Genomic DNA, 72,089 nt, shown 5'->3' on the forward strand with positions numbered 1-72,089 from the left:
TACAGACATAATGCTCTTCCTTAGCTAGGACTCTTTGATCTGTCCTTGTTTTCAGGCTAAGCTCTATTGGGACAGACGTACTATCAAACAAAACCCCTAGGCTCACCCTAATATTGATTTCGATTTCGGAACATTTCGCTTCTTCACTCTTTGATACCCTATTCTTTATAATCATTTGCCTGTAAAACTCCAGTTGAGGGTCTAAATGTTCCGGGTCCGACAAGGCCTCTAAATGTTCCGGATATGGCCATAGCTGTGCAGAATAATGTTTTGATTATAGTCCTTTTCTGTGTCGGGCGATGGTACGATCTATCACTGCGGATGAATTTTCTGTAGACACTATGGGCCACGTGCCATTGATTTCAAATTGCCAAGTAATTCAGGAACGCCAATTGTTCTTCCTCTGTAGTGAACTGAACGTCTGAATGACGACCGTTCAAATGATTCAGGAACCAGTCAAAAGTGTTCTCACCATGTGGCCAAGAACAAACTTATCACCCACATATCGGTACTGATCCCATAGTTTGAGTTGAACTATTTCCAACGGTGCCCTTCTAAAGCGTTCCACGAACTAATTTGTAATTACTAGACCCGGAGTCTCCTATGCGACACCATCCGTTCATTTATAGTAATCTCCTTTCCACAAGAAGTAACAAAACGTTAGACAAAGTTCAAATAGGGCTAGTTCCCATGGTGAGAACAAAACTTGTAGCTGTTTTCATGTGTCTTTTATTGTTATTTCGTACACAAGGACTTCACATCAAAGCTGACCAAAATGTCTGAGTCATTGATGGTCAGAGTCTGTAGAATATCCACGAAATATCTTTTAATGTATTTTTATATGGTGAGCTGAATTACCTACATGTGGTCATACCAGGCGGCTAAGTGCTTGGCCAGTGCACATGCGAGAGACCCAATTGCACTCACTGCAGGACAAAGCGGGACAGTAGGCTTATGAATCTTAGGCAGCTCATAATAGACATGGAGACGACTTTTGGAAGGTTGGAAACTCTTAATAACTTCCTGGTCCTAGAAAATCTCCTTTACCAACCTAATTCTATGTTTTCAACTCTTGAATTTAAATTTCGCGCTAATAACTTGTAGACATCCGGGGTCAAAATCCTTTGAAGCCTCCATGACAATTCGATGATCAATCGTATGCTGAGTACGCCCGAAAATAACAAGAATTATTTGAAGGATGTGTAATCTAACGCCATGTTTTTCATCGTCTAGTTCGACGATGAATTTCCACTCGGTGGAGATTAGTAATAATGGTTTTAATAAGGCTTTCACAGCCTACTTGGTTTCCGTTTGTTACTGATGCACGTCCTTTAATTCCTTTGCTCGGAGGTAAAATTGAATAAAAAAAGTTTATAAAAGCCGTATGTCAAGACCCCTTATAAGTAGAACACTCATAATTATCCGCGCACCAAAAGCGGATCATCAACATAAAATAAAGTAAACAATGGTTATAAGATTTATGTCATTGTATTATTGTCAGAATTTGGATGGGATCCCTTTGGAAGTTATGAAAAACTCAGATCGCTTTGACAACAACCATGTTACTTTTGGGAACATTTAGCTGAAATTTCAAATTCAGATTTAAGCAGATAAATAATAGGTATATTCGCCTTCGCCATAAAACATATAACCATCGTCTGCTAAATCTTACGATTTAGCAGACGATGGTTATATGTACCGTATATGTACCAAATACCGGACCAGGGGACCGAGGGGGACTAACTATCTCTCTTTGTCCTGTCTTATATCTGTAGGCCTGGGCAGCTTCGTGAGGGTGGGCCCCGTCCATCGTCTACTCCGACCACAAACATGGCCGGTGTAGGCGCTTTGCGGGACCTCCTCTTATTTGCCCTGGCTTTCTTCGTGTCTTGATTTTTCTTTCTTCGCCGGCTTGTCTAGATAGAGGAGGAGGTTTTTAGGAATAGCTGGTAGCTAGGGAATGCACGCAACCTTTGAGTCGCGCCATTATTCTATGGCTAGAAATTGGCCTCAATGATTTGGGATCGAGGGGGATTATCCCTCTTTATCCTGCCTCATCTCGTGTAGGCCTGGACAGCCTTCGTAGGTGGGCCCCATCCGTCGTCTACCCCGACCGCAAATGCGGCCGGTGTAGGCGCTTTGTGGGACCTCCTTTTGTCCTGGCTGGGCCCCGCCGGCTAGGGCCCTTTCTTCTGGCGCTCTTCTTGCTTCGCCGGCTCGTCTGTGTAAACCCCGGGGGTAGTGTCATGTTTATGTGTGGTATGGTTGGGTAGGGTAGTGCGGCTATGCAGCCTGGGATGCGCTTTGCTAAGGTGGCCCTTAGGCTAGCGCGGGAGGGGAGGGTTAAGGAGGGTATGGGGGGTGTGTGTGTGTGTGTGTGTGTGTGTCGTTGTCTTCGTTTCTTGATCCTGGCTGTCTCTGAAACAGAAAAGGTTAGCGGGCAGGGGGGGGGTCATTGGGGTGGTCACCCAGGGTCAAAAAGTTGGTGTCTAGGTCTTTTGTGTTTGTCGGTCACGTCGGGTACGTAGTCAACGGCTTGCCTGAGGAGGGGATTGTCATGTCTAGCGGCTACGTCAAATCGTTTCTCCGCGTTTTGTCTTATTGTCTGTGTAGCGTTTGTGTATTGTAAGTCTCGTAATATGTCAGTGTTTCTTACGTACCAGGGCGCGTCGGTGGCCGTGCGGAGGGCTATGTTTTCCACAGCCTGTAATGACTTTAAGTGGCTTTTTGCCGCGTGACCCCACGCCGTGGAGGCGTAGGTTAGCTGCGGTTGAAGTACCACCTTGATAAGCGTTCGCTTATTCCTTAAACTGAGGGTGTTTCCACCTTTGAGTAAGGGATAGAGCCTAGCCCTGGTGGTCTTCGCTCGCGCCACCGTCTCCACGATGTGCGGTTTCCACGTGAGACGCTGGTCCATCGTCACGCCCAGGTATCGTGTTTGTCGATTCCAGGAGATGGGTTCCTGGGATAGTGTCAGTCTGTCGAGGTTTTGTGGGATTTTTCGTTTGGTAAAAAGGATAGCCGAACTTTTGTTGGGATTAATTTTGACTTTCCACCTGTTGCACCAGGTTTCAAGTTGGTCTAAGGAGCTTTGGAGGAGGTAGACGGAATATCTAGGATCTACGGATTGGGATGTGATTGTCAGGTCGTCGGCGTATAAGTATATGTTGGTGTTGGGGGGATGTGGGATGTCGGAGTTGTAAATGGTGTATAGGTGTGGGGACAGGACGGTGCCCTGGGGGACACCGGCCTCCATGGGACGGGTGGTGGAAAGGGAATCTTGGATTTGGATGCGGAATTTTCGGTGGTGTAGGTAGGATTTTATGAGTTTGGTAAAGGATATGGGATATTGGTTGGTGAGCATTTTCATCAGTAGGCCTTCATGCCAAACCGTATCGAAGGCCTTTGCGACGTCCAGGAAGACAGCACCAGTGTACTGTCCCCTGTTGAAGGCCGCCGAACCTTTGAGTCGGTGACTCGCGGGCCGGTGCGAGTATAGAGTACGTCAGGGTCATCGCTTGTCTAAGTAGGGGGTTGTCTTGTCTCGCCGCCGTGTTCATGCGTTTTTGGGTGTGTGTACGTATTGTCTGTGTGCAGTGTTGTTAGTACTATCGTACTAAATCTAGTACTTTCAAGCTTCATTTAGTACCATAGTACTCACCTGACTGATTTAATACCTTGAAGCATCTGACATTCTTATTATTTGCTGTGTGCGATATATGTCTTGAGGCCAGTTCGGCATTGACATCTAGATGCTCTAGATATAGCTCTGAGGGTTGCTTTCGCTGTACAGCAAGAATAAAACGCTCTCTCAACGGTAATAATAAAGTATTTTATTGAAAACTAAGTTGTATAGAAAAAGACGTGTTGACGGGGTAAGTGTTCGTTGAAGAGTACTTGTGTGTGGAGTCGGTCGTAGGTATATGAGTATGCATCTGGTAGCCGGCGCCAGTAGACCCTTCTTGGAACGCTGGTACGTCCGGAGGCGTCCTGCTGGCGCTCTTAACGTAATGCTTAAAAATGGGTCACTTGCGGCATGTGTACCCACACACCCCCCTGTCAGTATGGTTGCCATCACGGAACCTGCAGCCGGTCAGGGAAACGGACCCTTCTACCGGACGTAATGGTACTTGCCTTGGGTGTGGTTGGCACGGATAATGGGACAGAAGTTGATGGAAGACTATTGTTCTCGTACCTGGTAGCTGTCGCATCATTCAAATAATACGCAGGTTTTACTCTGTCTATGGACACAATAACTTCGCTACCACGCACTAGCACCGTGAATGTTTTGTCGTTGCGTTTGATCACTGTAAATGGACCATCATATGGATTCTGTAGTTGAGTTTTAACGCCGTCCTTCCGCAGCCGTTGGAACAGTATTTCCAGATGACGCAGGTGTTCCTCTTCAGACGATGAAGCTACAAGGATGTCGTCGATGTAAGCATGTAAACCTCATCGATGAAGCGTTGAAAGGTTTGAGCTGAGGTTTGCGTAACCCAAAGGTCATGTGCGTGAACTCAAATTACCCGAAAGGTGTCGTGATAACCGTCTTGGGAATTTCTTCTTCCGCGACGGGGATTTGGTGAAATATGCGGATCAGATCGATGGTTGAAAATAATTTCCTACCTCGAAGTGATTGTGCAAAGTCCTGAATATGTCGCACAGGATATAGGTCTAGACGCGTTCGTGCGTTAAGCCTATGATAATCGCCACATGGTCGCCATTCGTCACCCTTTTTTGGCACGAGATGTAAGGGCGACGCCCACGCACTACTCGAAGGACAGGCGATACCTAATTTTAGTATATCGTCGAATTCCTTTTTCGCTGCTCGCAATTTGTCTGGAGCTAATCTACGCGGCTTCTCAACGACGGGGGGACCAGGTGTTGTTTCGATGTAATGCCTGGTTTGGTGTTGTACAGCCTCAGAAGGAGCTGCAGGACGCGTAATGTCCGAATACTGCTTGAGTAGGCGGTGAAACACGGATTCCCCGGAAATCGTTCTGACTGAGGGTGTCGCAGAATGCGCGAGTTGGCCTGGAGACGTAATTCGCGTTGCTTCGTCAAGTAATCTTTTGTTGCGCACGTCCACCAGTAGTCCATAGAAAGATTAAAAGTCTGCACCAATTATTGGTTTAGAGACATCTGCGACGACAAATTGCCATATAAAACAACGACGCAATCGGAGGTTTAATGTCATTGTCACTGTGCCGTACGTAGCAATTGAGGTACCATTGAGGTACCTCCCCTCCCGCGCTAGCCTAAGGGCCACCTTAGCAAAGCGCATCCCAGGCTGCATAGCCGCACTACCCTACCCAACCATACCACACATAAACATGACACCCCCCCCGGGGTTTACACAGACGAGCCGGCGAAGCAAGAAGAGCGCCAGAAGAAAGGGCCCTAGCCGGCAGGGCCCAGCCAGGACAAAAGGAGGTCCCACAAAGCGCCTACACCGGCCGCATATGCGGTCGAGGTAGACGACGGAAGGGGCCCACCTACGAAGGCTGTCCAGGCCTACACGAGATGAGGCAGGATAAAGAGGGATAATCCCCCTCGATCCCAAATCATTGAGGCCAATTTCTAGCCATGGAATAATGGCGCGCTCTCTCACTCCGTAATGTGTGGTGCTGGAGGGGAATCACGGGGTCTGATTCTCAACCAATAAAATTACGGAGTGAGAGAGATAGCTTGTAGTTTTATTTGCTTTCTCTCTCGCACATCTGTTCGCTCATTTAGTATTGAAGGCTGCCTCTAGTAGGTATATGCTCGAAGTAATATCCAGTTCCTCTAAGGTCCAAGAAACCAAAATTTCATGGTTACTTACTCATTACAGCGCGCCATTATTTTGGCGTTAAACGTGGCCCCGTACTCTCCTTCTCACCTGCGCCACAGAATAAAGTAACAATCTGTACTACGGTTTTGTAGTTACGTTGTTTTACGTTTTACGTTCCAATGTAACCGGCTCGGTCGGTAGCAATTATTTCTTGTAGTAAGCGCCGCGCGCCATTATTCTATGGCTAGAAATTGGCCTCAATGATTTGGGATCGAGGGGGATTATCCCTCTTTATCCTGCCTCATCTCGTGTAGGCCTGGACAGCCTTCGTAGGTGGGCCCCATCCGTCGNAATGGTAAATTAAAAAAAGTTACTTCACCTGCAGCTATTTAATCAATTCAATTAGTACATTTTATTTGATATTAAAATCTAATTTAATTTTACATTATTAGAAGAAATATTTTTAATTTTAAAATTATTTATGTAATGGAAAATTCAGTATAAAAAATAAATAAATACATGAAACACTCAAATTTAAAAATCAATCTAGGGAATTTTAATTCAGTAACTAACTTCTGCGCCTTTAAGTTAGTGGCATAATATTAGTTTTGTCATTTGTCAAACAAAACATTAAGAATTTTATTACAATTTTTAAGGGAACATTCATAATTTCTTTTTTATTTAGTTGTGAGTAACTGATTAAAATTTTCTATTATTGAACATTTTTAGGATTTGCTACTTTTTTTTAAATATTTTGTGGCATAACCTTATATGACCTGTCAACTAATCTTGTTAGATATATTAATATTATGGTAAGTTTAATTAAAAGTTTTGTGCTATAATTTATATATTAATTATGTGAGTTTCAGATTGTATGTGGTCTCCTTTTTAAGAAATTCAGAAAGAGGCTGTTATGTATCTCAACATAATATCATCGGAAACATAATAATAATGAATAGAAATAATTATATTTAATAAGAAACCTAAAGATGTTCAATTCAGGGATTAAAGGAAATCAAAGGTAATCATTAAGGGATATAAGGCAATAAACTTCTTGATAATGTAAAGCTAAATGGCATAACACTTTCTTGCAGGTGTAATGGGCTAAAGACATCACCTGCTATAGATCAAATACTTAACGATAAGTTACTTTGTCATACGAATTATACTAGTAAAAACAAAATAGGAAATAGAGACGTATACAATAATAAAAATGATGAAGACCGAACATATGGTAAAGGCCCCGTGTATTTATCAAATTCTGTATATAATAGTAGTAAATTTGCAACCCACGTGAAATTAGAAACAGATGATTTAGATATTGCAGATAAGATTGGTTCCCACAGTATTATAGGTAAATATATTCGATTAAATATAGTAGCTTTAGAAAAATATTTTCTTTCAATGGCATAAATACTTATTTCATCATTAAAAAAACAGTTAATGAAATGTGAATTATGCTGTCATCAATTAAAATCTATAACAAATATATTTCTTACAGTACCATTGTGTAAAAGAATTAAAGTAAATTTCTTTATACAGTAATTAAAAATCGTATTTCTAAATCAATGTTTTTAATAAACGTCTAGTTATTATTATTTTACAATATAAATATAAGAAAAATACTTTGTTCAAGGTACTAGAAATAATATAATACTCAATAGATAAGTGATTTTTAATAACAATTTAATGATGAAATTTAAGGTTTAAGTGAATTGGGTGCAAAAATTGATGCACAGAAAGATCCAACGATAGTTAAACCAAGATATAAGAGAGGAAATATAAGAGAAACTCACCACGAAGTTCTTCAACGGATAGATTCTGAAACCGATGTTTACAATCATTATCAGCAACATTGGTTTAGTGCAAGTCTTGAGGTAAGTATATTAAGTTCTCTTCTTTCTTAAGAAAGAATATGAACTTAAATAAAAAAAAATTGTAGTGTAGTAGACCTCCGTATCTGCCATCTCATGTATATCAGAAACTGCGCATAGGGAACCACATGAGCCTCAAATTAATTATCAATTAATATTAAAAATACTCTGTTGTACATTATTTATTGCTACAATTATGTATAAGAAATATATATAAAAAAAATAGGTTCAGTAGGCTGTAAAGTTGTGTAAAATTAATACAAACCATTAGCAAAAACATATAAATTTTTAATTGATTTAAAAAATTTTAATTCAACTCATACACCACTGTTATCAACTCGGTTATCAACTTGTGAAATTTTAGTTGAACTTCATAGTAATAGACTGCACAATTAAGGGGTAATACAACCTTTGTACACAAAATCAAGGGTCATATTTGGAGTTTATTTTTATGAAAATTGTTTAACATAATGTAATTCGGTTGTGTGTAACCTGTTGATATGTCTTAAAGTACTTAAAAAAGTTTTTTAACAATTTTTTAGAAGCGAATCCAGAGTCTTTTTTTTTCGTGATCTTCCTTAGCGAACCTCTGTATACCTAAATCATATGTATTATTATTAAGCTACAGTTAAAATTTCAGAGCAATTGGTAAAAAATTGTTGTAAATGTTATAGATACGCTAATCTCAAAAAACATGGTTTTGAGAAAAATGCGTTTTAAATTGCAAATACTAAAATGTCAAGGAAATTTATTATTTACCCTTAATCTGTGAGGTCTTCTAATTGAACATTCTCTTGTTCCCGATCCTTTCTTGATGAAAGCAAAGCTCTGCGGGCTTGTTTTGCTTCTTCAGTGAGGGAGCCCACAGACCTAATGCAGATCTAAATTCATAAAAAAAATAATTTTCTTTTTACATTTAAAATTATTTTTTAACAAAAACATAGAAATTGCATATTTTTTATTTAATGCAGATATATTATGTATTTATGTATTTGGCAACTACAAAATACATAAAAAACATGTAAAAAAAATATTTATTTAATGTCATTTATGCACTTATTTAAGTTAACTCATGCATACAAAAAAAACTAGAAACAAATTTATTATATTATCTTTGCGTACATAGTGCATACATAGAGGGTGTCCCGAAATTCATGCAACAAAATTTGGTCATAGATTCTTAAGACAAATTTAGGGGACCTGTGTTTTTTTCTTTTTGCCAACTGGACCCGTCTTTCAAAGTTACAGCCCCCTGAAATCTGTCCCTAAGAAGTCTTTTTTATATCTCAAAACCATGTTGTACGAGAATCACTAAATTTGGTACACAGGGGTTTTATGACATGTGAAATCTCACAGTGCTACGCTTTTTGGTGAGAAACCCCCTTATGACCCCTTGTCTTTGAAACCAAAAAAATTTGGTCGCAAATTTGAATTTCTTGAAAATTATTAGTTACCTAGAAAGCCATTGAATTTAGAAACTTTTTTGTCTCTTGATATTTTTTTCGTAAAATGCAATGTTTTTGAGGAAAATGGCGAATTACGATATGCATTCGATCACATTTTAGTCGAGGAAATAAAGCACTAAAAACGGCCTTACCTCTGAAATCTGTGCAGTAAGATGGATTGTGATGCGGTTTTTTGGATTCGATTCGTTAGAGCGTCTAGAAAGTTTGTGACCCTATGTGATCAATGAGAAATGAAAATTGCATCGGTGCATAAGAAAAATGCATTTTTAAAATTGCATCTTGAAGAGTTAAGATATGAAAAATTTACAACTCGGAAAATATAGACGGAAATGAGTTCAATTTTACTACTCGGGGATTCTTGGGGTCGCTGAACACGAATATCACGACGGCAACGGTCTCCGAGGTACCTAATGCCCAGGGTGGCCGGTTTCCACGTCGTCTCCTGGAGTTTTGTGGAAATTCGTTATAAACTTAGCCGAAACTCGTTACCTCGGGGTTTTTGGGGACCTTAACACGAATATCACGACGGCAACGGTCTCCGAGGTAGCTAGAGCCCCAGGATGGCCGGTTTCCAAGTCCTCTCCTGGAGTTTTGTGGAAATTCGTTATAAACAGCCGAAACTCGTTACCTCGGGGTTATTGGGGTCGCTCAACACGAATATCACGACGGCAACGGTCTCCGAGGTACCTAGGTGCTTTAGGGTGGCCGGTTTCCACGTCGTCTCCTGGAGTTTTGCGGAAATTCGTTATAAACTTAGCCGAAACTCGTTACCTCGGGGTTTTTGGGGTCGCTCAACACGAATATCACAACGGCAACGGTCTCCGAGGTACCTAGTGTCCAGGGTGGCCGGTTTCAACGTCGTCGTCTGGAGTTTTCTGGAAATTCGTTATAAACTCGTTACGTTGGGGTTTTTGGGGTCGATCAACACGAATATCACGACGGTAACGGTTCTCGAGGTACCTAGTACCCAGGATGGCTGGTTTCTGTGACAACTATTTCATTCTTATTTATTTTTTATTATAAAAATACATTTATTCATTACAAAAAATACGTTTTGTAAAAATTATACTTAAATATCTTAACAATTTTAATTTTTCTTATTTAATTTTTTAATTTTCATTATTATCTTCTTCATCTTCTTCATCTAGTGTTTCCACTTCCGAAGAAAATATATCATTTGCAGAATATTTTTCATTATTCGTGCAATTAATGCCTGCACAATTTTTGCACGCGATGCTGCAGTTCAATCCGTGCTTCCTACATCCACACGAAGTTCCGCAATCGGTTTTGCACCCACAGAAAATCATATTCATGATCCTTGGTGGACCGTTGCTGTCGTGATATTCGTGTTGAGCGACCTCAAAAACCCCGAGGTAACGAGTTTCGGCTAAGTTTATAACGAATTTCCACAAAACTCCAGGAGACGACGTGGAAACCGGCCACCCTGGGCACTAGGTACCTCGGAGACCGTTGCCGTCGTGATATTCGTGTTCAGCGACCCCAAAAACCCCGAGGTAACGAGTTTCGGCTAAGTTTATAACGAATTTCCACAAAACTCCAGGAGACGACGTGGAAACCGGCCACCCTGGGCACTAGGTACCTCGGAGACCGTTGCCGTCGTGATATTCGTGTTCAGCGACCCCAAAAACCCCCGAGTAGCAAAATTGAACTCATTTCCGTCAATATTTTCCGAGTTATAAATTTTTCATATTTTAACTCTTCGAGATGCAATTTTAAAAATGCATTTTTCTTATGCACCGATGCAATTTTCATTTTTCATTGATCACATAGGGTCACAAACTTTCTGGACACTCTAACGAATCGAATGCAAAAAACCACATCACGATCCATCTTACTGCACAGTTTTCAGAGGTTCAGTGCTTTATTTCCTCGACTATTTTAACATTTTTCTCGAAAACATTGCTTTTTACGAAAAAAGTATAAAGAGACAAAAAGTTTCTAAATTTAATGGCTTTCTAGTGGACTGATAATTTTTAAGAAATTTAAACATGCGGCCAAATTTTTTTGGCTCCAAAGACAAGGGGGCCCACGAAAAATTGTCTTAAGGGGGTACCCCCCAAAAAAATGTAGCACCATCAGATTCCACATGTCATAAAACCCCTGTGAACCAAATTTAGTGATTCTCGTACAACAGGATTGAGAGATAAAAAAAAGATTATTCATAGGGGCGGATTTCAGGGGGCTGTAACTCCGAAAGTGGAGGCCACTTGGCAAAAATAAAAAATACGGGTCCCCTAAATTTGTCTTAAGAATCTGTGACCAAATTTTGTTGCTTGCATTAATTTCGGCACACTCTGTATACAGGGTGTTTCTTAATAACGTGCTAATATTTAAGGAGGTTATTCTTGGGTCCACTTTAAGAAAAAAACTTCATATGAACATATGTCCTAAAAGTCTTAACTTTTGAACTACAGGGTGCTAAAATTTTATGAAAAAACATGTTTTTATTATAACTTTGTATTACCCTAGATATTTTTTCAAATTTGATACACTATTCATCGAGATGCATTTTCTGATGTACAAACAATTTTATTATTTTTGCCAGTGGCATCTGTACAGGTTTTGTATTGAATATTTTTGAAAAAAATATGTTACACCACATTTGCTCAAAAAGGATTTCAAAAATGATTTTGTTTGTACATCAGAAAATGCATCTTGATGAATAGAAGGCGTCTACCAAATTTGAAAAAATATCTAGGGTAATACAAAGTTATCATAAAAAAATGTTTTTTCATAAAACTTTAGCACCCTGTAGTTCAAAAGTTAAGACTTTTATGACATATATTCATATGAAGTTTTTTTCTTAACCGTTTCACTGCTCCAGATGTATTTATTCGCTAAAAAATTATAGGGCTCAAACTGCTCCAGACGGATTAATTCGCTTGAATAGTTAAATTGGATCAGGCTGCTCAAACCGTATATATTCGCAACCGCATAGTGACTCGGTTGTTGCAATTGGTATGGGGAATTTTTGCGGGCGGAGTTTGTAGCGATTATGACAAATATTTTTATGAATGGAGGTACTGGTACTGATTGTTCATCTCTCTTTCAATTTCTATTTAGTACAGCTGTCGATATACTGTATTTTATTTATAATAAAATCGTAAAATTGATCGTAAATCGTAATTTAACACAACATAATGTAAAACTAAAAGTGATCTAACTGCTCCAGACGTATATGTTCGCACGCGATAAACTTCCGCACACGGCGCGGTAGCTACGTTCAAACGTATTGCGCAGCGAAAGGGTTAAAATGGACCCAAGAATAACCTCCTTAAATATTAGCACATTATTAAGAAACACCCTGTATGTATAGTAGTAGCAGTAAAAGGTATTAGTGATAAAATGAAACATCCTGGAACTACAGTATTGTTTGATATGGGAAAAATCAATTAATGTATCCGGAATATGAACTTCTGGAACCTCTAAAATATTACAGATCTTGACTAATAATATTCCTAAGCACTGTCTTATCTTTCAAATTATACAAATGAGCATAATATTAATTTGTCCAGAATAGTAAACAAGTCAAAGTGAGACGAGACCAATCTGACCAGAGACATAAGACAGGATGGACAATTACTGAAAGACTTAAAAGCATAATGGAAACTGCTAGTAATTGTTAATATGATTAAGTACAAAAATTTTTGGTCAAAAGATAGAGATCTTGGCTATTTCGTATTAACGAAAAAGTAATGATGTGTTTACCTGTATTAATATGTGTAAACACTTTAAACTTTACACAGTTAAAGTATATTGACGAATGGAAAAAGACATCAACCTACTTTACAGATGTGGCGTAAAGTTAATTAAGTGTAAAGATGAGGTGTAAGCTATTTCTGTACTTCCTCTACAATTAGTTAAATTTAATAAACAGTAAAGTTATAACTATTTTCCTCAAATCATTTTAAGAAATTGTCCTTCTTAATTGCAAATAGGTAATCAGGAATTATTTATTTCTATTCTAATTTCATAATTTAGTAACTTACGAAAGAATTACTTTGCTATTGTAAATCAAAAATGCTTTGCACACTTCTGTGTAGACGTAGGGAGTAGTTTATAGCGACCAACTTAACCTCATTTCTCAACGAGCTGTATAGCAGCTGTCAGTTTCAATAACGTTAGTGACTATATAACTTTATTTTAAAGAATAATCGTGATAACAATAACAAACAATTAAAGGAGCTGCGGAAAGTGTCCCCCTCCTTGTTATAACAATAAATTAAAGCAGCTGCTGAAAGTGTCCCCCTCCTTGTTCCAAGCACTTTTCACACCTGTTCCTCAAAGAATTAAAGACATTTTCTAAGATGCTCGGGGTATTGTTAATTTCACGAATCTTGTCTATAAGTCGAGCCTGCAGATGGTTTAAATCAGGAATAGGCAGTTCAAAAATAGTGTTTTTAAGGTAAGGCCACAAAAAGAAATCACACGGCGTAATATCACATGACCTCGGTGGAAATTCATGTTCAGCATTGAGACTTATTAGTCGATTTTGGAAAACTTCCCTCAACATATTCATCGTCTCGCCTGCCGTATGTGCCCTTGCGCCATCTTGTTGAAAGTAAAAGTTTGTAATTTCGTTTTCTTCCAGCTGGTTAACAAAAGGAGCGATAATTTCTTCTCTATACCTTTGCGCAGTAAGAGTACCATTAAAAAAAATAGGTCCATAAATCCTCCTTCGATTGAGAGCACACCAAACTCCAATTTTTTGAGCGTGTAGAGGGCCCTCGACAAAAAAGTTATCTGGTTTTTCAGAAGACCACATTCTCATATTCTGTGAGTTTACGTAACCACTTAAATGAAACCAGGCTTCATCAGAAAAAAAGGTGATATTATGAAGTTCACCGTAGTTGTTTAAAAACCATTCACAAAATACAGCCCGTCGCGGAAAATCAACTTCATGAAGTTCTTGCTGACAAGTTAAACGATAGGAGAACAAACGCAAATCTTTTTTTAACACTGTGTGGCAGGTACCGACTGATACTCCCACCATTTGTGATAAAACACGTACAGAAGTTCTTGGCGCATTTTCCATTATTTGTTGGACATTTTCTTTTAATTCTTCAGTCCGCTTTTTAGGTCGGCCGCTTCCTTCTTTTCTTGTTACACTGCCCGTTTCACGAAAAACATTAACACAACGCTGAACTGCACTTTGAAAAATTTTGTACTCAACAACGCCGGGAAATTGATTTTGAAATTCTATGAAACATTCCTCAATAGAATACTTCCATATTCCATCAATCTTGCGTCCATTTCTAAAGTAGGACTCTATGATAAACACTTTTTGTTCTTGAGAAAACACCATTTTAAACGCTTTTTAAAACGAAAATATTCAAATTGATAGCGGCGATATAGCGCTTTGACAGATGACGTTTAAGTTCATTTGCTATACGCTACGCCTTACGTCCAAAATTTCAGAACCAACTTGACCACGTTTTTATTTGAACGCTCGTTATAAGGGCCACACAGCTCGATTTGCTATGGCTTGGGTTTTTAATTGAGCAGTGGAAGTTAGCCTCTGTTGTCCTTCATAAGCTTTTTAATCAGGATCGGATTCTACTTAAGTTTGCCAATAAATATTATTGTGTACATAACTACTTTTAATATACAGGGTATAAATAAATAATCTCAAAAAAATTAAGGAGGCAAATTCTCATTGAAAATTCTTTCATGTAAAAAATCTCTCCACACTGCTTACAGATTTATGGCCCTTCAAATGGGAACGCTACTTTCAAAAGTATAGTTTATTGACAAAGATCAACATCGTCATTCTATGAGCACATTTAGCTTCCCTCATAATCATGAACCATCACTGAAGCCGATGTAGCGGTTCGCAAAAATAAAAGTGGTCATATTTGGATAATGATGTGTGGAATCCATTATTTTTTTAGGGAACGATTTCTAGGCAATCATAGAATACTTTTGTGATGAAAAAATTTGCAAAATAAAAAATTCAAATAACAGTGTAGCCAACTCTGAGATCTTGAAAGAGTTTGCTCATATATTTACATAATATTCTTACTTTTCTCATAACTCTAATAATCTAATAGTAAGAGAGATAAGGGCAAAAGAGTGTACCATAAATACAAAATTATTAATAATTTTAAGAAAAAAGTTCATATGAACATTTGTACTAAACAGCATAATTTTCAAGATGCAATGGGGGGGTGTTATAGCTTTTGAAAAATACCACATTTATTCAAATATCTCGTAAGCTGTTTGATATAAATTTATGAAACTTGCTGTGTGACTTAAGTAAGTAGAGGTAAAAATTCACTGAATTATATCGACTAGTGATGATGACACTGCGATTAAAAACCATTGGTTTTATAAGCTAAACTATCTTATAACTCAAAGTAAGGTAGATTTTGACCTTTGCAGCAGCTGTCTGAATCCAGAGAGCATTGTGATCGATTCCCTTGAATCTGACAAATCTAACACTTATCCTTATTAGTTATATTTATTACCCTATTATAATAACTTAAGTAACAAATTACCCGATTTTGTTGCATAAGTTCTTGAATCTAACAGGGTTGATCCTGCTGTTTCCTGATCTAGATGGCCTAACTTCTCCTAAAACTGTTTACAGTCCATACAGTATGAAATAGAATTTCAAGTAAAGAATAAACAGATAAAGATATGAGATAAATCGGTAAATATAGTTCATACGATATTTATTGAGATAGAATTCCAAGAAAAGAAAAAGCCAATAAGGTTCTGTTATCGGAACTACTGTAACAATTTACAGCAGCGTGCGTTGAAATCTTCTACTTTATTTTCAGAGAAAAAAAAAGTCGGGAGAATTTTTTGTTGTATACAGGGTGTCTCATAATTAGCTGCCAACCCTGAACAGGCCGATTCTATGATCAAAACTAAGTAAAAAAGTTCATATGAACATGGGTCCGGAAATGCTTCCTAAGGGCACAGGGACCCATTGAAGAGGGAGGAATGGAAATCATTTTTTTGCAATATCTCTCAATCGCGTTGTGATAAATGAATGAAATTTGGTATACACAGCTAAATTTTGATGAGCAATTTGATGGACTAATCCATTTATTTCCACAAGGTCCATTGGGGTGGGTACGGGGGGGCCCTTGGTACTTTGCGTGTGTAACTTTTTCATCTTTGACTTTTTAACAAATTGGACAGCAAATTCCGTTTTCCCGAACTGTTTTACGTTAAAAAGGTACTCTTGTTTCAAATCGTTATCTTTAACGGTTTCTGAGAAAATCGCTCTTGAATTAATCCCACTTTGGTCAATTTCATAGTAATTTAAACAAAAAAAAATAATAATAATTTTCCTTTCCTCTCTTTTCCATTTAAAGGATTAATTTTTATTTAATTTAATTTTTTATTATTATTTTTTTATTAAAATTAGATTAAATTTAAACAAAAAAATTTTTTTTGTTTAAATTACTATGAAATTGACCAAAGTGGGATTAATTCAAGAGCGATTTTCTCAGAAACCGTTAAAGATAACGATTTGAAACAAGAGTACCTTTTTAACGTAAAACAGTTCGGGAAAACGGAATTTGCTGTCCAATTTGTTAAAAAGTCAAAGATGAAAAAGTTACACACGCAAAGTACCAAGGGCCCCCCCGTACCCACCCCAATGGACCTTGTGGAAATAAATGGATTAGTCCATCAAATTGCTCATCAAAATTTAGCTGTGTATACCAAATTTCATTCATTTATCACAACGCGATTGAGAGATATTGCAAAAAAATGATTTCCATTCCTCCCTCTTCAATGGGTCCCTGTGCCCTTAGGAAGCATTTCCGGACCCATGTTCATATGAACTTTTTTACTTAGTTTTGATCATAGAATCGGCCTGTTCAGGGTTGGCAGCTAATTATGAGACACCCTGTATATGTATAAGATTAAATTATCACTATTAAGGTAAACATTTTTAGTTTTTTTAGGGATATCAATTCAAGTGAATTTATCAGACTTAATTATTACACTGTATTTAAAATTTCATTTTCAACAGTTTAATTTCAATTTATTAAGAGTATAGATCGAATGTGACCTATAAGTGTCATATATCTTAAATGTCATTGCTCCTCAATACCTACTGGCACAACGCATTGCTTTGTACCTACTGGCAGAGTATACTGTGAAAACTAATGATATCGTGGGAAACAGCTACTCTGCGGACTAGACACTCCATCTAATAAACAGCTAAGACTATTCGTTAGCAGAATCAAACATAGACTAGATGTTGCATGTGTAATTCAATGCTGGACGGTGCATTTAGCCCACAGAGTAGTTATTTTGCACAGTCTCGGTGGTTAAACAAAAATAATTGTAACTGTATGGTAGGCTTATTTACATAAAAAAATTAAGATAGTCACTCAAGAATTAATAATAATAAAAATGATGTGTGTAAAATGATAGAATTTTTTTTTTCTAACAGTGAAAACAGTGAGTTTTTCCTAACAGTGAAATTTCAACCTTCAATGAACATTACATCGTAATACGTGTAACTATTGAAAACTAAATTACTTTAGAAACAGATATATTTGTATGCAAATTCATAAATTTATACTTTTAAAACCACTTCTTCTGTGATTTTGGGCAACTTCGGTTGCACTGTGGCAAAGTCAAGTTATAGGAAAGGTGCATCTCTACGCCTTGTGCAGGTAGGGCCTAGAGAATTAACTCTGTTCAAGTGTCAGAAAGAATTAAAAAAGAATTCACTAATTCTCATTCCCAAATTCATTATTAGTGTACACCTCAGTTTACCCCCTCCTAGTTTATATTAGTTTTGTACCTTAAAATGTTGAACTTTAATTGGAAGTATGAGAGTATGTTCTCATATTCTTGTCTTCCTTCATTTCAGAAATTTAAGTTAGAGGATAGATCTAGGGAAGAGAGGATTGAAATAACTAGGCATGAATTCAGGAGACACATCCAGCAGTTAGTGAGAAGTAATGTAGGACAACCAAATAGATTTCCCGATCTATCTGTTCAGTACTCGAAATGTTCTTCTCCCGCATATAGAAATAAACATAAAACTGGTTATAACAGGCTTGTGGCACCAAGAATATGTGACGTTGAAAAATGTTTACGACCAGCTTTACCCTGTACAAAACATTGCACTTTACACATTATGTTAAATACTGAGCAGGTGTTATTTGAATATTGTACTGCCAAATTCGCAGATAATACGCAATGTGCTGCTCCCGTTTTCGATATTATGCATGAGTTGCCGCTTTGTGCAGAACACGCAAGAAAAAGGGTAAGTTTGACTTGTGAATAATTAATAATGTCTGATTGAAAATGTAATTTTAGGACAATTATAAACTGTATCAAGAGGCCAAACCAAAGAAGTTGAGGAAAAAAGTTAAACCATCTGCTATGATTAGACCACAAAAAAGGAATAAAAAGAAGAAGAAACTGATTAAAACTAACGAAATATCCGGGCCGAGTGCAATATTGGAAATACCCACGAGGACATCTCCAGAATCAGGTGTTTATATTATTGGTACAAATTAAAAGTGGCATAGTAGAGTAGTTTCAAAATCTCATGAGCCGCGAAATACGCGAAAGGCATAGCGTATCCGCATAATTCTTCTAATAAGCACATTGTGAAGACATTGATTCAGAACTAGACCATGTGCCTCATTACAACCAGAAATGAACTAAGCGCTCGGGCATCAATAAAGTCAACTGGCGAATGTTTGTTATATACATATATTTTTATTGCTAAAATTAAAATAATAAAGAATAGGGCATTTTATTATGATATGTAATTTGTATTCACATAATAAATGTATACAAAAAAATTATAAAGGTTGACAACCCAAGTCATCATCATCATCATCATCATCATCATCATCTGAGGTATTGACAAAATCGTTTTCATCACTACCATTATCATCTACATGTATTATAAGTTCATTGACTTCGTCAATGAAATGTTCACAGCTAATATATTCTTCTTAAACTTTTTCCACATCTTCACAGACATTATTCCACATAGTCCAGTCGGCAGAGGCCGAAAAGTTACTGTTGCTGGCATTTTCTTGATAACTCGGAAATAACTACACAGGAATACTTTAAATTATGAGTACAATAACAGGCTAATTTGCTGACAAAGTATTTTATCAGGAAAAAAGTTATTAACAATTTAATCGTGAAAAAAATTTTTTTAGTATTTTTCTTTAAATAACTCAGCGGGATGACTTTGTACGAAAAAATGCTTAGGACATGATTTTGTTCGTAATAAAAATAGCTACAAAATGGCGGTGGTCCGATTACGAAATTTGCAATAACAAAGCCGTGAGATTGAAAAAACGGTATAAAACGTCAATTTTTTAAAGTTGCTGTAAAAATGTCAATTATAAACAAAAAGTGATAAAACTTTCGAAAACTATAGTTCAATATATATACAATAATGACGCTAAAGCCGAAAATCAGGAGAGCAAAACTTTTTGTTCTATAAGGTGTTATACATTCATCGGCATCTGAAACTCGAAACTTTGCCAAATTTGTTCGAAGCTTTGCTGACACTTGAAATTTGGTACACACATAGTGTAAATATGCAGAAACCAAAAGCAATTTGCAAAATTCAAGTATCTTCATTTTTGCAGTTTTGGTAAGGTTTTATACGTCACCCTAGTTTTATACGTCACCGTTTTTTTAATTTTTGGACGTATATTTATGTATATTTATAAAATATTCCATTACGGTAGATTAGCCAGCATAATTACCTACAATTTAAAAAAATATATATTTTCATCGTTTAGATCCTAAGCTACTTAACATTTTGCGCCTGTTAGCCGTAGTCGTACATTATTCAACATATTAACATAAAACAAAATCGTACGTGTGGGGTAAACCTTTAACTTTTCATTTTCGAGCGCGAGCTCCGCTCTTCGGCGCTTGTATACTATTAGAAATATGCAACAGTAAATTTAAACAATTGTTTACTTAAAGTTAAAGGTTTACCCCACACGTACGATTTTGTTTTATGTTAATATGTTGAATAATGTACGACTACGGCTAACAGGCGCAAAATGTTAAGTAGCTTAGGATCTAAACGATGAAAATATATATTTTTTTAAATTGTAGGTAATTATGCTGGCTAATCTACCGTAATGGAATATTTTATAAATATACATAAATATACGTCCAAAAATTAAAAAAACGGTGACGTATAAAACTAGGGTGACGTATAAAACCTTACCAAAACTGCAAAAATGAAGATACTTGAATTTTGCAAATTGCTTTTGGTTTCTGCATATTTACACTATGTGTGTACCAAATTTCAAGTGTCAGCAAAGCTTCGAACAAATTTGGCAAAGTTTCGAGTTTCAGATGCCGATGAATGTATAACACCTTATAGAACAAAAAGTTTTGCTCTCCTGATTTTCGGCTTTAGCGTCATTATTGTATATATATTGAACTATAGTTTTCGAAAGTTTTATCACTTTTTGTTTATAATTGACATTTTTACAGCAACTTAAAAAAATTGGCGTTTTATACCGTTTTTTCAATCTCACGGCTTTGTTATTGCAAATTTCGTAATCGGACCACCGCCATTTTGTAGCTATTTTTATTACGAACAAAATCATGTCCTAAGCATTTTTTCGTACAAAGTCATCCCGCTGAGTTATTTAAAGAAAACTACTAAAAAAAATTTTTTTCACGATTAAATTGTTAATAACTTTTTTTCCTGATAAAATACTTTGTCAGCAAATTAGCCTGTTATTGTACTCATCATTTAAAGTAGGCCTGTGTAGTTATTTCCGGGTTATCAAGGTTTGACACAAGCCGAACCTCTACCAACACTCATTTGTGACATTTGCCAATTTTTCTTCTGCTAATTTCCAAACATCGTCCATTGTAAATGTCGTATTGCACATTGCTACTTCATTCTTAACAATTGCCCATATTTTTTCTATTGGGTTCAATTCAGGATGACACGGTGGAAATCTCAGTACAATATGGCCATGTGTGGCTAATAATCTATCCATTATAGTAATACTATTTTGTGGTTTATTAAGTTTTATTTTTGCATATAGTTCAGGCTTAGTTTCTTTATCTCCAAAAACAATACCACGTTTTCTGAGCCAGTTTTGCATATCTGCTTTCAGTCAGTTAGAAGTTGGATTAGGCTCTACCAGCACATTATGATAGGATGCATTATCGACTACTAAAACTGAATTTGGATCCAAATTAGGAATAAATTTTTTCTCCAGCCATTTAAAATAGTTTTTTTTTATTTATATCATCGTGGTAGTCTCCTATTTTTAAACCAGATTTAAAAATCAGTCTGGCATTGGGAACAAATCCTTTTTTACTTCCAGCATGGACAACAATTAGATATTTTCCTTTGTACATTGTATATCTTCCATTGTACTATCGTCCCAAGCTGTTGGCACAGTATGACTACTGTGGATATATGTTTCGTCACTATACACAATATTTTTCCCTAAAAAAAAATAATTCTTAAATAAATAAAAATAGTAATATTTAATAAATAATAATCATTTTTATTTTTCAGCTAATGATGAAAATCATTTCATAAACTTGGTTTTTAAAAAAACTTTATTTCTGAAAGATTTATAATACAAGTTGAATACAATGAAAAGTATAGCAGAACTGCTCTATATCATATTAAAACCTATACTTATAGGTTCGTATTAACCTGATTGTCTTTGCACTTTTTCACAACATTATTAGCTACATTTTGAACATGAAATTATGCAAAACCAATATACCTTCTTTATATTGTTTTAATTTCCTTAAATATTCTGTGCGTTTTAATCGATGTCCGTTGTTTCGCATAGTGCTTTTCTGTTATCTTGACTTTTCTTCCAGCGAAGTCCCAGTTTATGAATTATTTTTCTAAAACTTGAAATTTTTCCATTTAAATTCAAATCATTTTTACAGCATCAAACAAGGGTTTCATAGTTACACGTCACTTATAAATAGCTACGAATCTATAAACTTCGGTTCTAATTATTTCTTAATCAAACTTATCCAAGGTTGATCTAGTACTTGGTTTCTTTATTTTCTTCCTAGGCGACGACGGACTACCAGACGGACTAGCTTCATGTTCACACATTATTCTTTTGACCGTATTTAATGAAACACCTGTACCCTCGGCTACCTGAACCTGTTCTAACTTAAAAGGATTTTTATTTTCTTTTTCTTTTTTCATAAATTCATAAACGTTCTAAACTATCTTACGTCTTTGATACAACTTTCTTATTGTTTTTAGATCTATTAAAAAATTAAAATCCAATGAAACATAAAATTTTGAAACAACTCTAGCATAGAATTTTTAAATTTTATGATTTGATGACGGTATTTTCTCATTATTTGATTTGAATTATGTAGATAACATTGTAAACTAAATTTTAATAATTTTTTTTACTATGAAAGTTACTTAGTGGGGGCGGGGGTTGCGGGGTCGACACCACTAATTTTTACTTTTATTTATTTAGGTAAGCCGGCAATCCAAAATTCATTAATCTACATCGAATATATGTATATTATTGAGATACATATTTGTATACTTTGTATACTTGTACGTTTTTCAAAAATTAAGCAATCTAGGACCAAAATTTACTTGGCCCTATTGTTGTATTTTAACCTTAAGATTATTTAGTAGCATTTATTAAATAGATCTTGTAGAATTTTACTTACGGAAACCCTACAGCTTATAGAAACATCAAATTTTTCACATGATCGTATAATAATGTAATAATTTTCCTTTTAGAAGTCGGTGAAATAATAGAAGAGTCACCGGAATTAGAAGTTGAAGACATGCATATGGTGGATCAAGTTCTAGGATTAAATGAGAATGGTTTGGAACAAGCATTGGTAACACAAGCACACTTATTAGAAGAAACTGATATTAACACTGTGCTTAGTACAATACAGGTCGACGAATTCAGTGACTTTTTTACAGGTAAGCAGCAACATTCAATTAATGAGATTTATTTTCTAGAAATATTGTTAAAATGTATGGAAAAGATGTCTACAAACTTGGAAATTATTTTTTAAAGATTTAACTTTATTTTGTTATATGAACTTTTTCAGGTATATGTTTTAGGATTTCTCTTATATTACACAGTAGGTACAAAAAAACCACTGTAATACTTAACGAAATTCATGTATTTAGATGTGCATCGACACAAAATATGATTTGCTATAGTAATATACTGTTAAAATCCTTTCATTAATACGCAAGATAATGATCACTCCAAAAATTAAATTTGCTAACTATGCTTTTTCTGAACAAACATATAAGTGTCACTTAAGGTTTAGGTTTTATGGCAGCAATGAACACTGCTGATCGGCAACAATCAGTACCAGAATACATTCAACATCAGTGGTTTTACAGAATGCTTTTGTTAAATTCAATATATTAGATTCTGACGATCATTGCTGATATTCACTGCTACCTAAAAAACCAAACCTTTAAGTGAAGTGTTGTTCAAATGTGGTTAGATAAAACTTCGAGTATAAGTAGTATTAAAATTAATGAATTATTTTATCATTATTTAACATGTATTTTAAGGATATTGTGACATTTGATCATTCATCGTAAATCAAATATTCTTCATACAAAAAAATTGACCAAGATGCCTAAAGTAATTTTTTAAATTTTGTTTTTAAATGGATATTGATGACTTATTAACAAACTTTAAAGTTATACTATGTAAATACCAAAATATGAAGAGAAATGAGATGCGAGGGGAGACCCAAAATTAACCGGACACCATTCTTTTTGGGTTACAAATGCTAGTCACCTTTGAAGTTTTGAAGTACTTTCCATTAATACTATTACATTGGTTCAAATATTTATTCCACTGCAAGAAACACCTTTGGTACTCATTCTTTCCGATGGGTTGCAGCGCTGCCTTCGATTTTCTTTTCACCTCTGGAATGTCCGTAAAACATTTTCCTTTCAGCTTCCTTTTCACCCGGTGGAACAAAAAAATCACAGGATGCCAGATCAGGTAAGTAAGGTGGGTACGGAAGGGGTGTCATGCAGTTTTTCACCAAAAAATTACTCATTGAAGTGGCTATGTGACTCCACCTAAAAATTCTGTACAACTGCCTACAGAATTAGTAGTCCAATAAGTTGGAAGTTTTGCCTGTGAAGTTTTAGGGGAGTTTTGAAAATTGGTATATTTATAGATCTTGACATGCTCTTTCCGAATTTTTGCTTTGCCACCTCTTTTTTTTTCGGAAGTAGCTGCCGTATTGGAAAAATGGCGCCCCATAACAGTTTTTTGACGATATTTCCTTTCCGACTTACTTTATGGTGAAAATAGTTATGTAATAAATTAAACTAGAGAACATTTCCTATAATTTATGTAATAACCTTTTTTCTGTGAAATGAATAGTTTCGGCGTACGAGCACCGCAAAGTCTACTCCAACAGGCGTATTGGCCAACAAACTTATTTCCACACCACCATGACGTTTTTTTTAGCGGTATCCCCAGTAGACCTAATCCATATGTGATACACTATTGACTAAATTTAGTGCATTCTCTTTCGCTTCGCCATCCCTGATGGACCAGGTTTTGCGAGTTCTTCGTCTTCAGAACTGAGCAAAACCTCACGGATAGGAAGTTCTTCCAAGTTATACGCGATAGGGTTCTCTTCTTCGACTTCATCACCTTCTTCATCGATTTCGTCGAAGGTTTGCTGAAGAACTGTCTCTGTATCTTCCTCTTCATCACTATCTTGCAAATCAACATCCGAATTGTCGCTGATCTGGAGTCTGGAATTGTGGGGAGGGTAGCAAAGCTACAGCACTTAGGCCCCATTGGGCCCCTTGTACATCTTCCCATTAGAGAGATCAATCCACCTGAGCCGCCAACCAGCCTATTACAGTGAAAAAGGTGGTGACGTTGCTCAGGGGGAACTCTCTAATATAGGCCATTGATGGCCAGCGTTCTCCCAACATGGACTCTCTTGTTGACGAGACTGCAGTGCATTCACATAGTAAATGCAACATCGTCTCGTCTTCCTGTTCACAGCCCCTACAAAGAGGTGTTTCACACTTCCCCATATTGTAAAGGTGTTTCCTTAGCCAACAGTGTCCAGTTTCAATACCTGTCACCAGGCGAAGATTTGACATTTGACCTAGACATGGCCAGGTATTTTTTGGCTGTGTCTTTGCTAGGATACACTAAGAGCTCCTTAGCAAAGTGACCGCTGATTGTTTCATCCCACCGTTTCATAAATTCTTTGTGGATGTTTTCCTTAATAATTCCAACAAGTGCCAACAACGGAAGCACACTGGAGGGGCCGGGTCCAAAAATGTTGAGGCCCGATGCGCTCCTGGTTAGCTTGTCAGCTTCTTTATTGCCATAGCACTGCTCGTGTCCCTTTACCCAGCATACAGATATGCTGTTAGCGGCCGAGACCACAACCAGTGCTTCATGGCATTCCCATACTGTCCTAGTCATTATCTTATGATTACGCAAGGTCAGTAGTGCTTGTCTACTATCCGTGTAATGGTTTTGCCCGTAGTATTGTCGCTGGTACCTACCATTGCAATTCGCGCAGATAACGGAGCACTTTGGTCCAGCCTTTCTGCATCCACAGGCTCCTCGACATCCTTATTTACATTTGCAAGAAATTAGTTTTAGCAAGTTTGCTGGAGCTCGGGGCTCGAGTGTGGTGACATTCTTGCTTTTTTTCTATCCCCCACCGCTCTGCATTTTTTCCAACTCCATACCACTGCTGAACCTGGTGATAGGTTCGGAACGAATGTTGTCATGCTGCGGCTTCTGTCGGTGGCAGTGATGCAATATTAAATGTATTATTAAATGCTGACTTTGTGAAGCATGTATATCTGTAGGTGTTTAACGACATACTTTTTACGCCACTGTAACTGTACAACGCAAGGAAGAAGCGTTCTCCAGCTTCAGCAATGCTTTCCGGGTCGGCATTTGGTTTTTTAAATCTCCGGACGAGCTCGTTTAAATCTCTGTTGTTCTTTAATAAATTCTTTAAATAAATTTAATATTGCATCACTGCCACAGACAGAAGCTGCAGCACAACAACATTCGTTCTGAACTTATCACCAGGTTCAGCAGTGGTATGGAGTTGGAAAAAATGCAGAGCGGTGGGGGGTGGAAAAAAAGCAAGAATGGGCCAATTCCTGTCACCACACTCGAGCCCCCAGCTCCAGCAAACTTGCTAAAACTAAATTCTTGTAAACGTAAAAAAGAATGTCGGGGAGCCTGTGGTTGCAGAAAGGCTGGACTAAAGTGCTCCGTTATCTGCGCCGATACAATGGTAGGTACCTGCGACAATTCGGATGTTGATCTGCAAGATAGTGATGAAGAGGAAGATACGGAGACAGTTCTTCAGCAAACCTTTGACGAAATCAAGGAAGAAGGTGATGAAGTCGAAGAAGAGAACCCTATCGTGGATAACTTGGAAGAACTTCCTATCCCTGAGGTTTTGCTCAGTTCTGAAGACGAAGAACTCACAAAACCTGGTCCATCAGGGATAGCGAAGCGAAGGAGAATGCACTAAATTTAGTCAACAGTGCATCACATGTGGATTAGGTCTACCACTAAAAAAAACGTGCCAGGAACTCTACCTCATGGTGGTGTGAAAATAAGTTTATTTGCCAATACGCCTGTTGGAGCAGACTTTGCGGCGCTCGTACGCCGAAACTATTCATTTCACATAAAAAAGGTTATTACATAAATTATAGGAAATATTATCTAGTTTAATTTATTACATAACTATTTTCACCGTAAAGTGAGTCGGAAAGGAAATATTGTCGAAAAACTATTTTGGGGTGCCATTTTTCCAATATGGCGGCAACTTCCGGAAAAAAAAAGAGGTGGCAAAGTAAAAATTCGGAAAGAGCACGTCAAAATCTGTAAATATACCAATTTTCAAAACTCCCCTAAAACTTCACAGGCGACCCCCTTCTTGAGCGTCAACTGATTGGACTATAGTGCTTTGACTACATCAACCATTTTACCCCACCACCAAAATCCCTAATTCATAATTTATTACAAATAAGTACATCAAAAGTTATGTGTGAATGGCATAGCTTAAAATTCAAGCTAGGTTGATCAAATTACGGACAAAGGTCATAAAATAAAGTTAGGGGGAACAAATTTGTAATAAATGTGTAATAAAATTATGAACTAGGAACTTAGTGTTGGGACAAAATAGCTTATAAGTGATGAAAAGTGATACAAAAAATAATTACTGACCATACTCCACAAAAAAGAACTGCTGGAACCCATCGCCTTTGTTAACACATACATAAGCTCGTCAAACTAAACAATCACACCCATTTACAAAAATGTCTGGCCTTTATGAAATAATGTGTGTGTGATAGTTCTTCAGCTTCATTAACTTCTCTGTCGTACCATAAAACTTTTAAATATCCCCAGAAATAAAAATCTAAATGGTTTAAGTCTGGAGAATGAAAAAGTAATGGAACTGGACCACTGCGTCCTATCCACCTCTACAGAAAATTCTGTGTAAATTTTCTTGCACATCACAAGAATAATGAAGTACTTCGGGAGGCACTTCTTCATGAAGAACTGGCAAATAATGTCCTAAAAAGTGCAAACAATGTTGTGTAGTCAGGCGGTTTTAATGAAAATTAAAAATTCTGTTGCGGCTAAAACTGGCTTAGTCTGAGAATAAAATTGTACAGATCCTTCATAAATGATTACAAGCCACATGACTGCTGAGCTTAGGCAACCCAACATTGCAGTACCGGTACTGTTAACTAAAATCTCTTAATCATCAATATTAATTATTCGTTTACAATGAACAATAACAAACTGTTGCTTCTACGATTAAGATAATGTTATCACTGATTCATTGCATAAAATCTTAGGAAACCTGTTGCAAAAGTCTGTACATAATGGATAGTCTTGTTGCAGAGTATAGACTATTTGCACATAAAAACAGATTGAGGTGTTCTTCCCGCAATGTGCGCTGTACAGCCTGAGTAGACGAATTGTACCTAAAAATGTATAAATATTTGTCACAACCCCCATCACATCCTTGATGAAGTTGTATCTGACCAGTATAATGTGTGCTTTAACCAGGTGTTATAAATCTAGCAACATCCGATGCAAGGGGAAGTCAAAAACGATTTGCGAACATCTGTGGCAGCAATATTTTGTCAACATTCATCATAGGATGAATTGATGTAGATCAATATGTTCTACATAATAGACTAATACCAAAACACAAGACATTTTTAAATGCTCAATCAGTGACAGTTACTAAACAACCATTTTTTAATGCAAGTAGTAGATGAACTGTCGAAACAAAAAAAAGCCGAATGGCAACAAGCTGTTTTGCTTAGTCAGCGGTTTTATAAGCTACGCTATCAGATAAGTCAAAGTAAAGGCTGCCACTAGCCCACAAATTTTGATGTTTGTAGGCCGTCGTGAATCACGGGGCATTGCGATCGTGAATCACGGGGCATTGCATTGCGATTGACTCAATCAGATATGACAAATTATGCATTTATTATTATTATTTATTACCACATTATAGTCGTTTAAGTGCCAAATTGCCTCTTTTTGAGGCATGCTTTCTTAGATATGAGGGTATTGACCACATTGCCCCCTAGCCATGGATGGCCTAACTTTTCTTAAAACCATAACCAATGTCAACAGTTGTTCTGTAGGGTTCGTAGAGGCCTAGAAAACTGGGAATACTGGAAAAAGTCAGGAAATTCATTATTCTTCATAAAAAAAACAGGGAAATTTTAAAAGTATTCATGAATATCAGGGAATTTGATGGTACAACTGAAAATTTTGTGAAAGCCAACCCTGGGTTCTTAAAAGAGAAAACTGTTTGTGGTCTTAAAACCTTTATAAGAGGTTCTTTGAGTATAAAAAAGATTATAAAGCCCAGACTTTTAGTTTAATGCATAAACATCAATTAGTATGTAAAAATACTGGATTTTTTTTTTATTTAGGAAAAGTCAACCAATTCTATGTTACCTTTGAACTATGAACCCTGTCCTGAATATAAAATAACTCTGCTAAATTTAAATAACTTACTGTGAAACTGTATGTGTATTATTAAGAAATATTTGTTTCGGCTATGAAAGTAAATTTTAGTGGCTTCTTTTATCAAAACTTATATTTCATTAAAAACAAATTTCCAAGTTTGTAAACACTTTGTCTGCTTATTTATTGGCAATATATTCTTTTCCATTATAGACTAAATCATTATTGTAATCCTAAGAAAGCATTTTATTCAACCAGAAAAAAATATATAACTACCTTATATATTTTTAAAAAAATATATAAGGTAGTTCATAAAAAAAAGGAATAAACCCCTATAATTCGATTTTCAATTATTTTCGCAATTTAAGTGGAACAAAACCTCGCTAATCTGTTCCTATGGGACAGGAAGCGAACTTGAAAAATAACGAACACAATAAGAGTCTCACTTGAGACGGGACTGCCCTTTACCATCAATTTTTGATACTGAGTTAAGGAGTTTAGAGTAACCATTATAATTAAAGATGACAGAGCAAGGTGGCTCAAATAAAAATGTTGCACAAAATTTTGTAGGAATTTTTTCCCAACCTAGATCCGTAGTAGTTGAACTACTTTCTGAAATATGAAAATTTCATTATTTCCATTTTATCAATCAACCATTATTTTTAGTTATAGACCAAGTTTATTTTTTGTATGATTAAATTAAAAAGAAATATGGAATCTATGACAGAAATTAGTTAATTTCCATTTCACACCAAAATAAATAACGAAACAATTTTGTTATACTGAACATTGCCCTGAAACGAAAACGCTATTTAAATTAATTTTGTGGTCATTCTGTCATGAAAGTGTAACATCATTGGATTCAAGTCTTTCTTCATCTGACCATACAAAAAATAGTGAAAATATATCAAATTTTTTGGCAAAATATTGCACAAACGTTTTGTAATTTGAACCACTTCGTATCTTTAGTAGTTTACGATATCCACATTGTCTCCCATTATAAGCTATTGAATATATCCAAAAAAACAGGGTTAAAAGGAACTATGACGTTCAAGCAATTTTATTGGATGAATCGTTCAAAGGGTCTTTTTAGATGAAAAAGCCGCGGAATTCTATTAAATTAGAGGGTGGAAATTGGAAATAGGGGTGAAAATGCACCCCTTTCAGTTTTTCAATTGTAGTTCGAAAACGAAGCAAAATTACAGAATTGAATTTCCCATGGAAGTAGCTTATTTAAAAAGTTTAAAACGAAAATTTTATGCAAAAAAATTGTTAAACAATTGGAAGAAAAGCAAAGAATTCGATTTTCTGATTTTTTTTTACTTTTTTGCCTTTTTGGATTTTTTTTTGGAGTAAAGATAGGTATAGGCAATGCTTCATAGAAAAAAAAGAAGATAAAATTTCCTTCAAAACAATAGGTTGTAAAGTATTTTTGGATGAAAATTGACCGATATATGGCTGCTCAAACTTAACTAATTTTTCGATTTTTGTCGCGTTTAATAATAATAATAATAATAATAATAATAATAACACAACTTTATTTCAAAATAGCAGTGCAATGTGCAAAACAGTAGTGTAGTTTATACCATCAGATGAAATAGTAGTCAAAATATAACAATAACAAAACAAAGAAAACATAGATGGATGATCAATGATACATTACTGTTAAAGCAAAACATTAATTTTGTAAATATTCATTTAAACTGTATGGTTCCAAATTTAATAGCATTTTGTGTATATATTTTTTGTACTGGGATAAACTCTGGATATTTTTCACCTCTTGAGGGAGTTTATTATAGAATTTTATGCAAGTATAATGAACATTCTTCTCAGTTAATGTTAAATGATGTATGGGAAAGATTAAATTTGTATTTCTAGTGTTGTAAAAGTTAGTTTGAAAACATTCCCTAAATAAATTCTTATTTTTAAAAGTGAAAAGTAAAATTTCTTGGATATATACGGCAAAAACTGTTAATAAACCATTTGACCTAAATCTTCCACGGCAAGACACACTTTGTGCGAGCCTCAACAAACACCTCAAAGTTCTTTTTTGAGAAATGAACAACCTATTTATGTGGATACTTTGACCAAAGAAAATTATTCCATATCGGAATACAAACTCAAAATTTGCATAATAAATCACTTTGAGGGTTTTGAGATCCAAATACTTAGTCAACACCCTAATACTATAGCATACACTATTCAACCTTTTTTCAATGCACTCGATATGAAAGGACCAACTAAGTGTGTCATCTAAGTGTATTCCAAGAAACTTCATATTTTCTTCCACTTTGCAGCTCATAGTGTTACTTAATTTGAAACTGTCCGGAGATATATAGCTGCTCTGTCTTGTTTTAAATAACATAACTTTTGTCTTATCCTGATTTACAACTAATTTATTTTTACTGCACCAATCAAGTATTCTATTGTAAACAAATACAATTTTTTCTCGTATATCACTAAAATTTGACCCACAAATAAGAACGGTTGTATCATCAGCATACTGGACACAATAACCCTTTGTGCCGTCAATGTGTAGTGGCAAATCATTTACAAAAATCAGAAACAAGAGCGGTCCCAGGATACTCCCCTGAGGAACCCCAGTTGTAATTGGTACATACATCGAAGAGCAGGTTATCCCACTTTTAGTAATAGTGACCTTTTGTCTACGATTCGTTAAATATGACCGAAGCCAATCCAGAAGACTGCCACGGATCCCATATTGTTTGAACTTATTTATCAATATAGTATGGTCTACACAATCATATGCCCGTGACAAGTCAAGGAAAAGCCCCAGAGGCACATCATTATTTTCAAAGCACTGTACAATTTTATAATTAAAATGATAAATGGCTGTACTCGTAGACCTGCCCTTTAAAAAACCATGTTGGGTTTCAGAGAATAACTGAGCAGATGACATATGGTTCATTATTCTGGAATAAACTATTAATTCAAATAATTTAGCAAAGGCTGACAATAAACTTATAGGCCTATAATTTAACATATTTTTAGGATCACCCTTTTTATACACTGGAGTTATTACAGCTAATTTTAATTGGTCAGGAAACATACCATACTTTAAGGAATTATTAATAATATACATAAGTGGTCTGGTTATTAAGGTCTGGTTTACCCTTATACATTTTAATTCTCATTTTTTGCAAAAAGGAAGGAAAGTCCTAATACAAATTTTCAAATCAAAATTTCAATTTTTGAGGTGGGAAGTAGCCATACATCTTGAGTAAAAGTCAGAATTGAAATTTTGATTTTAAAATTTGGACATTATTTGAGGCTATAAACAGATTTGTTTCATAAAAATGTTTTGTAAAATAATAAATAATGGTACTTCTCTCTTGAGTATTTTTGTGTTTTTTTTTAATTTATGAGCACCCTGTACATCTAATCTAAGATATTTGTATGACAGTCTAATTTTTTCGAGGAGCAGAACTTTTTATAAAGTTGACATTTTTCGATAAAGTCAAAAACAAGAGTTTTTCCTCTTGTCAACTCCATCCATGGACACACTGTATATACATTATTAATAAACTTTATTGTACTTAAATTCTCAAGTTTTTACTTTACTTTATTAAAAAAGTAAAAAAAATCAAAAAATCTTATTTTTTGCTTTCTTTAAAATTGTTTATTAACGATTTTTTTGCATAAAATTTTCCTTTTAAACTTTTTAAATAAGCTATTTCCATGGGAAATTCAATTCTCTAAAAAATTTTTCATGTGAATTATAGCGAAATTTTGCCTCGTTTTCGAGCTACAATTAAAAAAAACAAAGGGGTGCATTTTCACCCCTATCTCCAATTTCCACCCTCTAATTTAACAGCACTCCGCGGTTTTTTCATCTAAAATGACCATTAGAACCATTAATGTAATAAAATATCTTGAACATCATAGTTCTTTTTAAAATCCTCTATTCAATAGTCTATTACAGTTCTAACAGTCTTTTAATAATATTTTTCGAATATTTGACCACGGTATTTTTTATGCAGAATATCTGAATTAGAAACACAACACTTAGTAATAAATAATAAAATTTTATGTGTATATTGAATCAAGTATCATTTTTAGTAAATCGGAATGGTGAATATGAACCATCTCGGGAAGAAGCTGAAGAGCTAGAAAAAGCCCTGGCAGAAGTAGACAATGATGTGAAATCCTTAGAAAAGTTAAGTCAATCCCAAGGATTGTTAGATTCCCTCCTAGATGAGCATGCACTAGCAGAATCATTGGTACAAATACCTGAAATGTTTCACAACGGCTATACGCCTTGCGGGGACAGCATGGTCACTCAAACATCTTCATACCTCTTGCCTGTCGAACCACATTCACATTCTTAGTAGGTTGCTACAGAAAAAGTCACCTTTACAGTACAATGACTCATTATTTCTATCCTTAACTGGTATATAAAAGTAAGTGTTTGCACATTTAAGTTTTCTATATCCAAATGTTTTAATGGTTTTCCTTTGGAATCGGCTCAAATAAGTACATATCCATGACGAGTAATCGAGTCAATAAAATAAATAATTAAGTATGAGTTGGGCTTTAACTGTATCACAATGATTTATTATAAATTGGAATTAATTCTTCTTAAATGTTTAGTCTGAATGTCAATTTGAATTTCCCAAACGTAGCAGGTGTCTGTAACGTTTGGGACAAAGCCTTCATTTTTAAACATTAGGACATTATAAATCGAGCTAAAATTGCAGTACAGAAACATACAATACATAAGTAGTATTTTACTGAAACATACAATATTCTATAATAGCAGAACTTTATTAGACATGTAAATATACAGGTAATTCTTATCGAAAAATAGAAACACAACGAAAGTTTATAAAAGGCTTCATATGTTCAGTAAATTAATTTCAGTGTAATGATGTATGTTAAAGAAAACTATTAAAACAAACGATTATATTATTTGAAATTGAAGTGAAGTCCAGTGATATTTTATATTTTAATTTTTTATGAAAATTATTCTACTGTATGAACCAAAGCATTTTTTTAATAATTAGTTTAAATATGGTGTAATTATAACTTTTTAGAAAATATATGCAGGTTAATTGATACCAAAAAAAAAATTACCTCTGTAGATGAATTATAACTATTAATCCTAAATAAACTGCTCCTCACTTTTAATTTTTGTTAAAGCTCAAAAATAAATTTTCTGTTTCCCATCTGTATAAACATTCAAATTCATATTGTAGCGTCACTTCATCACTGCAATCTTTAGCCTAGAATACAAAATGTGAAAAATAAACAACACTATTTAATAGGTTAATTAAATTTGTCTAAAATAATATTACAGAAAAAATCTCAATTTTTTGTATTATTTGCTAATGCATTTGAAAACTTGATGTATGTTTTTTATATTTGTAAGGGTTGTGTATATACGGAATGTCCCAATATTCAGTTTTCATGTAACTATGACAAATTGTTGAAGTCAAAATAAGGACTAAACTTGTCTCTATTCATAGTTGTGTCATTTAGCTGCTAAAAGTTTTTACGAAATTGCTAAAATGTTTTACCCGATTAAAGTGAAATTTGGTATGCTAATACTTGTGCATAGGTGTCACAACTTAAGCAAACATGCTTATTTTTTTCATGTGACCTTACAACTTCAATTCTTGTGTTACCACATGGCTAAAAGCTTCTATTAAAGTGTTTTATTTCTTGCTTTTTTTTCTGTTTTCTTAATTATTTTCATCTTCAACGACATTTTCAATGCAAATTTTTATAAAAAATTGAATTTATCTAATAACAAAAACAAAATACAGCTTTATATGCTTTAAAAACTACTTACTTTCTAAATAGCTTTGAAACCATTTTTAGAAACACAATTAAAAAAAAAATTATTTGCGGATTTCTCCCTGTAAATGTAGCCATCGAATTTGAAACTATGTAATTACTAGTAACGGCCGAATCTAGTATTTTTAAGAATCGAATGATTATCCAAATACTGAAAATTAAAAATTGAAAGTTGAATAAAGAACGTTATAATCGCAGTACTTTTTTATTTTATAGTTTTGTGCAGAATGAATTAAATTTGCTGCATTTTAAATACATTTTCTAGAGAATTTTATTATTTCAATAATTATATTCTTTTGTTTCCAATAAATATTTCTAAAATGATAAATCATCAACCGTTTGTTCAATGCTATTTCATAACCACCGAGAATGAAAGGTATTCAAATTCTTCCAAACCATTGGATATGCTAAATCAGTTGATTTAAATTCATTCAAATATTTCACGCACTTGAGAACATCTTGCATGATATTTACTAGATAACCTAACTATCGAGAACTAAAAATATCGGACGACAGCATATACTTTTAAGAATCGGATAGTACTCAATTTTTCATTCGAGTTGTCCCATCACTAGTAATTACTATTTGAAGATTATTAAATTAGATGAATTCAAAGAGAAACTACTGAAAATGGTTATACTTTGCAATGATTTTTGTGGAAGAGCTTTCAGTTATAAGTTTCTGAAATCCACCAAGCAAAAATCTGTATTGGGACACACCTGTACAAACTTCTCTTAAATTATTTAAAAATATTATGACACTTTTTGTAATATTTCAATATATATTCCAATTTTTTATTTTACATGATGGATTTGAACATCAAAAATAATATCATAAATCTGAGCCGACTAAAACTAGTAATCAAGTAACTTCAAATTTTACTTTTTGATACGCCAATACAGTGAGAAGTATATAAATGGGAAATTTATTAGAGAAACTAGATTATATCTGTTACACATTTGTTATCCTATTAGCTCAACTTATTCAAAAGTTATTGTGGAAATAACTAAAGATTTAAAGAAGTGATCTGTTTTTAGGTTGTTGTAATGGGTGTAATAAAATTAGAATTATGTTTTATAACAAAACGAATGAAACCTGCATATTAGGTTAATATTCCCTTTTAAGTTTTATAAAGGCTTAATTATTTTTATATCATGGTCCAAGTTGTAGTTAGAAAATGTATATTTTGTAGTCACGACAAATCATTCAGAGAGGATTTCAGATATTCGTATCAAAACAACGGTAAGCTTAAACACATATTATGATCTTAAAACATTAAGTGGGCTCAGCACAAAGATTTAAGAAAATATATGAAATTAAAGGTGGATTATTGCCTTTTTCAAAAGTATTATTGATTTTTAAGAAAAATCCTGAAATATCAATTTTTTTTGGAAATGAAACGTTTTTTCTTCACACTTCAATCCATAGTAATGATACCCATCTCCAAAAGTAATTATATATTCAGCAATATAATTTTTATTAATTCAGTGAATGTTGGTAATACCGAGAAAAAAAAAATTGAAAATTTAAATATACACGGTGTTTCATAATGATGTGCAAATATTTTAAGAAGGTGTTTAGATAGTAATTTTAGGGGGGTACTTCCTATATATTTTTTTTATTTGAGTCCCCCCCCTCTGAGAAAATATTAAAATTTCAGAATGACCGAAAAAATTAGCTTTTTATTTTTTTTTTTCACTAACAGTTAAACTTAGAAATTTGAATTTAGGTATACGTTAACAACTAGTTGAATGGTATTTTTTGGTAGTATTTTTTTTTTAGTTTATGTCTTTAAATGAAAGAAAATAGCACCCCTTGGTTTTATTTCCCTCACAACTTTTTTCTATGTTAGTCAATTCCAACAAGAAAAGCAGCTTTTAATACTACATTTCATTTAGAAACTTTTTCTACTCTTCCCATTTTTTCGTATACTTAATGGTTTACCAGTAAAAAAATTTATTATTTTTCCTTGCCGATTAGGCACACATAATTAGTATAACAGTTACCAAAAATGATCGTCATTCTTGACATGATTTTTGCAAAAATTCTTTTTTTATCAATAGGAAAAGCTAAGCAAATACTAACTAAAAATTAAATAAAAAAAAATTAAAGCTAATTTTTTTCGGCCATTTTGAGATTTGACTGTTTTTGCAGGGGTAGGGGGGACTCCAATCGAAAAAATGTATTAGAAGTATCCCCCCTAAAATTATTTATATAATATTTTCATTCATTCATTCATTATGAAACACCCTGTATATTAGAAAGATAGGAACTCAGGCTCAGCATCACTTGAAACTCCAATAATGGCGAATGTTTATACAAATTCAAAAGATTAAATTCACAAGGTTTCTGTTTCAGAAGTCTTCAGAATCACAAGTCGCAAAAAAATTTTGAATAGGTATCCTGGTTCTTAGTGGGCCACACTACAAAATTAAATTTTTATTTCATTTTAATTCAGTGTATTTTTTTTGTACCACTTTGCATATACATTTTAAAAGGTGAAAGTCAAATTAACAATTTTTTATAAGAATACTGCAATATGTGCATTGGTTTTTCTACACTGGTATTTTCACTAATTTTTTCCTCAGTATCAATTTAAAAATTTTTATATTGCTGAATATTGTTTCCCATTGTTTTAAAAAAAGGGCAACTTAATATTGGTTAAATGTAATTATTATTCACAATACAAATTATACATCAAAACATGGATCTGTAACTTGTATAAACATGAAATCATATTCAATAGTAGGCACAGATATTAACAGTGATTTATTCAAGGAACATAAAAAATATGCTAATTCATACACTGTGTTAATTTGGCTCTCGGAATATCTAAATTTCAGCATATCAGTCTCAAATAGTCACAATGAAATATTTATTATAATTACAGTTATAACATAATTGTTACGAAATTAATTCTTTAAGGAATATCTGAAATCTGCTCTATAATTTTTATCAATTTTACATAATTATTTGTAAGATATCCCCAACTAGTGACACTCAAACTAAGATTTTTGTTTGGGGTAGCTAATATTATAAACACTGTCCAATCATTCTTAAAAAATATAAAAATGTTCAGGCTGATTTAATCACCTAAATCACTGATAATTACAGCAGCACATTTATCTCGTTCATAATTTTTTTTAATATTGAGGATTTATGTATATAATTTTTCACAAAACTAATATTGTCATAGAATTGAAATAACATCTTTTATATGTGTAAAAGAATTTCTGTAAATATGTATTGTGTCGAATACTATCAATGTATTTCCAACTATAAATTAAATTTGTATATTTTTATTATAAAATAAGCTTTTTATTTATTTAAGTTAATTTGTAGTTGAAGACTGAATAGTATTTTAATGAATGTAAATATGAACCAACGTCTGTCTTTTTATTCTATTCTTAGTTGATAGAAGTACTTTATATACCAGTTATAAAAATTAAGTAATTGAAACTTTTTTACCTAAACATTGTTAATAGTAGCATTTTGTATGCAAGTGATTTAATGAAAGTAATTTTTTAGAAAAGATGATTGTGTTAGTGTACATTACTTCATATTTAAGGGTAACACGTAATGCTGAATTGTTTTTTCTTTTTAATAAAAATCTTATTTATTTTTATTTATTTATTAATATCTCAATAAGTTTAGTTGGTCTAAATGATTTTTTTAATACTATTTATATTTTTCCTGCAATTTGAAGCCATTTAAATGTGAGTGTACTAATAATTTAAAATATATTTTTATATTAAAGGATCTCAAAAAATAAAGATACAGAAGTGTCCTAGAGATAATAAAACTACATATTACTAGGACTGCAAATTAATTTTAATAAAAATTGTGTATGTTATTGTTTTTCAAAGTATTGTCCATTCCTAGCCACTACTTTCCCATCTTTCTGACAGTATTCCGTGTCGACAGAATAACTCATCTTTTGATGATATCTACCAATCGATCCAATTTTTCGTATCTTCTTAAGATTGGAAGTGCTGCTTAGCCAGGCTGTGTTCCCTGGATCGGAACAAGTAGTAATCCAATGGAGCATACGGCGGGTGGGATAAAACATCCCATTTCAGCGTGTCAGTATTTTTTGACTTCATGAGTAACATGTGGTTAAGCATTGTCATGTTGAAAAATTACTTTATCGTGCCTTTGCTCGAATTGTGGCCATTTTTCCTTCAATGTATGGCAAACGCATCTATTGCATTTGGTAAAGTTCACCAGTGATGGTTTCATTCTGTTGAAGCAGCTCATAGTACACAACACCAAGCTGATACACAACACCAAAGTACAGAGCATGAGCTTGGAACATTGAATATTCGGTCTTACTGTCACTGTTGATGCATGGCAAACGCCACGATTTTCTACCCTCTAGGATTATCATAGATTCTCGAATTTTCATCGCCAGTGACGATGCGATGCAAAAAAACCTTTCTTTTTTGCCATTGAAGAAATTGTTCGGAATGTGGAAAATCGCCATTCAACATCTCTCAGTTTCAATTCGTATGGCACTCAATTTCCTTGCTTTTGAATCATACCGAGTGCATTTAAACATATGGAAACTATTGTGCGATCAACATTCAACGTTTGAGCAAGTTTATCTTGCATTTGGCATGAATCTTGGTCGAGTAATACTTCCAATTCCTCATCTTTGAACTTTTTCGGTTGTCAACTGTATGAAAATCACCACTTCTAAAATGTTGAAACCAATACTCGTACGTTTTTATTGATGGAGTATGTTGACCGTAAGTTTCCAACAGCACTCCATGACTTTTCTTTTAATTAAACAGGAAAAATAAAACTTCCCACAAATGGTGTTTTGTTGGCTCGTAATTCGACGTCTTCGGAGCTGAAAAAATATTTATTGTTAACACTTCAGCAAAGTGACAATAAAAAGTAAAGCCTAATGACAGAGCTTTGACATGAATATAATCACAGTGTCCAATGCGATATAGCATAAGTTACGCCATCTATTGGATATCCCTCAAAACTAATTCGCCGTCCTAGTATTTAAAAAGCATGGCATTTCAACAAAATGTGTTGCCAAAATTTAATAATGTAGTTTCTATGTAAAGTAACAATTACACATTTTTGAAAATATTTGTAAATAGTTTTTTATTTGTTTTCTAAATAAAATCAGTATGTAAATAACAACAGGTTAGCATTCAAATTTAAATCCTTTTTGTGGAATAATACCTACTTTCTGAGATATTTAATTGTGAAGGGACATTACAAATGTATGGCAGAAAAATTGCGATGACAAGTATAGTAAATTTTTAATATAAATGCATATGTCCATATAGGGAGTCTCCAAAAATATAGGGCCAATATACAGTGTGTTTTTTAAATAAATGCATTCGTTCAAAGAGGTAATAGAATAAATTATTTCAAGCAAAAAGTTTCATAGAATGTTGATTGTCGTTCCCTTTGTTTTTGAGATACAGAGGGATAATATCACATTTTCTAAAATTTTTCTGTAGATGTTTATTGCAGACTGATGAAACTAGTCTCTACATGCTTTATCTAAGTAGAAGTAAAAATCCGAATTGACATACAAATATGTCAACCAGTGACGGAAATATAAGGGCCTGGTACTACTAGGAGCCTCAGAATTTAGCCTCCAAAGTATACAAATTCAAATAGTGCTTCTCGTTACCAATTGAATTTTTCAGGGAAAAGATCGAATACATTTTGTTCGAAAAATGAACCATTTAAACTATTTAAAATAACTAAAACAGTTTATGAGAATTTTTTGTTAGAAATACAATGTAATGTGTGAAAACTTTCGACACATTGGGTTGTATTTAAATGTGTATTTTTAACCACAAATTGTTTTTGTGGAATAGTTATTTTTAATTTTCTTGACTGCATTGTAAGCTCACTTTTTTCTTTATTTGAATGAATTTGAGCTGATTCTAATAACATTAATATTTTCTTAAAAAGGCTTACTTTAAATATAAAAAAATCAGTACCTACTATAAAATAGCTCGTTCTTTGAACAATGTACAAAAGATCATTTTCCTTAGAAATTCAATTGATAATAAAAAGTACTAATTGAATTTACGCAATACAATCATTGTACTTGATATTCTAAAGCTCCTAGTGGTACCAACCCTTGTATCTCCACCACAAATTAACATATTTTTAAACCAACTTCCACTGACCCAAGTTTCATCAAACATCCTCAGAAATATTTCAGAAAACATATTTTTTTTCTAATTTCAGTACCCCGTGTCTCAAAAATAAGCAAACTACGCCCCACATTCATATCAAACATCTTACTTAAATAGGCTGTTCTATTTACACTTTGAAGAAAGACATTTATTTCAAAAACATCCAGTACTAATTTAAATCAATTTTTTCTAGAAATATAGATGCTTTATAGAATCTATTGTGGAAGTACAGAAAAAATAGCTTCTTAAAACTAAACTAAAAAACTAACTTTATTTTTGAAATTCAGTGGGATCAGTGCAATTATTTTATAATGCACCTTCAGTACAAGACCACGATATCTCAAAAAATGTCTTTTTTGGATTAGTACCCCTCAAACTTTAGTTCCAAAATCTCTATTTTATCAACTTATTACAAAAAACATTTGTTTTATATTTTATTATCTTAAATCTACTTTTCAACATTAATAAACATATAATCGAGAGTTATATATTTTAAATTGAAATTGTAGCAAATGATTTTTATATTTCCTACTTTTTTTTATTTTGTAACAAAACATTAACTGTCATTATCTCAGTTTACTGTTTGTTAAGTTAGGATAGTCTTGTATTGAAGGTGCGATATGTATATCAGAAAAAATAAGTACAATTCAATTGTTTGGCCAGTTAGCTATTACAATTTTTTAAACAGACCGTTAATAATACAATTGGTGGAACCTATCACATCAAAATAATGAATTAAAGAACACAGTTTTTAGATACCTAATCGAGAATACATATTTATATTTGTAATATCTCAATTTCATTAATTTAAAAATAGTATGCATGAGTTTCAATCTCTAAAACTAACAAATTTTGGAAAATAAGAAAAATAAACTCTTTACTGTATGTTTTATATGCCACAAAAATTCAATAAAGGTATATGAATATTCGGTTATTTTTAAATTTTCTTAAGGGTTAAGAAACTAATAAAAATTACTATTGCACTGACGCCAGAGGCACTTCCTAAATAAAATTTTTCTTCAATGATTTCATTTAACGTTCCTTTAGGTGTGTAAGTAAACAAGGTGATTTTTATATTTTAAGTTTTTGTGATAAAGATATTTTGAAAATATTCAAATATTTAGGTTTTCCAAACTTGGCAAAAAAGCAATATATTTATATTTGATTTGCTTTTGTTTCAAAATCTTACATGTAGTGTAGATATTAATACTGCCTTTTCTATATCATAGAGATCCGAATTTGTGTATAAATTATACATATTACAATATCAAAAGAGTAACGATGATGCATTAGTGTACCTCCAAAATTTGTTTGTGAAAATGGCCTTTTGTATGTTACATAGTGAACCATAACTTCATGTCAATAATATTTTTAACATAACCATTTATTAGGTGTATGTAATTGAATTCTTATAGATATTGTCCTAAGTTGTTTACAGTAGCAATTAAATTTGTAAATATTCTCAGGTTAAAAATGTTAATAAAAAAATAATATCCACATTATTTTCTTAAACACCTTCCTTCTTAAATTCGCTCTTACAATTCATTGCACCAAATTCAGGTCTCGCCCTAACAACCTGTTAAAAAATTTCACCGACTATTGTGGTATGTGAAAATTTTAATGACAGTTTTTGAATGTGTTCTAAAATAATTATATAATTTGTGATTATATCAAAAGTTGAGACCCACTAAATGACATTTTTTGTTTTTTTTAACTTATAAAATAATTTCATTTTTTTTTTTAATTTTATTACGGATCCATATTTTTAGTATATATCTTGAATAATTGGTTGCAAGTTGCAATGACCATGACCATTTGTGCCATAAGCGACTCCAATACTTAACTTTTCAAAAATGTCGATAAAATGGATATATATATAAAGGATAACATACAAGCAAAATCTTCCCATCACACACTTACCTGCTAGTTTCTAAAGTCACTAAACTTAATTTTTACAAATGACAGTTAAATCCTGAGTTAAATGATAAACAATTTCATTGGTTTCCGATTCACATAAATTTTACGAAAAAAATTCTTTTATTTTTAATAATCCATGTAAAATAAACAAAATTTCTGAGTTTAATTTATATTCAAAATTTAAGAATGCAAATGCTTAAATTTAACGATTGAAATACTAATCTATGCTTATATTCCATTTTTTTTGCCTTATAAATATAAGCAGTGTTGACGCTTTTCAGCTTTTTTTATATTGTTAAATTATTCTGCTTTAATTTCTAGAAAGGAACGGGAAAAAATAGTGGCTTACATGTGTGTCCAAAAACAATTTTTAGACTACTGTTATGATTGAAGTTTTAATACTGAAGTTATAATAACAAAATATTTGAAGACATTTATTAAGTCTTAAGTTACAACAAAATGATAATATAAAAAAACAAAGTTACAGTAAATACCAGATCCCAGATCAATTTTGGTAGCTGAAAAACTAACCAATACTTGTTAAATGGTCAATGAAGTACACTATACAAAGAATCAATACAATTTTATATCTCAACACAGTCATAATAACTTAAAAAATAAGCATGTAAAATACTAAACCTAAATTTATTATTCTTCATCATATTAAATTTTCCAGGTAGTTAATCCTCTCAATTCCTATCCTTGCTTACTGATCTGGAAATCTTGTCGTTTTCTTTGGAATGTGATCTAGATCGAGATCTAGAGTTTCGTTCCTTGGATCGAGAACGAGACTGTCTAGGTGACTGACTTCTTGAACTACGTGATCGAGATCTAGATCTACGCCTTGAACGAGATCTAGATCGACTGTGGCTATCTGATCTATTCTTTTTAGATGCTCGTTTGTCTTCTACCAATCTAATTCTACGTCCATTAATTTCAGTGTCATCAAGTTTCTCAATAGCATTTTTCATATCACTATAAGATGCAAATTCTACTACTCCTTCATTAGGAGCAAGTTTATGAGCATCAGCATAAGTAACTTCTCCAGCTTTTCTCATATAATCTTTTAGATCTTGCCAACTACAACGACTGGACAGATTTTCTACAATTACCCTGTACTCTGTACGTGTTGGAGGCCCATATTTATCCCTACCGCGTGGGTTGTCACTTCTACTTCTTGGAGGCCCGTAACCTCTTCCTCCACCGCCGCCACCATCTCTGCCACGCCACTGATCGCTCCCCCGTGGTGTTCCTCTTGCCCTTTCTACAGTAACCCTGTCTCCAAGCAATTCTTTTCCATTTAACTCATACACGGCATCGTCGGCGTCTCTATGATCGTCAAACTCCACAAACGCATAACCGTTTTTCATAGACACTTCTTTTATTCGACCATATTTTCTAAAGAATTTCTCCAAATCACGCTCTCTAATTTTGTATGTTAAACCTCCCACAAATACGCGGGTTCCCATAATATACTTTTATTATATCAAAATGAACGCATAAAATTATTTATAAAATTCTATAACAGCTACAGCAAAATAAACACGTTTACGTCAGCCGGAAAAAGGACGCGAAGAACTGCCGATACCGATTGTCAAATGTCAAAGGGAAAAAATAACTTCCTAAGATAAGAATTATGTTTTGTGGCTCCTATTTAGTTAGGGATGTTCTGTGTTCCTATTCCTAATTTCACTGCAATTGTAATATTTGTAATTGCAAATTGCTTGATTGCTATTGCTGCAGATCAATTGAGATACCAATACGTTGCATTAGATACAGTTTAAGTACAATTAAATTGTGAAATGCGAATGCGAAACTTCAAATCAGTGAAGTCTAGAACAATACTTATAATGTAATAAGTAATTAGCAGAATGGCGTGTATTTCACATTGAAAGTTGAACTCCCAACAGTAATTATATTTCGCTTGCAAATTATTTGATGTATTCTCAAAATGAGCCAGAAATATATTGCTCCCTGTTCTGCTGCAGCTCAAGCTGTTCTGCTAATTAAATGAATGAATTCGCAAATGTTGTTTACAGAAAATGTAAAAATCTTTCTCTGTTTGTATCTGATAAGCATATCGCCTTAAATTAATATATTTAAATAAATAAAACATAAAAGCAATCTATATACTGCCTCTATACTTTTTTAAAAAGTGGTCAAATTTGAATCAAGTAGTGTGAAAATGTGAGTTCATTCACAACCTACTCCAATAGTTCCGTCTTCCTTATATTCGAATTTAATTAGAATTATAGCGATTTCCATTGAGAAAACTGGTGCACACTGAGTGCACCATTGACGTACCATTGATCAAGTTAACCTACGCCTCCACGGCGTGGGGTCACACGGCAAAAAGGCACTTAAAGTCATTACAGGCTGTGGAAAACATAGCCCTCCGCACGGCCACCGACGCGCCCTGGTACGTAAGAAACTCTGACATATTAGGAGACTTACAATACACAAACGCTACACAGATAATAGACAAAACGCGGAGAAACGGTTTGACGTAGCCTCTAGGCATGACAATCCCCTCCTCAGGCAAGCTTGACTACGTACCCGACGTGACCGACAAACACAAAAGACCTAGACACCAACTTTTTGACCCTGGGTGACCACCCTAACGACATCCCCCCCCCCCTGCCCGCTAACCTTTTCTGTTTCAGAGACCGCCAGGATCAAGAAACGAAGACGACACACACACACACATACATACCCCCCCATACCCTCCTTACCGCCACCCCCTCCCGCGCTAGCCTAAGGGCCACCTTAGCAAAGCGCATCTCAGGCTGCGGACCCGCTCTCCCCTACCTAATCATACCACACATAAACATGGAGGGCCCTAGCCGGCGGGGCCCAGTCAGAACAAAAGGAGGTCCCACAAAGCGCCTACACCGGCCGCATTTGCGATCGGGGTAGACGAGCGGTAAAACAACGCTCGTGTGTAAGAGTATCTATATGACAAGTGTCCACCCGTCCACTTTCGTTTATCTTTTTCTAATATATGCCCATATTTTACATTTGTTTGCAATTATCTATCATGGACATTATTTAGACAGAAGCACGAACTATTATACTGTGCTTTAGTATGAGAACGCGTCGGTAGATGTTTTGATTTAGAGTTTAATAAAATCGTGCTGTTTACTGAGCACCCAGTTCAGTGATGTTTTCAGCAGTCATCGCAGTTTCGAACTTCGAGCCCCGACATGACCGACAAATACAAAAGACCTAGACGCCAAGTTTTTGACCCTGGGTGACTACCCAAACGACATGCCCCCCCTGCCCGCTAACCTTTTCTGTTACAGAGACCGCCAGGATCAAGAAACGAAGACGACACACACACACACATACATACCCCCCCATACCCTCCTTACCGCCACCCCCTCCCGCGCTAGCCTAAGGGCCACCTTAGCAAAGCGCATCTCAGGCTGCGGACCCGCTCTCCCCTACCTAATCATACCACACATAAACATGGAGGGCCCTAGCCGGCGGGGCCCAGCCAGGACAAAAAGAAGTCCCACAAAGCGCCTACACCGGCCGCATTTGCGATCGGGGTAGACGAGCGGTAAAACAACGCTCGTGTGTAAGAGTATCTATATGGCAAGTGTCCACCCGTCCACTTTCGTTTATCTTTTTCTAATATATGCCCATATTTTACATTTGTTTGCAATTATCTATCATGGACATTATTTAGACAGAAGCACGAACTATTATACTGTGCTTTAGTATGAGAACGCGTCGGTAGATGTTTTGATTTAGAGTTTAATAAAATCGTGCTGTTTACTGAGCACCCAGTTCAGTGATGTTTTCAGCAGTCATCGCAGTTTCGAACTTCGAGCCCCGACATGACCGACAAATACAAAAGACCTAGACGCCAAGTTTTTGACCCTGGGTGACTACCCAAACGACATGCCCCCCCTGCCCGCTAACCTTTTCTGTTACAGAGACCGCCAGGATCAAGAAACGAAGACAACGACACACACACATACACATCCCCCATTCCCTCTTTACCCCTCCCCACCCCAAGAAAAGCGCCAGAAGAAAGGGCCCTAGCCGGCGGGGCCCAGCCAGGACAAAAAGAAGTCCCACAAAGCGCCTACACCGGCCAGAGATATGAAGGCACCTTCACGAGGAGGTTCACTGACTGGGAGCGCTTCCGAGCAGTAATGCAAGGAAACATCGCGCTCCCAGTCATCGAAACCACCCATGATCTGGAGGCGGCAATCCTCTCCCTTGAGACTGACATTAAAAACGCCCTGACTCAGACTACGACGGAGACTATTGTCCCCCGACTGACAAACCCCCGGGGCACCCTCCCCGATGACATAAAAAACTTAATACGTGACAGACGACGTGCGAAACGGCTTGCCACCCGCACCCGCCTCCCCCGACACAGACATGACTTAAACGTACTTAACAGACGGGTGAAGGCGGCTCTGGATGAACTGGCCCAGGATAACTGGGCTAGGCACCTGGAGTCGCTGGATCCACAAGACAACAGCCTCTGGAAAACGCAGAGGGCCCTGCGACAGACCGCTCGCCGTAAAATTCCTCCAATCCACGGTAGTGTGGGGGTGGTTTACACGAACCAGGAAAAGGCCGAGGCTTTCGCCGATAGCCTGGAACTGCAGTGTAGACTGCCTCAGCTGCCCGACGAAGACGAGGAATTCGAGATAGTGGCTGAGCGCGCGGCCCGACGCGTCGACAGAGAGCCAGACAATGACATAATCCCCCCCGCAACACCTGACGAACTAAGACTGACAATACGCAGACTTAAAAACAGAAAAGCCCCCGGACCCGACAATATACATAACACGACACTTAAACGACTACCACACAAGGGCCTCATGGCCCTACTAAACATAACAAACGCGACACTCAGACTAAGACACTTCCCTACCCGCTGGAAAACAGCAAACATAATCCTTATCCCAAAACCCAACAAAGATCACACCATCCCATCCAACTACCGGCCCATTAGCCTGCTCCCGGCTATGAGCAAAGTGGTAGAAAAAATTATCCTAACCCGTCTAAGAACCCACTCCCAAGAACTGCAAGTCATTCCAGACGAGCAGTTCGCCTTCCGACCCAATCACTCCACTGAACTCCAAATCCTTCGCCTTACCGAGCACATCACGGCGGCCTTCAACAGGGGACAGTACACTGGTGCTGTCTTCCTGGACGTCGCAAAGGCCTTCGATACGGTTTGGCATGAAGGCCTACTGATGAAAATGCTCACCAACCAATATCCCATATCCTTTACCAAACTCATAAAATCCTACCTACACCACCGAAAATTCCGCATCCAAATCCAAGATTCCCTTTCCACCACCCGTCCCATGGAGGCCGGTGTCCCCCAGGGCACCGTCCTGTCCCCACACCTATACACCATTTACAACTCCGACATCCCACATCCCCCCAACACCAACATATACTTATACGCCGACGACCTGACAATCACATCCCAATCCGTAGATCCTAGATATTCCGTCTACCTCCTCCAAAGCTCCTTAGACCAACTTGAAACCTGGTGCAACAGGTGGAAAGTCAAAATTAATCCCAACAAAAGTTCGGCTATCCTTTTTACCAAACGAAAAATCCCACAAAACCTTGACAGACTGACACTATCCCAGGAACCCATCTCCTGGAATCGACAAACACGATACCTGGGCGTGACGATGGACCAGCGTCTCACGTGGAAACCGCACATCGTGGAGACGGTGGCGCGAGCGAAGACCACCAGGGCTAGGCTCTATCCCTTACTCAAAGGTGGAAACACCCTCAGTTTAAGGAATAAGCGAACGCTTATCAAGGTGGTACTTCAACCGCAGCTAACCTACGCCTCCACGGCGTGGGGTCACGCGGCAAAAAGCCACTTAAAGTCATTACAGGCTGTGGAAAACATAGCCCTCCGCACGGCCACCGACGCGCCCTGGTACGTAAGAAACACTGACATATTACGAGACTTACAATACACAAACGCTACACAGACAATAAGACAAAACGCGGAGAAACGATTTGACGTAGCCGCTAGACATGACAATCCCCTCCTCAGGCAAGCCGTTGACTACGTACCCGACGTGACCGACAAACACAAAAGACCTAGACACCAACTTTTTGACCCTGGGTGACCACCCCAATGACCCCCCCCCTGCCCGCTAACCTTTTCTGTTTCAGAGACAGCCAGGATCAAGAAACGAAGACAACGACACACACACACACACACACACACACCCCCCATACCCTCCTTAACCCTCCCCTCCCGCGCTAGCCTAAGGGCCACCTTAGCAAAGCGCATCCCAGGCTGCATAGCCGCACTACCCTACCCAACCATACCACACATAAACATGACACTACCCCCGGGGTTTACACAGACGAGCCGGCGAAGCAAGAAGAGCGCCAGAAGAAAGGGCCCTAGCCGGCGGGGCCCAGCCAGGACAAAAGGAGGTCCCACAAAGCGCCTACACCGGCCGCATTTGCGGTCGGGGTAGACGACGGATGGGGCCCACCTACGAAGGCTGTCCAGGCCTACACGAGATGAGGCAGGATAAAGAGGGATGATCCCCCTCGATCCCAAATCATTGAGGCCAATTTCTAGCCATGGAATAATGGCGCGGCGATTTTCGAGCATATGCCACTGGAGCTAGCAGCTAGTCTCCCAATGTGATGCTGTTTCTGTCACGTGGGATCAGTCGTGAGCCAATTACGTTCGGCGAGAAAGAAAGATAGGTTCATAGAAGCTATCTTTCTCCACCTTGCCACGCGCCCAGTTATTGGCAGGCTACCTCCAGTCCAGTAGTATAAGCTCGAAGTTTTCGAACAGCCGAGTATTTGAAACTATCCAAGTATTCCAAGTCTTATGAAACTTTTTGTTAATACTTCAATTATTATTCCATAGAACCTTCCAAATTTTTAAATACTCATGGGGACCTTGAAAGCAGAGCTATGCATAGCAAAGTCTAAAAGACAGTGATATAGACACCAGGGTAACCATACTTGAAGTGTTGCCAAAAACATTGAGTGCAACTAGGCTCAGAGTTGAAAGCCTCCAAATATCCGCGCCATAACAGAGTGAAAGATGGCAACAAAATTAAGATTGTTTTCTATAATTTTGGAAATATACTTTGCTACCAACGGAGGACAATTGACCAGCTCAACGTGCACATCCGCAAGCGTCCGTTAAGGTCGGCAAGATGAGGTCCGAAAACATTATTTGCCCTTTGCTGGTGAGCAGGAGGCGACAGTTCCAGCAGCACAGGCAATACATGGAAACCTCAGTAAAAAATGGTGGTTCTCCCCATACTAGAGGTAATCCACGACGGGAAAATAAAAAAGTTAACATGGCACCCCACGTGGGGCTCGAATGTTCGAAACACCATGACAATGTAATGATAGAGAAGCTATCACTATCACAACAGTATACAGTCACGAATCATTTCAAATACAAGTAACTAGAGATATAATAATACCTAAATATATTTTCAAAAATTTAAAATACAAATATATTTATTTAATATATTACTATTATGTACTTGGTATTCAGTCTGCCATTTCTGTTTTGTGTATATTTTAATACTATTTCTGTTGACAGTGTAACAAAATAGTTGAAGGAAAGGAAAAAGAAATAATTTTTAGTGCAAAAAAATTTATTGGCTTTATTTTTACACAATTATCACATTGTGAACTGATGTTGTTTATCACTTTTTCACAAGAAAATAAAATCTGAACACAGTCAACTTACTCTGAATGTCATTTTTATACACAAATATTGAATTTTTTAGGTACGTAAATTATGTGATAATGAAACAATTAACAATAAAAATAATTAACTATTAATTCTTCGTTCCCTCTATTATTGTTTTGTTGACAGTCTCTTTCCCTTTACTATAATGGGTCTATTCTTGATGGAACCCTTTTTACGCTTAGTACTCTGAAACAAATCACAACGTTAACTAATTGTACTACAATATCACATTATTTGGAATCAACCCATAGTATTTTTGACATAAATAAAAATAAAAAACTCTTATTACAAATAACATGTACAGGACGTTACAAAAAAGTATGTTAGACCTCTGGCCACAGATTCCTTGAAAGATAATACTATGACATATGCTATTTTTTATTTCCATTGTCAAGATAATGTCAATGTTAACATAAAAAAAATTAATAACTCTTGTTTTTTAAAATACTGAATTGAAATTTTGCATAGACTCATGCTAGTACAATGTATGTTTGTTTTAAAAAATCCGAACATAAGGACAGCAGTGACCGCTCATGACATTAAGAATAGGTGAAGCCAAGGACATTTAAATAAAGGGCTTATTTATTTACATTTCTAGATGAAGCCTGGTCTATTCACAGTCTAATTGTATCATTGTTGTCAGCTGTATAATTATACTGGAAATGTACTTAATATTTTTATCGCAATTTTCATCACAATTGTGAAAATTATTATTATAGGATAGTATTATTAAGTTATGCATACAATATTGTTAAATTCTGTACATATTAAACTATTTTTCATTTTTCATATTTGCCATGTTTGAAGACTTGGCAACTACGCAATAATTTGTAGCGTGTTCCTCGTTCGTTCTGCCGTGGTTGGCAGAATATGGCGTCTCTTGTTAGAAAATAGTTGTGATTTTAGTAAGTGAAACGTGATTAGTGTTTATACATGTATTTTGGATAAACTTTTAAGGTGTGAATATGGTTAGACAGTGCAGAATTTGTAAGAAATTGGATTATAAACATCCACATCAGCTATCCTTCCACAGGTAAGCGTGCTTGAAGGTGACTTTGGAATGTATATGCAACTGTGGCCATTGTCGTGCGTGTGGGTAACTTTTATTTGAATAACGGTAAAATTTTATAAAACTGACTTGGTATTTTTTTAAAATTTTTGCTGAAATAGTAAGAAAACAATAATATGAACCACGTTTGGCCATTAAAATCAAAGGAAAATGCTGCACCACAAATAAGTTACAGACATTATTTATATTTAATATATTTATAGGTATTTCAATGTTATCCCTTATACCCAACATTACAAATTTTAATCATTCATCATTTTCATTTTCCTCTACGACAAAAACCTTTTCAAAAATATATTTACAATTTTACTAAATGCACGAGCATAAAAACTGAATAAATACAACAGCAAAAATATGGTGGTGGTTCACTTATACATAAAAATACCGAAGATGCAATCAACTGAAAGTTGCATTCATTCAACCATTTGATGTTCTCCTTTGGGAATATATTTTTATGTCTCACTGAAAATTTGCCTCAGTATTCTAAAAGTGAAATGTGAACGTTTTTAGGATGCTTGGGGATGGTGCAACAAGAAAGAAATGGTTACAGTTATTGGGATTCCAAGAAGTTATAAAAATATTATATATATTTATTATAAAAATACTGAGTAGCTGTTGAAATATATTGACTTAGGACTATAAAATATTTTATTTTGACCCGTCCAAAATGTACGACATTGGAGATGTAATCGCGCGCATCAGTTGGATGAAAATAAAGCCCTCTGCTTTCCCCTTGTCTAGCTTCACCCAACATATGAGATAGACTGTGACATGCATAGTCCCCTTTATTTAAATGTCCTTGGGTGAAGCATATTTATTGATTGACTAAAAAGGAAAAAAAGCGCCACAGGCGAAAATTTTCAAGATCAAACAAAAAACTGACATTTGCGAGAAGGATTTTCATTTAGATTTTATAAAAAATAGAAACACAATTAAACATGGCATACAGAAAAGCCAGACAACCACTTATACTCTGAATACCATTAATTCTGAAACTTCCGAACGTACACTTTGTCTTTTGACTTTCACCTTTTTTCAACGTCCGAGAGAAGGCACAGGTCTCCCGCAATTTAAAAAATCCTTTTTGTCCTCAATTTTCCATCTGGAGAATGGTATTTCCAATAAAATACATACTGGATCATATATAGGAAACCTTTCTACAATTATTGATACAAAACAAATGTTAACAAATAACCGTTATAATCGTGCACTGGTCGACATATCGTATAAACTATATAAAGTAAAGGCACTCGATGGGCGATGGCGATGCTGCTTCAATTTCCACGTCACTCGTTCCCCCACGCCGTAGTTTACTCACATGTTGGCCGCCTCGTTGCCATGACAACCGCCGTAAACAATGCTACGAAGTGAGACGAAATACAAACTGAATTCGATCCGCGTCACTTGCTTATGCTATACATTGTATGGTACGAGGTTGATGTTCGCGCTCAATGAAGACATTATTTTTTTTGGAAGGCGGTCACCGCACAACTATTCTGTTTATTTCTGTGTATAAAATAAACACAATACATTTTCAATATAGAATTATACCTAAATTATAAAATTTATATAAAATTAAAAATAATTTTAAATTGCACAACCAAATGGAAATTTTAGGTGAAGTGGTGCGTCACCTGGCGAGCCGCCACTGATGGACAGAGAACCGAATACAATTCTTTTTCGCGATTATTAAACTGAAACCATATGTTTTGTGTCAAGGGCAATTAAAAATTTGACTGTGAAAGGCCCTAGCCATGCGGTTTATTGAAGGACAACATATATTAGGCTGATATTTTATCTTTTATTTATTGAATCGTTACAATGACCAAACACATTCGATAAAATGATAGGAGATTAATTTCTGACCATAGAATTGGTAGCTTCTATTTTAGTTAGTGCAGCAGTATTGTACAGTAAGCTGCGCATTGTGTGTATTGTATTCTCTTATAATCTCACAGTGGTTGGAATTCCGAAAAAGCTGGACAAAAGTCGAAATTTCAAAGTCGTTGGTTTGCGTTAATACTTCAGTATATTCTAGAGGAGTCACTGCGTAGTTCTTTAAAGGGACAGAGACTTAGCCCATGTGTATAGACCACAGCAACTATCAGAAGTATGCTGCGCCACATTAGTATATTTCACTTGCCACTGACCCCTCGAAAAGCAGTGAATTGAAAATAAGTGCAAATTTTTACTAGAGTACGAATCGTTGTGTGCAATAAGGAGGGTGTTCCTGGAGGTAAGATGCATGTTTTTATTGTTTTAACAAAAACGTCTTGCAGTTTCCATTGATTTCAAATCACATCAATCACAAATTATCGAAATATTTGTGATCCCATGAGATTATTAAAAGTTGGAAAATGCATACAGGAGTGTCAAGTTCATATATCAAAAGAGAAAACCTCTGAATTTTTCCAAATTTGGGTTCCGAGTCATTTTTTGTGTCCCCGTTACGGCTGGTTTACTATTGTAAGAGGCCTTAGTTATACAATAGCTAGCGTATTAGGGTCTCTTCGGTTCCAAACAAGCGTTTCTAATTCAAATTGTTTTTTTTTAACATGCATCTCTTTCGTGTGCCTTTTATCATTACAAGCTTTTATTTAACTTGCCTTGCTAGTATGGGTCAAATCTTGCAACTCAACTTTAAAACAGTTGTCCCCAAACGATTGAGCTGAAATTTTACATACACATTTAGTTTGGATGACAATGCATGGTTAGCTAAGTGACGTCATTCTAAATCCAATTTGGCGGACTCCCAAAGATGGCGAACCAGTTATTTTTTATGCACCCCTGTGATATGGGTATCAAATGAAAGGGTTTGATGAGAAGAATAAGAAAATAAAACTACATCATTAAAAACTTGTTTTTAAAAAATTTTTTGATTTTTGAAAAGAAAATTCCACGAGAAGTTAGAACCGCAAATCATCATTTTTAGATCAACATTAAAAAGGTGCAAGATAGATGAAAGTGAGAAAAGCTCTGGTGACATGTTTTTGTGCTATGACGGTTATGTGATAGATGATGACGATGCGAATGACTCATGTATTAGAGTAAGCTTTATAACAAAAATAAGCTTCAATAGTATTTAGAAATTGTTTCGTTCAAAATAAGGTATTCATTTTAAACACATGCTTATATCGCAGATATTTACCTTTCTTACTTTATTAATAATAATGAATTACCTCAAAAACCTCAAACTCCAACCTTACATACGTTTTACATGACCTCAATACCAGAGGCATTTGAAATTTCAACGTGATGTATCGGCCATTTTGTGTCAGACATTTTGAATTTGAGATTTTTTACTAAAGTTCCCACTTTTGGTGATGATGCAAACCTTTTTAGACTTTTGTCCAGCTTTTTCGGATTTCTGACCGCTGTAAGTCTATGCATATGCAGACGAGACTTTGTGATGATAAATTCCTGTTTAGGCAAGTAATGGACAATTCCCAAACAATTTTAATTGCTCTATTAGTAAAAATCTATTTCCTAGTTTTATCATTCGACTAATTGCAAAAGCAATAACTCGCTATGAGACATGATCATAGTGATTTCCAACATATTAACATATCGATAAACCGTACCCTGAATAGGGCCCTTTTTTTCTTTCAAATTTGGTTTTAAGCAAATACTACTATATTTTGGATAAAAAAGTGAAACATCGTATTTACAAACGTCAATAAAGTTGGACGTTTAAATTCCCCCTGCACATAAAAAAATCGGCTAACAATTACATAACTTACCTTTTTAGACACAAAATTGGGAGACTTAACAACTCTATTTGCTACTGGTATTCTAGGTCTATTAAATTCATCTGGTTTTTTCACCCTACAAAAATATGGTCGGATGTCAGTCAGTATACCTACAAGGAAAAAAAAATTCAACTCGTTACCTGTATACTCTCACTAGCCAATGCTCGGTAGTATAGGCTTCTTCTAAGTAAGTCAGTTGGAAATCTTTGTTGCCAATAACGGCATTTCGAGTACGGTCGAATCCTGCAGGTGTTCTATAATCTAACTTAAGCTCCCCAAATCTGTAGTAACTTAATTTGTACATTAAACAATTCAGTAATGTCGGAGAACCCTCCTCATCGACACGGAATTCACCATGTTCTGTGAAATAGTCACTTTCCTGTAACATAAACAAGTATTCAAATTTACAAATACAGGGTCGGAAAGTCCCCATGGTTCATTGGCCGTTACGTGAGAGCGATAAAGAAAGTCATAGAAATCGGTGCAATAGAGAAAGATAGCTATAATGAAGGCGTCCAATAGTCACCGCCCATTTCGCCCTTCCATAAATAAGATCCACTTCTATGACTTACTTTATCGCTCTCACGTAACGGCCGATGAACCATTGGGACTTTCCGACCCTGTATACAAAATTTATCAAAGCTGAGTAAATATGGGTAAAATCGCTGTCAAGACTATCAAACAATACCTTGTTTTATGTCGGCGCTGGCAGAATCTTAAGTAGAATTAATTCAAAAAAAAAAATTGCAGGATCAAAGTCTTAAATAATGCCATTGCCACTACTGGTATACTGTTCACTATATCAAGCAGTTATAATTTGTGCAGAATTCTTATTGAAAATTGTGTTAATTGCAAAAATACATTTACTAATCATTGTAGACATTTTAACTGAAATCATGCAATGAAAGTATGCAGCAAATACTTTTATTACATAGGCTCCTATATAAAAAGAAATATACTAGAAATTACATAAACTCTCCCTTTTGACACGATCGTAGATAAAAAAATTTAAGGAATTAAGAATGGATTTATCTAGATGACATATCAATTTACACAGAGGCTTTATAAAGAATAGTGACAACAATGGTGTCACAGCATTTTGATTGGTGATGCCAAGTGTCAGTGTTAGCGCTATTTTACATACATATATTTTTTTAAATGTATCTGGTTTGTCTGAAAGTCATAAGAATTTAATAAAAAAAATAGAAAATATTTTTTTATAGATTTAGAAAATTTTCAGTGAAAATTTTCCCATTTCTATTTTTTTTTTTATTTTTTAAATAGGTTTTTTTTAAATCAAATATTACTAGATAATATTTTTGTAAGAGATTATACTCCAACATCAAGTTAGGTCCAAAAAATTTTGGGAGGCACTTTCCTGCTACTTACCCTACTACAACTTTTATAAAATTAATATGTCTTAAATATACAGGGTGGCATAAAAGTATAAGAACCCCAAAAAATCTCGCTTGATATGCATTTTCCAGAAAAACCAAATATAGGGAGTTAGTATTTTTCCCCGGCCATGGTGACCATGCTATGACCACTGACCACTGACCACTGACCACGTGGTCATTATGGGGTCCCGACGATTTTTTTAATTGGGAACCCCCCCCATTTGACCCCGAAAATGGAAAGAGCGGAAAATTTTACGTTTAAATATGACCTTAACCATTTAAAAAATTTCAAAATGGCGGCGAAATCAAGATGGCGGACGAAATTTTTGAAAGCTAACCAATTGTCACCAAATTTTGTGCTATATGGAGGTTTACGAGGTCGATTTGTAAAATTCTGGATGGAGGACGAATTTTTTGAAAATTAGTCAATTTGCAACAAATATGGTATACGGCCGTTTTTTGAGTTGTTGATCACGAATGTGGGGTCAGTGACCCTTAAAACCCCCATATATCAAATTTGGTACCCATTGATTAAACTTTAAAAACCCCATCCACGATCTTAAATTTTCAAAATCTGACCTCGGATTCGTGATCAGCAACCTCGAAAACCTCTGTATACAAAATTTGGTGACAAACGGTTAACTTTCAAAAATTTTGTCTGCCATTTTGAATTTTTTAAATGGTCAACAAGGTCATATCTGAGCGTAACATTTTCCACTCTTTCCATTTCTGGGGCCAAAAAGGGGGGTTCCCATTTAAAAAAATCGTCTTGACCCCATAATGACCACAATGTTAGTGGTCAGTGGTCATGCCATGGTCGCCATTGAATAGCCAGGGATAAATCCTAACTTCCCTATATTTGGTTTATCCAGAAAATGCATATCTTGCGAGATTTTTTGGGGTTCCCATACTTTTATGCCACCCTGTATATTAAATTTCCATCATATTTAAGAAAAATATTTGATTATTCTTGAAACGGTCACTTTAAAAGGATTTAATTCTCCAATATATTCTTACCCTGATATCCTTGGGATGTTCTCCTTCAGCAATACGAACCATCCACAAAAATTTATTAATATCGTCACCTGAATAACCAATAACACCACCAAAGATCACAAGAACATAGTCGACATCTAGAGCAGTCATTATCTCATAGGCTGCACTTTCATTAGAAGACATAGCCTTTCCAACAAGTGCTATATGACTGTTATTCCAAGTGTTATTATCGACTAGAGTTGTACGATTCGCCATACCTGCTATTTGATACCCATAATCCCACCTAGCAAAAATTATTTCAAGTATTAGCAGTTTCTAGTTGTGATATAAATTTGTTGTTAGCACAGTAAGTCTGCCTCACTCATTATACATCCCATATCTCAATAAATAAACGATCTTGAATCTGCTGACCGCACAATTTAAAAGTAAAGTGTATGTAGCATGTCTCCGAGTAACCAACCAGTAAAATATTTCAGACTATCGTTTGTTTTGTTGAAATAAAATAATGGTGTCTTTGTCACACTTACAGTTATAATTGAACTTCACATTAATTTTTGTTATTTTAAATGGAAATCAATTTTTGAAATGCTCTTTTTTTAAATAATTACAAATGTAAATTAGTATTTTTCTGTAATTAAATATTTTTATTTATTAGGCCGATGAAGTGGCTGAGTAAGATAAAAGAGTACAAACATTCTGTATTTTGTTTAGAATTTTATAACTTTTTAATAGTACCCATTTTAACTTTTTTAAATACGTCTGTCTACTTTATGTAGTGACCGAAGTATAGTTCAGCTGAACTAGGTCAATGTTAGAGGTCATTGACACAGAATAACAACACAATTGTTTTTAAAAACTTGAAATGGTTTTAAAAATATTTCATATTATTGAGATTACTAAATATTTTTATTAAGTAAACATTTTTATTATCACTTTACTTAGTTTTTAAAAACAGCAAAAATAATGATTTTAAAACATAAATTAATTTTACTTACAATTAATAATATACCAATATTAGTTAATATTTAATAAATCATGTAAAAAATTTTAATTTTAGGCCCGGTACTTTTAGACCCAGTTAAAGCTTGATTAACTGATTAGGCAATTAGACTGTACACATACTTATTTATTTTATAATTATATATTCAGTCTAATCGCCTGATTAGTTAATTAAGCCTTAACCGAGACTCAAAGTACCGGGCCTTAGACATACAAAAATAATCTGTTTTTACTAAATTATTTCCAATCCTAGTTTCGTTTTTAACAGTTGATTTAAAAAGCTAACTACTGGCAACTCTCAAAATTGGTGACATAACTTACTGAACTAATTTCGGATCATCAATTGCAGTTTAAAAATAGAATTATAAGTTGACTCAATTAGAATATTCCATGTCCTATTGCCCCTAAAAAAACTGACCTCCACCTAAAGTTACACCCTATACAGGGTGTGGCATTTATAATCTATAAAAATTAAACTACAGCTTCCTAACGATATTTGTAATAGAAGTCTTATACAAAAGAGTTCTGTCGGTGTGCTGTACGATGAGGTACGTACTGTAGACCAGCCGCGTAAAGAAATCGTCATTGAAAGGTAGAAATTTTTGGGGAATTTTTCAATGCAAAAGTACAAACTAAGAAAAATACATATTCAAAAAAAAACTGATATTTTCTTATTCTAATAATTAATATAATTACTATCTTAAATTCATTCATTATAAACCAATGACTTCAAGTGACTCCAAAGATAAAAGTCCATTGGAGTTAGATCAGGTGACCGAGGTGGCCGCGGCACAGGACCAAAGCATCCAATCCATTACTGAGGAAACATTTCATTCAAAAGTCTTACTTTTCGAGTACTTTGTAGAGGAGCCCCATTTTGAAGATAAAAAGTGCGTGCATTTAGTCGTACTTCAAGAAATAGGGGCCCACAAGTACATCGCTCATTATACCAGCCCAAACATTTACCGAGAACCAATGCTGAAAATGAGTTTCCCTAATCACATGAGGATTTTCATCGACCCATACGTGCATATTATGGAAATTCACTTCATGGGTAAATGTCGCCTCATCTGTTTCACAAACATAAACAGGAAAGTCTACTTGATTGGCACATTGCTGTAAAAACTATCTGCAAAAACGCATTCATTGATCACATCCGGGGGTAAAAACTGTTGAACTGATTGCAGATGATAGGGGTGCAACAGCTGGCGCCTTAAGATGCGATGTACGGTACAAGATGAGGTTCCTACTTGCTGTGCGAGTAGTCGAGTACTAATTGTGGGAGCTTCGTCAAGATTTTCCAACACTGCATCTTCAACATTAAGGTTCACTTGCTGACCACGTTCTTCTCCTCGAGGAATAACACTTCCGTATGTCGCAGCTGCTGAACGCACTGTAGGATTGTATTTGCACATGGGCGGTGACGTCGTGGCCATCGTTCCCGGTACAACCTAGTCACCGCGAGTGCATTTTCTCCGGCTGCACCATACACTAACACCATATTGACACGTTCGGAAATAGTAAATACATTGTTTTCTCGATTCATTGTAAAACTAGTTTGTGCAGAAACTAAAAAATTAAACAAAGTAAGAAATAAGAATCTTGTTTTTAATGTAATCGGCCCGCTACTATTATTTTTTACTTATTTATAAAAATTACACTGTCACTATCGTGGAATTACAAAATAAAAACTTTTGTCTGGAATCTTACATTTTAACACTGATGGGTCGATGAACGATGCTTAATATTTAATAATTAAGTGCATAATGAATTCAATACAAATACAAAATCAGTTGACTGCACAAATTTTTTGACAATGTACTCTAATCTTTTTTTAGTATTACTAGTATTAGATTATACCGTCTAGGTTGCATCTCGTGTCGCATGAAAACATTTCCAATGTTTTTAATAAGTAACACAGGGTCGGCCTTCATTTTTGTTGAATAAATGAACTTTAATTTACAAAAAAAAAACGTGAAGATAGAATTTTTTGGTATAAGAGTTTTCTATTACAAAAATCATCAGGAAGCTGTAGTTTAATTTTTATAAATTATACACGCCACACCCTGTATAACTTTAAAACTAATGCTGCGTCTAATTTTTAAAAATCAGTAACAAAAAACTGTTCACTTTTGAGATAAAGACATTAACATTTCATATAAAGTAACAAAGTTGATATCAACTTCCAAAACCAAAAGTGTGACATAAACACCATTATTTCCTTTGAAAGAGAGCACAAACACCTAAAAACTCCTACGTCCAAATTTTCAAGACAAATCAATGGAGCCTGAAATATTCTAATCGGTGGTAACTACAAGTCACTGCCAAATGATAAAACAAAACCACACTTACCAACTCATAACCCGGGCATCATCAGCGGTATTCTGAGACAACCAAAAGTATGCCTCTCTGAAATCATCTAAAATCTGCCTAGTTCCATCGCTTCCATATGATGCCAAAACTATACTAGGGCTGGAATAGGCATTGCTGGTTACCCAGGTACAGTGGACGGCAAATAACATTAACAACAATAATATCACCACTGTGACAATGCTCCGGACATTTGCTCCTATACCATCTGATTCTTTAGATTGTTCGTGCTTCATTTTTGGTACCCTTCCCGCCTTTAAATTAAAAATTTATCTTATTTATTTTGAATATTATTATCAGTTCAATCATATCAAGCACAAGTGTGTCATACACGCAATTTACTAGTAATGAAAAATTGCCTTCACAAAAACTAAAATTTTACAAAAACTGATCATTTATTCCTTTTAAAAATGAAAGTACAATTAAAATCTGAACATTACTTCACAAAAAATATTTCAAAACTAAGCATTTATTGTAAAAATAAATCATTATGTGCCATTTGCTAAACAATATATTGCCTGAAAGATCCATTTTTTCCAAATTGCACAATCATAACTGAAAACTTCCCTGAATTATATTCAATAAAAATGAGAAGTTATACAAGTCTGAATAAAGTACTATCAATACCTAAGTAAAAATAAATGTTAAGCTCAAACGTAATTGTTAGACTACCAATCAATTGCATTAAGCAAAAAATATATCAATATACATTTTTTTTATTTTAATTTTTTAAAAAAGTACACATATTTCTTATTTTCAAAATTCATTTAGGTACTGACTGAGATGAAAGAATCAAAATCAATTTTTCATAAAATATTGAAAACGTCAAAATGAAAATATTCCATTTCTTGTTACATGGTCTTTCAAATATACAGGGTGCTTCATAATGACGTGCAAATATTTTAACGAGGTGTTTAGAAAGTAATTTTAGGGAGGGTACTTCCAATATATTTTTTTGTTTTGAGCCCCCCCTGAGAAAATATTCAAATCTCAAAATGGCATCCATTCGCTCGATGCAAAGATAAGTGGTGAAACTGTGGTCCAGATGTTTTGTACAGAGTGTTACAAAAAATTTGTTCAAACGGTTTCTCTAGTAGAAATAAGGGGGCCTTATGCTATTTTATAATTAAATATCTCTTGTTCTAGATACAAGGTGTTGAAATTATAACTTAAAAAAATATCTTATTAATAACTCCTTTGTTTTTATGGCATTCCGTTAACTCAGTAATTTTGATTAAACAAAAAAAAATCAAAAATGCAATAAGTTTTGATTTAGTACTTGTTTACGAGACATTGCAACTCTTTGGCTAGTCAATAGCCTTTGAAAACTCAATTAATTCTATTTTTTTTATTAATGTTTATTTGTCGCTAGCACAAAATATGACTGAGGTGTATCAATTGTGAAAACGATGCACAAAGAGCTAAAATCACAATTGTTCTAGCATATTTGGCTCCCTTTCATTAAGACGACTCAAATATATAAACATTTCTTTTTTATATTGAATTCTTACACCGTTTTTTCTTGAGTTCTAATACCTATTGTCTGTAGTGACTTAAGTTCGAATACCTATTTTGGAATGCAGCTAACTTAAATTTTGTATATTAAATGAATTTAATTATAAAATTATACTGTATCTTAAGAAAACATTTAATCAAAACCCTTGCCAAAGTCGATATTACAAAATACTTCATGTTTCTTATAAGAATGTCAAACTCTAAAAATTGTATAAACAAAATAGTTGCAATATCTCATAAATCACGCTCTACATCAAAATTTTAAAATTTAAATTAAAAGAATTAAAGAAACATATTCTTGATCTACGCAACATAGGCATAATAAAAAAAAAATTGAAAGAAGTAGCTACTACAACCGTTTCTTCTTGGTTTGAACTTCCATCTTATATAACAAGAGACATCAATAAAAATCTTAACTTCGATACCCTAAATCTTGAAAAATAGGCACCCAAATGAAAATGGACATTGTCATCCAAAGATCGGTTTTTCGTAACATCAAGTATTTCCATGCATGCATTAAAATTTAAATAGTTTTTCAGTAAATTAAGATACATTGTTGTATGTAGATGATAGATATTGTCACTGCACACGATAAATTTAATAAAAGGAAGTTAGAATTAATCTCCTATAAAAATATGAAAACAGTGAACAGAAAAATTATTTACAAGAATTTAGTGTGTTAGTAAGAAAATTAGAAAGAAAACTTCACCCACAGCAAGCCATCTTACTACCTGTGGTGTAGATGCTTTGTTTCCTACAGGTTTTCCGGATTTTGATTTTGTTTTTGCTTCTTTTGGTAACTAAGAAATAAGAAATTTTATAACTAATCATTTATATCCCCTAAGCAACCAATCACATTCATTAATATATTAATAAAACGTCACGGAAAATTACCTTGTCATATAGCCTCTTGCTTGGGGTGGAATGTTCATCTTCCTCACTATCTTCACCACGGATGTTATCGTCTTCTCTTAAAACCAACTCCAACAAACCCGAAAATGCTATGCCGCTCAATATACAAACAACAGGAGTTAAAGTGAGCATAAGACGTACCATAACTCCAGCAAAATATACTGCGCTCAAGGCATACAGAACAACTAAAAAAAAAAAAATAGTTATATGTTCACAGGAGACTTCTGTGATTACCGATTTAATTCTGGAACGTGTCCTAATTGAGGTCCTAATATTTTAAGTTGATTAATTAGCAGTGGTATTGCAATATTCCACTAACAAAATTGTACAAGTGATTTTCTAACCAAAAATAAGAACAAAGGTTCATATGATATAAACAAGAGTGAGATATAGTGACAAAGTACTCCTTTTGCTACACTCTACTTGCTGACATAAAACCATATCTTTACAGTTTTACTGAAAATAGACTAACAAACTACAAACAATGGGGTAGTTACAAACAATTTTAAAGAAAATTTTCCGTTCTTAAAAATATATAATATTCGTAAAGGAATTAGTTAATTTAAATTGGTATTTTTTTCCTTATTTTAATTTGAAATTATTTTACAAATGTGAGTCGTTAACCGAAAAATTAGGAATATTACTAAATATCTGTCGACATAGTGGCAAAGAGAAACGAAACATTGAAAGTACTAGGGAAGCTACAGTTTCAAAAACAGTAATTCATCTCTGTTGGTTCCCATAACATACAGAATGAAGCGAATATTTGAATGAATTATGTTAAAAAATATGTAAAACTAATGAAAACAAATAATAAAAATTTATCACTATATATCTCTATATTCCTTTGGAGAGTTATGTTCATATGGCCGTTTTGTTTTTGTCAATAATTCACTTATACAATTTTTTCAATTTATTTCAATTTATCAATTACACCCTGTATATAATATGACTCAATATTAATAAGGTTAATAAAATTGTGCTTACCAAAAACTCGTTCATCATTTATATTTTTGATAACATACCACAAACCCGCAGGGAATGTTGCTATGAGAATATGTAGATCAAAGAAAAATGAAAACCAAGTTGTGGGCTGATGTTCAGATACAGATGCAATGATTGGTATGTGAATTTTAGCATAACCTGTGTCCCACAGCGAGTAAAATCTGTAATAATATTGATAACAGTGCAATTAACTTTCATATAACATTTGCACACTATATTTTACCTTCCACTCCATGGTGCCACATATCCAGCATAAGTGAGGATAACAACAGTTAAAAACACAATTCCAGCAGAAATAAAACCACCGAAAATTACAAGTGACTTGAACTCAGACTTTGACATCATTGTTTGCAGGTATTTCAAAAATCCCACAGCAAACATTAAAGCAAATACACCTAAGAAAAAGTTTTCTCTATTAGTCATTTATCAATTAAATCCAACAAAAGCAATTAGTACCTGATGCTGCCATATGTTCACTTGTTCTTATAGGTTGAAAACCTACAAAGGGTATTTGCATAGAAAATATCAGTCCTAAGATGTAAAATGTTGTATAACTTGTAAATAATCTATTTGAAAATCTTCCCATGAGTAATAGTACAAAAACATGAAGTGGTATCAAATTTATAATGAAGACGTAACCTCCCCATGCAGAAACCTTAAAATAGATATTTTTTTGTCATCGAGATATCTAAATTTAATAACTGTCAATGTACAGTACATATAGAAAGAGTGGACAAGAGAAACATTTTGAATTTTCATTTTATGGAAAAAGTTATTGATATAATTTTGCTTCTTCTTAAGATAAGTTTGCTGTAAAAAATGTTGTTTATATGTGCAAAATTTATTTAAAAAAAAAACATAAAATATTTGTTTGTGTCATCAGTCGTAATTATTATTCTCAATTTGTCATTCCCCTGTACAATGAACTTCGAATAGTGTAATAATTCCAAATTATCCTCAACATACAGCTGGTGATTTGAAAATTACTTGTTATTTAATGAACTAGATTCATGTTTTATTCAGTGCTTATGTGATAAATAGAAAGTTTTCATAAATGTTTACAAGCCACGTGACCACTGAGCTTAGGCAACTCAACATTGGTGGTACTGGTAATAACAAAAAATCCCTAAATCTTGATGTCGCCAATATTAATGATTCATTTACAATTAATAATAAGAAACCGTTACGCTTACACTCGAAATAAAGCAATTGCTGATTGGTTAAATAAAATCTAGTGAAAAATCGGTGAAATAGAATCTTGTGTTTTAATGTAATCTTGATCTTACTGTTTTAATAATTTTTAATTTTACCGAAATTTAATTGCCAACATGAAGGAAATAAAAATTCTTTTAATTTAAAAATATAGTTAGCATTAAGACCCAATCATTAATTTTGATAAAGAATACACGCAAAAGTTGTACGATGAAGTTGCAACTCATTAGGAGGTCGGAAAGGAGATAGATGATGGGAATAACATTTCTCATCAAATCGTAGTATCAAATGATGTAAAAGGAGCATTCTTCTACCCTACCATACATGCAGTCTTTCAGCCGTGTGGATCGAATGACAGTAGCGTTCATTGAGTACTGACACCTCAAACCGTTTGGCCATCGACTACTCTATCGTTTCCAAAATACTACAACTATACTCCACGGTCAAAATTATAGAGAGTGAGTCAGACATAATATAAAAACACTAGTACCATAATGTGTATAAAATATAAAATGATTTTTATACGGTTCAATATTATCTTTGTGCCGCTCGCTATGCACATCGATAGAATCTATACTCGTTTATAGACTAAGTTACACTAAATGTCGATCTATATTCTATCTCTGTCTTTTACACTTGGTAGGGAATAGGGAAATGCTTTTTTAGTGGGTGTAAACGGACTTGATTTACTCGTCCTGAGAAACGTCATAGCAAAAGCGTAGACGAGGGGTCTAATTCCATGGCTATAATAAATTTATAAATTAAAAAAACACAACTGGAACGTTTTAAAATGCTGTAATAATTAAAATGGATCAAAGTTCCGGTTATAGCAAACCATAAAAAAATAATAGATGTTATGTTTTATTATCTTTTTTCAATATTTTCTATATCTTGTTGCCTTTTACGCAGACACGCCAATGGATTTTCGTTCCCGGCACGCTTCATCCCCCCTTACTAGTCCAAAAGCTAGCGATGAGACTCTCTATAATTTCGACCGTGGAGTATAGGAGGATTGCAAAAGTGCTACATCCACCCACAGAATGGGCCAATTGTGATCATCAGTTCACAAGACCTTTAATCTATATTTGGACACAGATTTACAAATCTGTCAATTTTGTGATCATCCATGAATGTTCCATGAATAAGAAACTGTAATTGTAATTATTGACAACTCCGTCCTGCATAGCCTATTAGTATACAGGATGTAACTTTGAAAGGGGGGGTCATATTTATACAAAAGCTTCATATGACCTTTAGAAACACAAATCAATATTTTTTTATAATAGTTATTTTTTTTAACCTTTTTTTTTTAGAGTTTCGTAGCCTGTCGCTGGATAAGCAAGTGTAACCTCAAATAACGGGGCGCTTTAGTCACAGCGCATGCACAATTGGGAACTAGTCTCTGCATTGCTGTTAAATCTCATAGTTAAAGAAACGGTTCTTAAAAAGCAAATTTTCACACCAATCGTGAGATAATGCTCTTTGGCACTAGTTACTTTTATTGAGTCGGTGTTCGCCACACAAACAGTACTTAACAAGTAACCTAGCAAAAAACTCAAGTAGTAATCAATAATGATAAATGAAAATACACAAAAATAAATGGTCTGTTTACTCAAATGATTTTTATAACACTCCTCTGAATTTGTTCCCATCCAATATTAGCATATTGGCATTCAAAATTCATATAATCTCACAAATGTATAACCTGCCACTTTTAACTAAGTGAACCTCAGGGTACAGATTTCGTTGGGAATTTAATAACAAATTGTTTTCTGTTTAAATATAACTGCTAGCGGTCAACACAGGATAAGAAATAAAATGGCTAACTATACCTTGCGCGTCTGTCAGTTCTTACAGACACTTAATATACCACCTTCTCTCTTCCCTTTGATTAATGGTCACTAACTAGACAATAGACCTGTTTACAGTGTAACCAAAGCAACCTATTGATGGCTTCCAGCGATGAAAAACATTCAAATTCACAGATATACTTTCCAAATGCGGAACAACTGACCCCTTTTCGCTTCATTACCATTGATCTGAACTGTCTCCCTCCGCGTGCACTGTAGGTTGACAGTATGCATAAGAATTAAAGTGCATTTTAAAAAACTAATTATAATTTGACTATTTGTTGACAAAAAAAAAAGAATTTCAGATTCGTATTCAAGGAAACATGTACTATTTACCTCTAAAAAACTGACACCCACTTAAAGTTACACCCTGTATAATGTTTAACACGTACTTTACTTAGTTTCTTTATGTTTGAATACTACACAGAACAAAGAATATTTATTTTAAACTGTGTTTATGTATATTTAAACAAAATAAAAAATATGTTACATGAACTGAAATACATACTTCTGTTACCTAAAAAAACATTAGGTTCGTGGTTCAGAATAGTTCAGTCGCTTTATCAAATTTATGTTACATCCCCTTTATTAAGAATAATAGCTTTAACACTGGCAGGCATTGTATCTACCAGCTTAGCGCACTCTTCAGGAAGCAAGCTGTCCCAAATTTCTTGCAAGTTGGCGCATAGATCGTTAACTGAACGGACTGGATATTTACGCAATTGTTTCTTCATTTTATGCATGTTTCTATTAGCAAGAGGTCTGGGCCACTAGAGGGCCAATCCATAACAGGAACATTATATCTCTGTTACCAACATTTTTCTTTAATAAAATAGTTTATAGGTTTGAGAGTGTTAGTAGGTACTTTTATTTAAATACACTAGTTGGAAAATTATGCCTGGGTGAACTATTGAATTATGCCTGGGCTTGTACTGAATAAATAATGCAGATATTAGTGGCAGTATGAAATGTTTTAAAATACACACCACAGAAAATACCTATAAGCATATTTATTTGTTTTCAACAGTAACTTATTTTTTCAGTGATTGAAATATACAGAGGTACAGACAGGTGAAGGACGAATTGAGATGAAGTTGATAATTACCAATGAACTTAAAATATTGTGAATATGTTAAATATAAAAATTACTAGTGAAAAGATAATGCTTCGAATTATCTTGGGTTAATAAAATAAAATAATGTTTTTGTCTACGTTAACTCAGGTGAACACATTAAGCAGTTAAATTTAAAAAGTAAAACTATGTTTTAAAAAATTTCTCAACCTTTTTGATAGTGATAATGTAGTCATCATCACTCTCAAGACTATATTGAAATTCTGATAGAGGCACATTTTCTATCGATCGACGAAAGACGAAAGCTCACTTTATAAATATATGAATTTTTCAAATATTCTTACCATGTAGAAATAGGATAGTGATGCAGCCACCGCCCAAAATACAGATCCAGTTTTTACAGATTTGATCCATAAGAAATAAGTGAATTGTAATGCAAATATTGCAATTCCTTCATTATCATAACTGCCCGCAACAGAACGACTGATGTAACCAGGCACGATGGCAATGAAACAGGCAGCAAACAGACCCGCACCCGCTGACCATAACTCTTTAGTGAGGAAATATGTTGAAATGGCTGTTAATCCACTGAAAATAGAAGAGCACAGTATTTATTTTTCATAATGGAACAAATCCTTTCTCTAATGTGGAAACTAACAACAACAATAATTAAAATTGAAATAATTAAATGTAAGAAATAAAAAAAATTATATGTAATTTTCTCCTATTCCAATTTTTTGTGGATCACAGTGTTTTTCACAAGCTTTTGCAATAGTTATGGCAAAAGTAAAACATCCAACTCCTGAGTGAAATTTTTTTTAATTCCTCTGAATGAATAAGGATATCTCATTCGTTAAATAATATATTGCTTTCTTATAATCTGAATAAGGTAATATATCAGACTTAAATTTTTTATTAAGAATCTAATTATCATCTCTAGGTAGGTATACCAGATGTTTAAAGAACTAAAATCAGAATTTTCACATAGATATGTATCAAACTTTACAAGCCTTCAAATTACAAATATGGCTAATATAGCAAGGAAATCACCTTTACTATTATTTTATTTCCCTTATTTTATTAAGGACCAGAATATTAAGTACTAGTTCAGGGGATTAAATCTTATATAAACTTATATGCAAATATGTTTAGTTTTAAAATAATGGTCATTCCTCATAAATTAATTTCAACAGTAGTGTTTTTATTAATTATCTTCTCACTGTTTTTCTACAATCATAATTTATCCGATAAAGTTTTATTTTATAAATCGATTAAAATTTCTAACAACTTCATAGAACAAGCAAATCAGATATATTTTATCAAATAAAGATCAAAATTTATCTTTTTCAATAGTAACCTTGAACTAGTTTCAAACAATCGGAAATATTTGACAAATTCCCATAATAAAGCAACAACCTCTTGCTGATATTTTATACATAGGAAATTTCTATCATACCTTAAGGAGATCAACTGTGTGGTAAGGTAATATCAAAATTAAAAAATAACAAATTGTCGAATTCTACAATTTCCATAATATTCAGTAACATCATAATTCTTGGGTTATTATTGATAGCATCTACTAACGCTTAAAAGATGTGTATACCAATCAGCGTTGCCAGACGTCCCGCTTTTTAACCCAAAATTAAATGTCCCACATGGGACACGCTTAGTCCCGCTTTTTCCGCCTGCCTGTTATTATTTTTTTAGACATGACATCGATTTTTGAAGACAATTTGTTTCCCAGATATCTTTTTTTTTAGGCATCAATTATACAAACCCGTAGCATGTCCCATTTTTGAACGAAAGAATCCCGCTTTTTTATTCAAAAAGTTTCAAAATTCCACTTTGCCCGAAAAAAAATCTGGCAACGCTGATACCAATGTATACCAAATCAGTAAATGTATGACCCTAATTAATTATATTATTAGCACAAGCCCATTAGCCTATTAATCTGTTATTTATGAGACATCTGAATACCCAAGTTGGGTAACCCAACGGCTTTAAACCCCCAGTTCATTAAGGTTTTTTGGTTTAAAATAATTGAAGGAATAACTTCCTCTACATCAAGTAGCTATATTTAAGCTCGGTACTTTGAGTCTCGGTTAAAGCTTGATTAACTGATCAGGCGATTAGACTGTACATATAATGATATAAGTATAATCATAGTATCATCGCCTGATTAATTAATCGAGCCTTAACCGAGACTCAAAGTACCGGGGATTAGCTGCTAGATGGCTTCCAAGTTGGCAAATAATTTTAGACTTTTCCATTTTCTAAATTAAATTTGATTTACTAGATGGCATGTAGATGGCATTTTTGGACATAGTAATAGAAGTTGCATTTATAGAAATGGGAAAGATACCTTCCACCTTAAGAAAATATGTATAAATTTCACATTTACATTCAAGAGAATTATTGGAAATAATCAACATTTCTAATAACGCTTAATTCACTTTAAGGGGGTTCGATAGATATCTTGCGGGGCAGGCGGTGCGTGAGGGAAGCCTATGCTTATACACGGGAGTTTCGTTGTAGTATCAACCTTACATAAACTAATTTGAGCGAACTAAATATAATATACGCGAATGAAATTTATACAACACATATTAGCTCGAATATATTTTTCGTGTTTAGTGCTTGGCAATTAACTTTTTATTTGAATAAAAGTGTCAATTCAGGGTTCATAGTTCAAACGTAATAAAGAATTCCCCGACTTTTCCAGGTTTTCCCTGACTTATAAAAAAAAATCCAGGTCACTTGTGGTTCATTTTTACATAATAATTGGTGTTTATGCATTAAATTTTTTCCTGACTGGACTCCATAATCTTTTTTATACCATAACCTATTATAAAGATTTCAAAACCACAAATAGTTTTCTCTTTCAATAACCCAGGGCCGGTTTTTACAAAATTTCCAGTTGCAAACATCAAATTCCCTGACTTTCATGAATATTTTTAAAATTCCCTGACTATTCCCTGTTTTTTATGAAGAATAACAAATTCCCTGACTTTTCCCGGTATTCCTGGCCGCTACGAACCCTGCTATTTATGAAGACCTAGTAAAATTATGGGTGAAATCTGGCAACATTGCACATCAGTATGGTGTGGTGGTAAAATTGGGTCAACTGTCAATTATGCTTAGTGCATATACCGTAGACATGAATGAACATCCAA

At 34.5% G+C, this 72,089-nt stretch overlaps 3 protein-coding genes across 5 annotated transcripts in view; 1 reads left to right on the top strand and 2 right to left on the bottom strand.

The window, feature by feature from the left end:
* The first annotated feature begins 6,395 nt into the window (after nucleotides 1–6,395).
* Nucleotides 6,396–34,065, top strand: LOC108911650 (INO80 complex subunit D). Of its 2 annotated transcripts, none has more exons than XM_018716633.2 (8): nucleotides 6,396–6,585; nucleotides 6,643–6,794; nucleotides 6,868–7,127; nucleotides 7,478–7,650; nucleotides 17,977–18,375; nucleotides 18,429–18,606; nucleotides 22,867–23,058; nucleotides 33,200–34,065. In XM_018716633.2, exons 2-8 carry the CDS (start codon nucleotides 6,763–6,765, stop codon nucleotides 33,466–33,468), a joined length of 1,503 nt encoding a protein of 500 aa, XP_018572149.1. In that variant the 5' UTR covers nucleotides 6,396–6,585; nucleotides 6,643–6,762; the 3' UTR covers nucleotides 33,469–34,065. The 2 variants fall into 2 exon arrangements, with proteins under 2 accessions (XP_018572149.1, XP_018572151.1); XM_018716635.2 differs by having other exon boundaries at nucleotides 22,870–23,058.
* A 9,384-nt stretch (nucleotides 34,066–43,449) lies between these two features.
* Nucleotides 43,450–44,621, bottom strand: LOC108911653 (serine-arginine protein 55). Its single transcript, XM_018716639.1, has one exon. It carries the CDS (start codon nucleotides 44,496–44,498, stop codon nucleotides 43,719–43,721), a length of 780 nt encoding a protein of 259 aa, XP_018572155.1. The 5' UTR covers nucleotides 44,499–44,621; the 3' UTR covers nucleotides 43,450–43,718.
* A 6,033-nt stretch (nucleotides 44,622–50,654) lies between these two features.
* LOC108911652 (dolichyl-diphosphooligosaccharide--protein glycosyltransferase subunit STT3B) overlaps nucleotides 50,655–72,089 on the bottom strand; it is a 26,803-nt gene continuing 5,368 nt past the window's right edge. The window contains exons 3-13 of one of the 2 annotated variants that reach the window (XM_018716637.1): nucleotides 69,261–69,504; nucleotides 65,239–65,437; nucleotides 65,006–65,177; nucleotides 64,765–64,943; nucleotides 63,760–63,962; nucleotides 63,597–63,665; nucleotides 61,333–61,604; nucleotides 58,003–58,264; nucleotides 55,729–55,967; nucleotides 55,580–55,664; nucleotides 50,655–50,956 (exon numbers count right to left, since the gene is read on the bottom strand). In XM_018716637.1, the coding sequence (XP_018572153.1) occupies nucleotides 50,879–50,956; nucleotides 55,580–55,664; nucleotides 55,729–55,967; nucleotides 58,003–58,264; nucleotides 61,333–61,604; nucleotides 63,597–63,665; nucleotides 63,760–63,962; nucleotides 64,765–64,943; nucleotides 65,006–65,177; nucleotides 65,239–65,437; nucleotides 69,261–69,504 (2,002 nt within the window). In that variant the 3' untranslated portion in view covers nucleotides 50,655–50,878. The remainder of the gene's footprint in view (nucleotides 50,957–55,579; nucleotides 55,665–55,728; nucleotides 55,968–58,002; nucleotides 58,265–61,332; nucleotides 61,605–63,596; nucleotides 63,666–63,759; nucleotides 63,963–64,764; nucleotides 64,944–65,005; nucleotides 65,178–65,238; nucleotides 65,438–69,260; nucleotides 69,505–72,089) is intronic. The other variant, XM_018716638.1, reaches the window with a different exon arrangement.

The sequence above is a fragment of the Anoplophora glabripennis genome, unplaced genomic scaffold (genome assembly GCF_000390285.2).
Source record: "Anoplophora glabripennis isolate ALB-LARVAE unplaced genomic scaffold, Agla_2.0 scaffold725, whole genome shotgun sequence".
In the NCBI taxonomy this organism is placed as follows: Eukaryota; Metazoa; Arthropoda; class Insecta; order Coleoptera; family Cerambycidae; genus Anoplophora; species Anoplophora glabripennis.

Coding starts and splice junctions, on each gene's coding strand:
- LOC108911650 (XM_018716633.2), top strand. CDS start 6,763: ATGTTCAATTCAGGGATTAAAGGAAATCAAAG. Junction 6,795..6,867: donor GGGATTAAAGGAAATCAAAG/GTAATCATTAAG, acceptor ACTTTCTTGCAG/GTGTAATGGGCTAAAGACAT. Junction 7,128..7,477: donor TGGTTCCCACAGTATTATAG/GTAAATATATTC, acceptor ATGAAATTTAAG/GTTTAAGTGAATTGGGTGCA.
- LOC108911653 (XM_018716639.1), bottom strand. CDS start 44,498: ATGGGAACCCGCGTATTTGTGGGAGGTTTAACATACAAAATTAGAGAG.